This window comes from Heloderma suspectum, chromosome 6, assembly GCF_057233095.1.
Source record: "Heloderma suspectum isolate Gila_16-S chromosome 6, 16-S_ref, whole genome shotgun sequence".
Taxonomy (NCBI): domain Eukaryota; kingdom Metazoa; phylum Chordata; class Lepidosauria; order Squamata; family Helodermatidae; genus Heloderma; species Heloderma suspectum.
Window position 1 is genome coordinate 30,975,906 of NC_139463.1, and position 69,765 is coordinate 31,045,670.

Sequence of the window (69,765 nt, forward strand, 5' to 3'; positions counted from 1 at the left end):
TAATAGAAAACAGATTGTTTTAGCTATGGAAAAAGGAGGCCAGGAACTAGCACTAAGTTCTTCCCGTGTCGTTGCAATTCTATGGTGACCTCAGATTAATATCAGTATTAAGATGAGTGGCTGCCTGAATCACTTACAGAACAAATTCTCCGCTCATAAAAATATGGTGAAGATTTGCAGAAATTTGACATGGTCGTTTTCATTTTTGCTGGCACAGAATCTCGAGCTAAATATCTCTTGTCCTGGAGAAGTTAAGCTTTTGACAAATCTGGAGATGACAAATCTCAGAATTCAAAGGATGATGGCCTATGTTTCTTGGATGGTGAATTATTTTAAAATTAATGTATTTACCCAATATTCACATTTTATTTATAACATTTTTATCCCATCTTTCCTCTGAGAAAGTCAGTGTAGCATACATGGCCTCCCCCTTCCCCTCTGGCCTTTATTGTCCCTGAAAAACAACAATCCTGTGATGTAGGTTAGGCTGAGGGATTGTGATTAACTCAAGGTCACTCCATACATTTTGTGGCTGAGGAGAGATTCGAATCCAGATCTCCCTGGCCAAAGTCCGGTGCTTTAATCCAGGCTTCCCCAACCTGATGCCCTCCAGGTGTGTTGGACTGCAAATCCTATCACTCCCATCCAGTATGGCCAAATCGACAAAACTGTGTTTACGACTTGTTTTCCAAATGCTGGGTGCGTCATCTGAAGAGAGATTCTGATTGCGTTTTGAGGATGTCACCTCAAATTTGTTTGTTTATTTATTGCATTTATATCTTGCCTTCCCTCCAGGAGTTCAAGGCAGCTTTCATGGTTCTGTTTCTCTCCCCATACCCCCACCCCTCTGCCTTTTTCCTCACAACCTGTGAGGTAGGCTAAAGGATGGTGACCGGCCCACGGTCACCAAATGAGATGTTTGGTTGAGTGGGGGGTTGAACTCAAGTGTCTTTGGTCCAACACTCTAAGCCATCCATCTCCAATTTGGTGCTCTTCAGGTTGTGGGACTACAACTCCATGGCTGGCTGGGGGATGCTGGGAATTGTAGTCCAACGCATCTGGGGAGCAGGTTGGGGAAGACTGCTGCAAGCCCAAGGGTGGGGAATCTGTATCCCCCAGAAGCTGTTGGACTCCAACTCCTATCTGCCCCAGCCAGCATGGTCAATGGTCGGGGTAATGGGAGTTGTAGTCCAACATCTGGAGGGCCACAGATTCCCCAGTCCTGCTTTAATGACTCTGCCACACTGGCTTCCTGTGTAGGGTGGCTAGCGGTGCAAAAGAGGCTGGCACTCCTACACCTTTCATTACTTGTGGCTGTGAGAGATTTGACCCTCTTGTCTGCACTACTACTAAAGGTGCAGGAGCCCCTAACCTCTTTTGCATCAGGCTGTGTATCAGCCTTATGGAATACAACCCCCATCACATAGAACATGCCAGCTGGGTATGATGGGAACTGTAGTCAGCAAGATCTGGGGGCCCAAGCCTGGGTCTACTCCAGCTTCCTGCAACCTGGTGTTCCCCAGCCAGCCTGGTTATGTGAGCTGGGAGTTGTAGTACAACACATCTGGAGGGCATTAAGTTGGAGGTTGGGCTACCTGTGTGTGCGTGTGGGCGCGCATATTTGTGGATTGAGGAGTTGTACTCCAACTCCCATCAGCCCGACAAAATGGCCAGTAATGATGGGAGTTGTAGTCCAACATCCTCTGAAGGTTCCCAAGCCATGCCATATGTTCTACGTGGACTGTTAGGGACAGCTGGGGCTTGTGCTAACTTCGAGACAGGGCTTCAGACGTTCAGGTGGGGACACGGAAGAGGCGAAGGGGGGGACCCGCACGCGCACGCGCACGCGTGTGTGGGGGGGAGAAGAATCCCCCCACAAAACGTTGGTAGCGTCCACAGCGGCCCTCTCGCGCCCTCTGTCGGCGCCAGCGCGGGACTTGCAGGGCCAGGTGGGAGGGGCGGGGCGGGGCGGGGCGGGGCGGGGCCGTGCAAAGGCTGGCGTTCCCTGGCAGCGCAGGTTGATGGCGTCACGGGAGCGCCTACCCGGAAGTCGGCGGCAGCAGCAGCAGCAGCAGCAGCTGCAGGAGGCGCAGGCGGCGGCGGTGAGTCCACGAGGCTGAGGCGGGGAGCGGCTCTCCCTTCTAGGCCGGCCTCGCTTCTTCTTCTCCCCCCCCCCCCCGGTCAAGCGATATCTTCTGCTCCGGGCAAAGGCCCACTCCTTTCCCCCAGTTATAGGACCCTCTTAATTTTATCTTCCTCTCTCCCTCCTGTCAGCCAGGCCTGCTCTTCACTTTCTTTGGGGGCTTTATTTTCTTGAATGCCCCCCCAACTAACAAAACACTTCGTCTTCTCTTTCGCTTCCTGCCCTTTTAGGGGTGGCCCCGCTTTTCTTCAGGAGCCCCCTATTATGGCGTATCCGAGTTACTTTATGCAGTGATGTGTATCTTCCTGTCTCTCCCCTCCCCACCCCTTTCCAGCAGTCGCTGTCTTCTCCTACTCCTGCAAGGGCATAGCCAGACAAGTAATACAGTTGAAGGTGGCAGGGGAGAAGGAGTAAAACAAAAGATATTAAAATGACGGGTTTTTAAATAGCCAGCAATCAACACTTTAAAAAATACTGGGAGGATAAAAAGCCCTCTGAAGATAGCAAAGAAGGTGCCAAGTCAGCCCTTCGCCTGGCATGATAAGCTTGTGAGGTAGGCTAGGTGGGGGAGGAGGAGGAGGTGGAGGTGTGAGAGGGAGTGTGTGTGACTGGCCCACAGTTATCTGGTAAGCTTGGCCATTTCAGGCCTCATCCAACACCCTTATTCCCTAAACCACACTGACTCTTTTGTGCATCTGACCTAAATGAGTTTTATTATGTATACCCAAGAGAGCAACCAGATCCATTTCCTGAAAAGGGATGTGAGAGAGGATGTTTACACACTGTCTTTTCATGTTATAGCAAATGCTGCAGTCATAGAAGAAATACTTCCTTTTTCCCAACTCTTACACCTCGGTTTTCTGCATGTTTTCTTGGAAGTACTCCAGGGAGTTGTGGGGCTTATACTCAAGTAGGCATAAGCCCTGTACACAATTTTTAAAGGTCTAAGCTTAGCCACCCCAGCTCCTTACTTCATGACAATCTCACGTGACTTGCAGTTATTTTTCTCCTGCTGAAGTTGGAGATGTGGGCAATTGTGGGCTGTGATGCAGGGCGAGGGGGTGGGGAGAAGGAGTGTTATTGGGATATGATGCACTGGACTCAAGTAACTGCTTCCCTTAGGAACTATTTCCCTTTGCTTGTGGATTTGTTGCTATGTGGACATGCTCTGACTCACAGACATACTTCCCTCTGGGTAAGATGGCCTTCCTGGGGCCACCAAGAAACACTATCCTGAAGCTTCAGCAGGTTGGGTTGAAACCCCATAGCATCACAACACATTCCTCTAAGCTTCTCCCTCCTCAGATTACACATTGTTTTCTGTCCGATGCACTTCTCAGTCAAAACCTTCCCTCATTTTTTGAATTGTCATCTCTTAGTTGAGTAACATTCACACAAACACCAAACCCCTGGTTGTGTTCCACAGTTTCTTCAAATGTATATGCACCACAGTAACTTCATAGCAACATCTCAGAGTTCACGGTGCTGGTTCCTGGACACTTACTTTGCAGCATTTTGAAGCTAGAGTTCTTCTTTGCTCAGCACAGATACATCCTAGGAAGCAGTCAAGTAACTCCTAGTCTGGTCTTCCTCCATGAACAATCAGTACAGTTACATACTCTTTAAAAAGTCCTATACTCCTGCTTTCTCCCCATCTTAATTTCTCTCTCAATGAGAACAAGAATTAAGGGTGCAATCCTATGCATGTTTAGACAAAAAAGTCCTATGACTCCCAGCATGCCCCAGTCAGCATGGCTGGCTGGGGCATGGTTGAAGTTGTAGGACCTTTTTCTGTCTAAACATGCATAGGATTGCACGCTAAAGTGCTTTAATGAATAACATTTATTGCATTAGACCTTAGACCATAGCAGCACAAAACCTAGTAACAAAAATTACATATACATACATACAAATGCAATAATCACCGGTTAAAATTAGTCACTAAAATTGTTAAGGTTCAAACGTATCTTAAAATAGCAAGCAGCTTCATATGTTTGTATGAGCACAACGCTATCTCCTGCTGCAGAAGCAGGCAGAAGTTAGGGTGTAGTGCACAGATAGACAACTGGCCAATCATCTGGTGAAACAATCATCTTGTATATTTGCCTCCTCTCAAACTCACACACTTTCCCCACACCCAGAGAAAAACACACACTCACTACCTCCACTCTCCAACCTTCCCCCTGCCCCAATCTTGATATGTGGGGATAGGAATGTTTAAACCTCCCCTTTCCACATGCCAAGGTTGCTCTCAAAGGGGTTGTGCCGGTGACAAAGGCTCCTTGCTGGGGTGGAGAAGGACTCTCCCCGTATGCCTTGCTCCCCTCGTACAATTGCACACTCCCCAGCCTGCCAAACAGTGTTTTGGTAGGCTGGGAGGAGTGTGATCTATATAGAAGGAGGGGACAACCTGGGCACCTGCAGGGGCCACGTGGAAGACCTGTGAAGGCCATATACAGCCCACAGGCTGCCCAGATTTGCTTTAAGGGATTTGCTAAAGTGACCATGAGCTCTCTGGCAGATTGGGCTTCCTTCCCTAAAAATGATGTGGTTTGGCTGATTCACTTGAATCGTCTGGAGCTGCTTCTGTGCAGGTATTTTATCTACTGTGGTTTCTTGCAGCACACTAGCTTTTGGAACAGAGACTGTTCTTTTCCCAAGCTAAGGCCATCAGATTTTGGGCACCCTTATTAAGCAAGGGAAATGTGGGCACAACTCACTGGGGCTGTTCACACAACACGCTGACCCACACTCAGTGGCTGAGTGTGGGTTGTTCTAAACTGTGGGTTGTTTGTTGCACTGTGGTGTTGTCTGAATGCAGCACATTTTCCTCAGGGTGGGTTATTGTGTTGTCTGAACGTAGCCAGGGTGGCTTGTTAACCACCCTGAACAATCCAGCAACAAACCATAGGTTCTCAAGGTGGCTTGTTCGAGAAAATAAACCACACTTCATGATTAACAAGCCACCCTGGCTGTTTTCAGAAGCATGATAACCCACGGTTCAACGGACAACAAGAGGTTCAAAACAACCCACGCTCGGCCACTGAGTGCTGGTTAGCGTGTTGTGTGGACAGCGTCAGTATGAAGTTCTGTTGAATATGTATCATAGTTGGAAGTGATCTTAGAGGTCATCTAGTCCAACACCTTCCTCAATGCAAGATGCAACTACAGCATCCCTTACAGATGGCTGTTTATCCTGGGCTTCAATAACTTCAACAAAGGAGAGCTTGCCCCCTCCTAAGGCTGTCTATTCCACTCCTGAAAAGGCTTCACTGTTAGGAAGTTTTGCCTAATGTTTAGCCAAATTCTGCTTCATTGTGCAAAGATGTGGTGCTTTTGCACAGTTCCTGCCCATGCTAGGGCCTACACAGAAAAAAGCTAGCTGGGGCATGCTGGGAGTTGTAGGCTTTTTTTTTTTCTGGGTAAACATGCATAGGATTGTGCTTTTAATGGTGGATTATGCCCTATGTTAATTACTGTGTGTGTGTTTGTGTGGGTGGGTGGCGGGGTGGGAAAGTGTATCATTCGGATTTTCTCCTTTGGGCACAACATAGCCAAGATGGCAAGAAATGGTCCGGAAGCTTTTGCCGTTCACCTCTCTTGATCATTCTCATTTCTTGCTGCCTGTGAATGTTGTAGCTTTATAGTATGTGGGAAGCTCTGATGGGAATGCTTGAAAAATTTCAAAGGATGATAGACTTTGCTTTCAAGCCCCTTCCCAATAATCTGATCTCGACAGAATTAGCAAAGTGTACAAATTTGCACATGTCGGTCTACTTCGCATAATCAATTCTGCTTTTACTAGCCATTGCGGGGGAGGGCAAAGGGTTGTTCTCTAAAGCACCCTTCCCCAGCTTGGTTCTCTCTGAGTGTGTTGGTCTACAATTCAGACCATATTGGCCATGCTCGTGGGGATCGAAGGAACTGTAGTCCAACACATCTGGGAGGATGCACCAGGATGGGGAAGGCTGCTCTAACCTTACCCCATGATCATTAGAAGTCCTGTTCATCCACTTTCTAGTTTTTGAGATCTCATCAGGTGCTCCACACACATTGTAAACCTTATTTCTGCAACCCTGAGAACTAGAAGCATGCCTTAAAAAGTAAAAAAATAAAATAAAAAATTAAGGTTGAGATTCTCAGGATATTGAATTTGAAATGGGGGATTATAACCTATTAGGAAAATCAGATAAGACATTCATGGAAAATAGAGCGATGAACACCTATTAGCTGTGGCAGTGAAATGGAACCTCATTGTTCCAAGGCGATAGAGTTCTTGAGCACAAAGTGCTGGGGGCAAACAGGATTTAATGCTGTATTTGTGAGCTTCCAGAGGGCATCTGGCTGACTGGAGGAAAAAGTGCTGAGCAAGGTGGACCTCTGTCTGATCCAGCAAGGAAATTCTTAGTAACTAATCTAACTCTCTACCCTGAGGCAGAACATCCTGTCCTCAAAACTACAGAATAATGGGGCTGGTGTCACACAGAACTCCAAAGTACTCCAGGACTAATTGTTCTCTTATCTCTGTGTTGTTGCTTTTCCCCTTTCTCCCTCTTTCCTAGGTTACACTCTCAGGGATGACTCAGCTGGGTGCCATAGCAGCTCTAGCTGCCAGCCTGGTGGCAGCTGCTCTTTTTTCTGCAATACACAAGATTGAAGAAGGGCACATTGGTGTCTATTACAGGTATGTGCTCAGAGGGAGCTGTGCTTTGTGTATGAGTGTGGCTCGGTTCTGACAATCCCCCACATTGTGGTCCTAGGATCCAGGAACGAACAACATACGTGTGTGTATTTGTGCTTGTGCTTGCATGCATATATGTGGCCCCTGAGCCAGCCCCACATGTGGCCCTTGGGCCCAAAAGGTTGTGCACTGCTGATTTAGATCTTTGTAGCGCAAACTAGCACCTTAAATTGCACTTGAAAGTCAACAGGATCTTGTAGAGACACTAGAGTGGCAATGTGATATGCTTATGTCAACCTTCCCGTCCCCCGCCCCCCCCCCCGCAAAAAAAAATCAGGAGGTGAACTGTAAGTAGTTGGAGCTTCTAAATACTTGCCAAGGGCAACCCCACAGAGGATGCATTATGATAGTCCAGCCTTCAAGTTATGGAGGCATGAACAATGGTGGTTATGTCTGGAATCTTATTGAGATCCTCTGGAGCTATCTCTCCAGAGATGTAACACATGTAGTTATGTGTTGTGATGGAAGATAACCGCTAAGGAGATGGCATTTTTGGTAGTGGCTTACAGAACAACTTCCCTAGAGAAGTTTGCCTGGTCCTATCCTTGGTGACTTTTTGGTATCAGGTGAAGATCTTATTTTTCAGCCAGGCCTTTTAAACAACATGCACGGTTTGTGCCTTTCAGTTTTAAAGTCTGTGTTTTAACTTTGGAGTTGCTGTGAGTTTTGTTTCTTTACTGTACTCATGTTTCTTTTGATTGTACAATTTTATGTTTTATTTTGTATTTCAATAGTTCGTATAATTTTTCATTATAAGCCTCCCAGAGAACTTTATAGGGTGACATCCAAATGTAAATAATTTTCCAACTACCAGTCCAAAAGTATTGCTTGAGCCCTGCATTGTGTTGGAGGCTTTAGATCAGGGTGAGATGCATATCTCCAGATGTTGGACTACAACTCCCATCATTGGCCATGCTGGGGCTGATGAGAGTTGGCATCCATCAACATCTGGTGACCACAGGTTTCCTGGCCTTGCTTTTAGATGATGATGGTGAGGAGAACCATCCTATGATACTGGCCTGCAGGTAATCTGGAAATGGTAGATGGCCATTTCTTCTGGACAAAGAATTGCAGCACTGTCTAAATGTATACCTTCCTCTCTTTTTTTTCTCTCCATACAGGGGAGGGGCACTACTGACATCCACCAGTGGGCCTGGCTTCCACCTCATGCTCCCCTTTATAACTTCTTATAAATCAGTGCAGGTACTCCTTATTTTTATGACTTTCTTACAGGAGCGTAGCACACAGAGTTCTTACTAGTTGTGCCTCGGGATGGCAGAGAATTCCGCCACGGATCTCGGTGAGGCCGAATGCCAGTGCATTCGGCCCCCCGAACTCCGTGGCGGAACAGCCTGCCACCCCCCCGCGGATCTCCCCCGGGATGAGACTTACCTGGGGCGGATCTTCCGGGCAGCATCGGCAGCGGCTGGTCTTCTGACCAGCTGCCGCCACCGCCATTTGTAGTCTTGTAAAAAAAACAACGACGTGATAGGCTACGTAAAGATTTACGTAGCCTATCATGGCTGGGTTTAAAAAAACAAAAAACAAAAACGACGTGATAGGTTACGTAAAGATTTACATAGCCTATCATGGCTGGGTTTAAAACAAACAAACAGCGTACGCAAATGGCGGCGGCTATGGCCGCCGCCATTTGCGTTCCTTATTTTTGGCCATCTTAGTCTACGTAAATATTTATGTAGACCATGACGGCGAAAATAAAGGGGAACGCAAATAGCGTAGCGGGCGCTATTTGCGTCCCTTTTTGATTCACTGTTTTAGACTACATGAATATTTACGTAGGCTAAAACGGTGAATCAAAAAGGGACGCAAATAGCGCCCGCTACGCTATTTGCGTTCCCCTTTATTTTCGCTGTCATAGTCTACGTAAATATTTACATAGATTCAGATGGCGAAAAATAAGGAATGCAAATGGCGGTGGCCGTAGCCGCCGCCATTTGCGTATGCGGTTCCCCCCCCCCCCCGAGCCCTCTGCAGCCTGAAATCCGGCTGCGGACAGCTCTGGGCTGGGCTGGGCGTGGCCGGCTGCTCCGCGGAGCTGCCGCGGAGCACAGCCGGCCATCGAGGATTCTGGGGGGGAGGAACAGATCGCATCCCCCCCTGTCGATTCCGGGGGGGGGGACGGAACGCCTCCCCCCCCACCATCAACATAATCCGCAAAAGGTAAGTCACTTTCGTACATCCCTAGTTGTGCCCAAGCAGTCCAGGGTGATGCATTAAATAGTCTCTTCTGCTATCCGCAAGTTCAAATTCTGAGTCTAGAAAATGTTCAGTTCTGATTTCAAATGGTTATGAGTCTGCATGTATACATGGTTCAATATTGCAGGCATCTGCATTATGTATTCTATATTTTAATGCGTGGTGTGAGTGATTGTTACCAAACCTGAGATAGGGACCAAGGAAAATCAGTTAGGTAGTCTCTCCTACATTTTAGTCTGGGATGATTTATACCTTACTGCTGCCAAATGGAAGATGCTCTAAATTGCATCGTGTGGTGGTTGTTAATTATGTGGCGTGTTTGTGGGCAATGAGCTCACTGAGTGTGTCGGTTGCTTTTCTCCACACCATTACAAGCCCGAGGAGGCTTGATCTACCTGAGGAGGTGCTTCACACAAATAGCTTGCCGCATAATAACAGCTGCACTGAACAATGCAGAGTGGCCTTCACGTGGTGGCCATCCTCTGGAAAAAAAGGCTATTAAAACGTGCAGTATTGTTTTTGATTTTCTTTGTAACCATGAGGACTAGGAATTTTTTCCTTTGAGGGGAAAAAAAGTAAACAGAATGCAAGGTTTTTGGGATTCTGCAGCACTGGCCAGATTTTGCATTTGCGTTACACTCTGCAATGCTCTTGCAACTGTGGATTTTTCTACTCTGTCAATATGGTACAGAGCACTAGCCAGACACAACAATGCAGAGAATGTATATTGCTTTGCAAGTTTTCAAGGTGGCTAAAGTTCACATGGACAAAACAGGATTGTCTCATTAGGTGGCTGGGCACAGATTAGATTCATGGTTCAGGAAAGATGAAGCATTCCTTTGAGCATTGGGACAGACCCATTCAGTATCCAAGTTTTATGTTGCCTTTCTGTTCCTGTTTACCTTATATTTCAGTGAGGTATTGTGGAAAATGTTGCAGCTAACAGTTTTAAAAGCTAAATTAAAATACCTTCTGCATCCCAGCTCAGCTGTGCTGATGTGTGGGGTGAAGGGAAAGGGATGTTGCTAAGGTTGCCCTAAGTTCCATCATCCCCTGGTGGTATGTGTGTATATATTTGTAAGACCTCTGAGCCTCTCTTCCAACTCATGTAAGTGTTCATGATGTACAAAACTGTGCAGCATTGTCTTGTAACAAGTGTTGTCTTGACAAACATCTTGGTGACGTGGTGCATGCACAACCCTAGCAATACCTTCCTTTCATGTAGTTCGCCGGAGCTGCATCGAAGTGCAGAAGGGCTTGAGTTTTGATTTGAAAGCCTTTTCAGTAACCTTCCCTACCAGTGCTCATAATGTATGAAAACATGGTGGTCTGCAAATAAGGCAAAAGAATAACAGCCCACAATATAATCATGTTTAGGGGTCACTTTATAGTGTGAAGCAGTCAGTGGCCTGGTTCAAATTCTGGCTGTTACGACCATGTCCCAGGATTGCAGAGTTCCCCTTCCCTCTTCCTTTCGCACACTCTGATTCCCTCTCTTGCTTCCTGGTCCACAATAACCATTGTCAGCTGTGAGATCGAAAGCCATGGTTGCCACTAGCCATAGTCTGTCTGCAAACCAGAATTGGAAACCTCAGGCTTGGTTTCTGGTGGTGGTCTGGATGCAAATGACGGTTTGCAGTAGCCATTACTTGTCCAATTCAAATGTAGCATTTATTGCAAACTCAGAAGTGAGGGAAGGGATCAGAGAAGGGAGGCGGGAGGATGTGAGCCTGCGGTGTGGCCGTGATGACTGGCTGGGGGATGCTGGGAGTTGTAGTCAACACCTCTTGAGGGTACCCCATTGGGGAAGGCTGCATTAGTGTCACCACCAGCATGCTCAGATTCGTTTCATTCTGGTTCACTGTTAAAGTTTCGCAGTTGTGCATGGAGGCAGGAGGGGCCGTGGCTCAGTGGTAGAGCACATGCTTTGTATGCAGAAGGTCCGAAGTTCAATCCCTGGCATTTCCAGGAAGGGTTAGAAAGGTTCCTGCCTGAAATCCTGGAGAGGTGCTGTGAGTCGGTGTCGACAGTACTGGGCTAGATGGACCAGTGGTCTCACTCATTATAAGCAGCTTCCTGTGTATCTTTATTGCATCTCACAGTGTGGTCCCCAGAACGCAGCAGCCTTTTTTTTCCGCCCTAAATTTGTCTGACACCCCACACTCTTTCCTTTTTCTTATCTGAATGGGACTCAAACCTGTTTTCAAAACCACAGCTTTCAACTTCTTTCATAAGATGGCTAAGAGCTTATCTCCTGGGTTACAATCCAGTAAGCGCACGGAACCAGTTTGGCTTGCTTTTCTGTTGAGCAATGTTTAGACAGAAAGGTATTGGGGTAGATCTCCAGCTCTGATAAGTGCTGAAAAGAAGGCCTGGGAATCGATAGAACCAGATCCAGTTGGATTATGGCCATTCCCTGGGTTGTAGCAAAGAGACTGATGGGGGAGGAGCTGGGTTTTTGACATTACACACTGCAGAAATGCAGTTTATTGTTGCAGGAGCTGAATTTGTTTGCTTTCTCTTTTCTAGACAACATTACAAACAGACGAAGTAAAAAACGTTCCATGTGGCACAAGGTGAGCTGTGGCCCTAGCATTGAAAGGGCCACCGTTTTGCTCTTATCATTCCCACAGATTGAAGGGGGCTCTGTGTGTGTGTGAGAGAGAGTGAGAGAGAGATTGAGATTGAGATTGGACATTTCCTGATCTCTGTGCGGTACTACTTCATCACGGAGATGCTGCACAAACAAATTAGGATACTGCTGATGTTTCCACAGGACATGAGAGTGAAAAGCAGCCCCACTGATACAGTAAACAGAAGCATCGGGGGGGTGGGGGTGGAATAAAATAGTCATGTTATTATAGTCTTGTTTGTATATGCACGCCTCTCTACACAGTGGGGGAGTCAGAGCAGGAACCAAGTTCAAAACTGCATATTTGAAGCTGATCTAAACTATGCACTTAGAATCAACAAGCTGAAACCAACAGTCCAAGCCTCCATCCCAAGGCAGGTTATCCTGCATTCAGAATTCAGTTTTCTCTACTGAGAAGTCAAATTCTGTGGTTTGAATGAACAAAGCAAAGTAACGAACGCACATCCACTTGCTTATATTCTACTTGCCTTAGATATAGGGCAGAGAAAACTCTGCAGGGCACTTACGGAAATTCTGCTCAGCCCCTTTCTGCCCCCATATTTTTAGCCTTCTCTTTGCCTCTGTAAAGACTAGGAAAGTAGGTGATTTTCTTAAATAGAGGCTAAGGTTTTTGGAGTGATGAATCCTGCCACAGACAGCAAATTCTGCTCATTTGCATTGCAATCTGTAAGGCATGGAATATATGGAGTTGCCTATGCCCAAAACATCTCTAAGATTGCATGTCCAAAGAATTTCATAAAATCCTCCAAGAAAAGAGATTGCCTAACCTCTCCAGACAACTTGAGTCCAGTTGATAGGACCTGACGGCTTCAAACTTTCCTCGCTAATTCGTGCAACGCAGCACAACAGACTGGCTTTATTCCTTTGGAAGGGAAGGCCTGATTGCCTTCTACTTAGAAGAAGCTGTGGAGTGTCTCATACCTGCCACTAGATGGCTTTCTCTTTTACTTATCCATCCACCCTGAAGCTTTCCCTTGCAATCATTTGTGGATGAATGTTTCTTGGACTATGGCCTGGAGTAATCTGGGTAGCCAGCCAAAGAGGCAATTTATTGGTGAAAACAAATGTTTCTAAAACTGTTTCTCAGAATCTTTGTTAATCTTTCAATTTGAATACTTGACTAATGTCCCAAACAAATATTTTGGCTATGAGTTTATCCTAGATCGATACAACACAACATACTTTCTCTATTGTCATAGACTGTAGGAAGGATTGGAAGTGGCCTACAGCTCAGGCAAATGATTAAAAGCTCTATTTGCACTTGGTTCTCAATGCAACGCTCCCCAAAGATATCAAACTCCCCTAGCAAGTTGTGTCATTGCAGAACAAATCTGGCAAAACGGTACTTGTGAAATTCGCAAGGCAAGATTCCTTGTTCTCAGAACAACCAGGCCATGAATCCTGATGTGTGAGGAACTGGAAACCTCCTGTTTTTAAAGGGTTCTGATCACCAGTGTCTTATGAAAATTCTGCACATGTTTTAAAAAAAGTTTTTGTTTCCCAAAAACAAATTTGCACATTTATGTTTTATTATTCAACTACTTATACTCTCTTTCCATCTGAAAGTCACCCAAGGTGACTAACGGTTCACATTAAAACAACAGTGAACCTTAAAGCACAACTCAAAAAATGAAGAAAGAAGAAATGAATAATAATCCAAAAGGATCCAACAGAATACAAAAAGCATCAAACAGACTCTACTCCCAGATTGCTCTGCGTAAGAGAACATGAGGTGGTCTTCCCCAACCTGGGGCCCTCCAGGTGTTCTGGACTTCAACTCCCATCAGCCCTAGCTAGCAGGGCTAATGATCAAGGATGCTGGGAGGACTGGGCTGGGGATGAGCCCTGTGGGATTTGACTGTTGGTCCAACTGGTCCAGCATCCTGCTTCCTACAGTGGCAAACCAGATACCTTTGGGAAGCCCACAAGCAGTGCATGTAAGGCAATAGTCTCCTCCCATTGCTGCTTCTCAACAGCTGCTATTTAGAAGTCAACTGCCTCTGAACCTAGAGGTTCCATATAGCCATCATGACTAGTAACCATGTCTTTCCTGTAACCATGTCTTTGCTGCAGAGTGGATTGTGAGCAAAGTGGAGGCATGCAGGCTTCCTTTGGGAGGGCTTTTCACAGATGTGGTGCTGTGACTGAAAAGGCCTATGTGCCCATCACTCTGGTGCAGACGGACCAGAACTGGTCCCATAAAAGAGAGGAGCCATGTCTTTCTTCGGGTCCCCCATCAGTTGTATTTTGATGATGAACCCAGTTCCCAACCTAGCGAGGTGTCTTGTCAAATGCTCACCCCTCTTTACTCTTTCCTTTCCACAGTGGGGGAGTGATGATCTATTTTGACCGAATTGAGGTCGTGAATTTCCTAATCCAAAGTGCCGGTGAGTTGCCTTTGCTAACCTGTACTTCTCCTTCTGGGTCGAGGCATGGAGGAATGCGCAAGAGTAATGGGGTCTGTCTTTACTGCAGAGAATACCTACATCAGTTGCAGTAGAAGCATAGCAAAGCATAGTGTATTGGGGGCAGGATACTGATAAAGTGCAGTATCCTTGGACGTTCTGTAGCAAGAAAGTGGAGTTAGATTGGCTCTGGAGTCATATCCCATTGCCTGCCCTGAAAGGCCTGCAGTTTTCTACCCCCAATCAGTGGCCCCATCACAGATACTAGGGTGCTACCTCCTGGTTCCACAGTCTGCCACATTTGCAAGTGTGAGGACTGAGCCTCCTAACACCACCTTCTCTTTTGCTCGTTAGTCTATGATATAGTGAAGAACTACACTGCAGACTACGACAAGGCCCTCATCTTCAATAAGATCCACCACGAGCTCAACCAGTTCTGCAGTGTCCACACGCTCCAGGAAGTCTATATTGAATTGTTTGGTGAGTGCCTTGAATACCTGCATCTACCATAACACACATGCTGTGCGTGAACTAGAGGAGGCTGGCACCACTTAGCTACTGTGCTTGGAAGGGTCCATGGGGCCCATGACTTGGCTAAAATTGGGGAGAGTCCAGGGGTTGGGCTTGTGGGTTTCATTAAGTGCCCCCTACTGCTTTCCCCATAATGCAAGCACAGATACATTGTGCATGTGTATACCATTACATTCATAACAGTACCGTCTGCTTTTCTAACTGGTTAGTGGAGCAATATGGCTACCTTTTCCACCACATGAAGACATTCATTCTCTCTCTCACTTTCTCACACACACACACAGTTTTAAAAATCTCCATGTTTAAGAACTTTAAAAATAGTTTAGTTGATGGCTAATCTTTTATCTTGTCTTCTGTTGCTGGGCTTGGAAAGAGCAAGTGTGTCAGCTTTCCCCACCCAGGTGCCCTCCAGGTGTATTGCAACTCCCATAACTCTCAGCCAGGCATCCTTACATCACATCTGGAGGTGCTTGGTTGGGGAAGGCTGAAGCATGTGGTGTAATGCAGAAGTCTTCAACTTCTTTGAACCTAGGGCTTGTCCCTAACACTGCAATATAGTATCCACTTCTATTTATCATTACTGTTAAGCGCTAGACCAATCAGATGCAAAGGACAACAGGGTTCCTGTACCTTAGTAGTTTCACAAAAGAAGGGATATTGGCAGGGGCAGCTGATTAGCCAGGGGTGAGAATTCAGACCTGCTGAGTTTTCCCTCTTCACAACTACTTAACAGTAGTTGTAACACAGGAACATGGTGAACTCCTTATTCCTAATGGATGCTGCTGGTGCATTTGCCTGTAATTGTTTCCTCTGATTAGCAGCAGCTCTCCATGGTCTCAGTTAGAGAGAGATCTTGCCCATCCCCTGTCACTTGATCCCTTTTAAACTGGAGATGGCAGGGATTGAACCTGGGACCTTCTGCATGCAAACCAGATGCCCTGTTCCTGAGTTATAGTTCCTCTCCCCCCCCCCCCCCGGCCAGACCTCTTATCTTCTTTTGCATTTGGTTAGCCTTTCCCTTTGTCTCTTTCTACCTTACATAACTGTTCTACCTTACAGTACTTTCTACCTTATAAAACTGTGGGTCCCATTCAGTGGGGTGATGGCACATCTCCTGTCCCCAGTCTTCTGGGATGTATATGTCTGTGAAAAGCCCCTCCACTTTAGAACCATAGGATACCCCATCCAACATGACTAACCCACTCAGTGCTAGGCTCTCGTAACTTCTGGTTGAATACCTTTACCAGATCAGATTGATGAAAACCTGAAACTAGCTCTCCAGCAAGATCTGACATCCATGGCACCAGGACTCATCATACAGGTAACCAAGAACATGGGGAAAATGTGTCTAGAATGAGGCTCTGGTCCAAAACTGAACAGAGGTTTGGAAAGATGCAGGCTAGGCTTAATACTGCCCCCCTTGCTCACAGACATTTTAATGTATTTACTATTATTACATTTCTATCCCACCACTTTTCTTGCAAGGAACCCAAGGAGGCTCACATGGTCGTCCTCCTCCCCATTTTGTCCTCCTAACAACCCGGTGAGGTAGTTTAGACTGAGAATCAGTGACTGGCTCAGAGCTTTATGGCCAAGTGGGGACTAGAACCTGGCTCTCACAAGTCCCAGTCCAACACTCTAACCACTACACTGTCCCACACTGGCTCTCGTGCTTGGCTAGATAGTTGTTTGGGTTGTTTGTTGTAAACTCTGGATTCTGATCTCCCCCGCCCCAGTACATAGCTAAGTGAAGAAGGGTGGATGGTATATGGTTTGAGCCTCTTGCATTTGCACATTCTTTCATCCTCCTCCCCACTTCCACAAGCTTAGGAAGTCTGAATGTATTACAAGGAATTTGGTGCCCTGAAGTGCACATCTAAATAGAGGGGCTATCTCAGTTATGTTGAGCCTCTTCTCCCAACTGATGTCTAGGCTCTTCTCTGCTGCTTTAGACTAGGTCAACCTCTTCGGTTGCCTACAGCACAGTGGGGATAGTTGACTTCCTCCCATTGTGGAATGTATTGTGTCTTGGATACTGCAGTGCGGGGATGCTTTTGTGTACTTGGCACTAGCTCAACCCTCAGATATAAGTATTATGTGACACTGTCTGTGTTGATAGTATTTAAGTATGTACTGCCCAGTAGACACCTTCCCCCATCATCCTCACTTTCTGTTTGTCCAGGCAGTCCGAGTCACAAAGCCAAATATCCCAGAAGCAATTCGGAGAAATTATGAACTCATGTAAGTACTAGGAATTTTCTCCTTTGCTTCCAGTATGGTGGTGTGTCTGTGCATCTCTCTCTCTTTCTCTTGGAATCAGAGTTGGAAGGAATCGCAAATAATCTAGTTTAACCCTTGCCAATGCAGGAAATTGCTGCTATAATATCCTCATAGAACCACAGAATGCTTTCGTACATGTGCAAGGAATACATTTGGGAATTCTTGTCCTTGGATCATGGCTTCTAGGTCTATTTCTCAATCTGTGTGCAAAGCTGGGTTCAAACTTAATTATGCAAGGTATGTAGGTTATTTACATAAGTGCTGCTGTCTCAGTAGTGGGGAGAGACCTTACTTTTGAGGTAGGGCACATGCTTTGCCTGCAGAAAGTCCCAAGTTCAATTCCCAGCACCTCCAGTAAAGAGATAGCAGGGCTGGGAAAAAAGGTCTCTGCCTGAGACCTTGGTAAGCAGCTGCCATTTAGTATTGGGCTGGATGGACCATTCACTCATTCATTCACTTATTACATTTCTGTACTGCCCAACAACCAAAGTTCTCTGGGCGGTTCACAGTGTGACCAAGGGTTTGACTTGGTGTAAGGCAGGTTCTTATTGCATCTGCATAATTACTGAGTAAAGCAAGTAAGGGTGCAATCCTATCCACGTTTAGACAAAAAAAAGGGCCCACAACTCCCAGCCAGCCATGCTGGCTGGGGCACGCTGAGAGTTGGAGGCCTTTTTTCTGTCAAAACATGCATAGGATTGCCCCTGAAGTGGGGCAGGGGAGACACCATCGAAGTTAACAAAATGATGCACGGTGTGGAAAAAGTGAATGGAGATACATTTTTCCCACCTCATAAAACTAGAACTAGAATCCAGTGAAGCTGGGAGGTTCAGGGCAGAAAGTTTTTCACATATTACATCATTAACCCATGGAAATTGCTGCCTCCAGATGTGGTTGTGGCCCCCAGCTTAAGAGGATGAGACAAATTTATAAGGAATGAAACTGTAAGTGGCTACATGCTACCTTCAGGATCAGAGGCAGCATGCCTCTGAATACACATTGTTGGGGAACAACATCAGGAGAGGACTATTGCCTTATCAGCTTCGCTTGTGAGCATCCTAAGAGGCATCTTGTTGGCAACTGTGGCGAACAGGGTGCTGGGTTGGGTAGGCATTTGGTCTGATCCAGCAGTGCTCTTACATTAACTGAGTTCATTTGCTCTGAGTATGACAGCCCTTGTGGACAGATGTGTCTCTCTTAGCCAAGATAGTTCAGTATTGTATGCCCATTGGTTGAGTATCCTTAAGCTACCAGTTACTGGGAATGACCTCCGTGAAACAAAGCACGTTGTTTGTGTTTTTCTGAAAACTTGGAGCTGACCACGGCCTGAGATTGGATATCGGCCACATGTACTACTTTTTTCTGACCGAGTAAGACTGTATTTACGACCTTGGGCATACCTTGCTGGACATATTTGACATTCTGCTGCTCAGTGTTTCACCAGAACTAGCCCAGGTAACCTTAAAGGGTTCCTAGCTATTCTCAGCATAGTGTAGCAGAGCGTTGTAGCCTTGCTGTGTCAGAGTGACTGACAAACTGTTAAAGAACCTTCTGAGGTAAGAGGTGGGTTGCTGAAAGCAGAGCTCTAAAGCAGGGTTGCAGAACCTTGGCCCTCTAGAAGTTTGTTTGTTTGTTTGTTTATAATATGTATATATCACTCCACACCAAAATATTTCAGAGCTTTGAACAGCAAGGATTAAAGAATAAAACACGATGTTAAAACAGTTTTTAAAAAATTAAAAAGACAAGTTCTAATTAGACCGAATTTAATAAACCGCAGCTGGTCACTCAAGGAAGGCCTCTCGAAATAACAGTGTCTTCAAGAGGCGCTGGAAGGAACACAACATTGGTGCCTGCCTCACCTCCAAAGGCAGGGAGTTCCACAGGAAGGGGGCCACCACACTAAAGGCTCTTTTCCTGGTGGACTCAACCGGGCCATGGGACTGCGTAGAACCACCAGGAACATGAGCTCTGTGACCAGGCAGGTTGGTAAGGAAGGAGGCATTCTCTCAGGTATCCTGGTCTCAAGTTGTTTAGGCCTTCGTATACTAGTACTAATACCTTAAACCTGGCCCAGTAGCAAATAGGCAGCCAGTGCAGTTCCCTCCACAAAGGAGTTTCATGCTGAAAAGTTGCGTGTTGTTGGACTGCAGGTGCCTGCTCTAAACCATCTATAGCAGGGGTGGGCAACTTGTAACCCTCTGGATCCTTTGGCCTATAACTCTCATTACCCCTAGGCAGCATAGTCAGTGGTGAGGGATAATGGGGGTTGTAGGTCAAAACATCTGGAGGACCACAAGTTGCCCACCCCTGACCTACAGTATCCTGCCCACTGGAACAATTTTTATCTCGGAAACTTGAATTCTGTGTCAGTGCTTTACCTACCTGCCTATTTCGGTCCCTTTAGGGAGAGCGAGAAAACGAAGCTGTTGATCGCAGCTCAGAAGCAGAAGGTGGTGGAGAAGGAGGCTGAGACAGAGCGCAAGAAGGCTCTCATTGGTCTGTGTACAGTTCTTGCTCCCATATTTTAAAGCTAACAGTTGTGTGAGAGAGGTTGTATAGGTTATAGAAAGCGATGCCATCCCTTGCCCAGGGAGATTACAGTTTCAGAGGCCACCTGAGAGAAGATATCCATGGTTGACAAGTAGGTAGTGGAGGAAGAGGCAGTGAAAAAGACTTCAGTTAAGAAAAGTGCACTGCTCATAATTTGAAGTGGGGCGGGGGGAAGACACAAGAGGATTCTAGATTGCAGCCCCCTTCCTAAGCCTGCACAGCACAAACTCAACACATCAGGGCGGAGTGTTTGGATTGATATGATCACACTGTTTGAGATAATTAGAGTTAAGTGACAGATGGTGACTTGCCATAGGTTAGTCTTCACTGAAGAGCAGTAGCCATGATCAGGAAGAATGCATATATAATAACTTAAAATATGAACTTGCCTTTGTAAAAAGAGGTAATTTTCCAAAGAGATGCTAGGGATGTATGAGAAATTTGTTTCATTTTATTTTTGATCAGAATTTACCGAGTTCATACTTTCGGGAACTGAATGGTCCAAGTCCGTCATTTCCAAGCTTGTGATGTAAAAAAAAAAGCATTAAAAAATGTGCACATTTGAAAAAAGCATAAAAAAATGTGTGTTTGAAAAATGCACACAAACGCACTTCAGTCAATGGGAGAGAAATGTGCACATTTCAAAAATGTGCACCATTGATATGTACATTTGGGAAATACACACTAAAATACACACAAATTTTCATGGGAAAAGGAAACAACAAAGCACACAATCTGATGTGGAATTTGGAGGATCTCCATGAACTCGAGGTTTTGGTGTTCTGCACATCCCTAGTTGTAACCTAGTTGCTTCTTCAGGAATGCCAGACAGGATGAGTAAATGTTTCCAAGCACTTCTGTGGGGCAAAGCTTGTATGTGCAGAGGGTGAATGAGTTTGCTAGGTGTGTTGCTGCTCCAGGAGATTTTCGATACATTAACCATCAAAGCTGGCTCCTGTCATCATTGGATTGGGTTATTGTATTTCCCCAATGCAGAGGCAGAGAAAATTGCCCAGGTGGCTGAGATAACGTACGGGCAGAAGGTGATGGAAAAAGAAACTGAGAAGAGAATCTCTGAGATTGAAGGTAACAACCTGTCTAAGGCCTTTCTTGTTTATCTAAGGAGTTCAAAGGACAAGTCATTCTGGGACTAAGAGTGCACCTGGGGAGGCTTTCCTTTTCCCCGGATGAATAAACTGAGAACCAGGAAAGAGCAGTTGTCCAGTTTTCATCTGCACACATCACACCTAATACAAAGCAGGCAAACGCAAGAAATGGGTGGAAGATATCAGCTTGTATCTTTAATGATTCCTGTAGTCTCTGTGGCTGAGAAATGTCTTTGGAGCAGCAGCATCTTGGGAATTGGTTCTCTCTGCCCATGTTCCCTGCTCTGTTGCCTCGGGCTCCCCTTCCTGCTGTACTACTTGCCTGCTGCTCTCAGTGTTTTTCTTCCATGGAGTTGTGTTGTTTCTGCAGCCAGAATTTTGTAAGCCTGAAGAAATATGCTAAGCGTTTTGGTTCCCTTGGGCAGAGTTTTGTGCCTGTGTATGTTTTCACTTCGCTGCAACATTAGCTCTGCACCCCATGGTTCAAAGTACCCGCTGTTCAGGCCATCCCTGGATAACTGCATATAGAACTGATGCTTGGTGGCAGAGCACATGCTTTGCATGCAAGAGGCCTTGTGTTTAGTCCCTGCAGTGGTAGGGCTGGGCCATAGGAAGCTGCCTCATGCCAAGTTAAACCATTGTTATAACTAGCTTGTCTACACCAGAGGTGGGCAAATTCCAGGAGCTGGGGAGCAGGGGCAGCGTTGCACCCCTGCCATGGTGCGAGAGAAAAACGCCACGGCAGGGGGCCACAAAAGGGCAGGGCAGACCGCATGTAGCCCCTGTGTTTCCCACCCCTGGTCTACACTGACCGGCAGCGGCTCTCCAGACTTTCAGACATTTCAGCCTGGAAGTGCCAGGGATTGAACCTGGGGCCTTTATCATGCAAAGCATATGCTCTGCCACTGAGCTACAGCTCCATAACCATAGAGCTGCTCCCAGTCAAGTATTCTGTAAACGTGTGAAGTTGACTGGGTGGCAGGGGGGAGGTCCCCTTTCCTCTTTGTCATTCCTATTGTCGGGCAACTTCCTGGATCCGGGAAAGGCCCTGTCAGGCTGCCTCCTAGCAGCCTGCCCCTCGATCCAGTTACATTCATTAAAGGCCCTGTCAAGCTCTGCAGCATCTTGCTGAGGAGCCAATTAGTGGTTTACAGATCAGCAGTCCCTCATTAGGCAATCCCCAGCAGAGCTCTGGTAGTTTTCTTTCTCATCGAGGCCCGTTGCCAAGTGGCAGGCCCTCAACACAGCCCCTTAGGAGTCGGGAGGCCCAGCCGTACCCTAGGCAAGAGAATTCTTGGCTTTGTCCCAAGCGGTTCCAGCTGCTCCCATAAGCCGATTGCTACATGCTCTTTGAATCTTGTGCACGCTCAGCTGTTGGGGTTGGTCACAGCTGCCCTCCTGGTATGCGAGCAGAAATGACCGGCTAATGGATGGATGTGTTTTGAGACAACATGACCACAGACTCCGCAGGAAAGGGGGCAGGTCCCCCCCGCCCCCAATGGAATTCTATAACAGTTGCTTTATAAACTGGGCTTTCTACACTTGGAGTTCTCAACAACAACAAAGTTTTGCAGCTTCATTGAACAGCTGAGCTTGTTTAAAATATTTCAGTGGATGGATTGGTAGAACTGGAGGCTTCATGGCCCCTTTTTGCACGAGCTAACGTAAAAAAGAAAGAAGGAAAGAAGTGGACAAAACAGAAAAGATACAAAACATGTAAGAACTCGTAGTACAGCCTTCCCCAACTTGCAGCCCTCCAGATGTTTTGGACTACAACTCTGACCATTATCCCCAGCCAGCATACGGGAGTTGCAGTCCTACAAGTTTGGAGGGCATTGGGATGACAAATGTTGTCGTGGTACATTACAAAATATAAGAAATTTGGAAAAGTAATAGTATAGGGGTACAATCCTATGCATGTTTAGATGGAGAAAAGTCCTACAATTCCCAGCATTCCCCAGCCAGCCAGCTGTACTTATTTGAAATATTTCTAGTCCACCTTTCAGGGCAGAAGCCCTCCAAAGGTGGCTTATAACGTTAAAATTTGTATCAGAAAAACAAACCAATGCAGTAACAAAGCAGCAGATATTCATAGAACACCGGCATTAAAACATTGCTAAAAACCTGTGGCATAATTGCAGCTATAGAGCAGAACAGTCCAGTAAAACATAATCGGGGAAGGGCAGAGTAAACAAGTAGGTCCTCAGGGCCTTCCTACAAGCCTGCAGTAATGGGGCCTGACCGACCCCCTTTGGCAACCCTTCCAGAGGTGTGGGGCCACTGTGGAAAAGCCCTCCCTTGTGTATTTGCCCACCTCACTGCCCTCAAAGGTGAGCAAGTGAGAAGAGCCTTTGTTGGTGATCTTAGTGAAGGCAGGCTGATATGGGTGAAGGCGGTCCTTCAAGTAATTTTGTCCCAAACAGTTTAAAGCTTTAAAAATCAGAACCAAGCCCTTTAAATTGGGCTTGGAAACACACTGGTAACCAGTGCTGCTGGCACAGTATAGGCATTGCATGAGTTGACGGCTCACCTCCACCAGTGCTCAGGCGGCCACATTCTGCACCAGCTGAAGGTTCCAGACTGCAGCATTTTGTAATGGGGGCTCTAGAATTTTATGCGACAGACTATGCTTTTGGGGAACAAAACGCTTCAAAGGGGCAAGGGGAGGGATATTGGGGATATCATAGGTTTAGAGGGATTGGAGTTTGTATGATGGCACTCAGAATGGTAGTTGCTACTTGTAACATCTAACAAGTAGGAGTCACGTGCTTTTTTCAGTCCAAACCCCAATTTGCGGGGATTTGAATATGAGTTTCCCCAGGCTGGATCCAACAATCCACATCCCACTGACTATTTTGGCGGGGTGGAGGGGACCTGGCCCTTTTGTTCTAGAACTAGCATATCGCTCAGTCTAAAGTATCTAAGTTGTCTCTTTAAAAAGAAAGAACATACTTCTGGCTGTGCTGGCTCAGGATGATGGGAGTTGTAGTCTTGCACATCTGGAGGATGCCAGGTTGGGACTGGATGTTCTTAAACGGTCAGGCTTGGTTTTCCTTACTAATGCTAAATTGAATGGAGATGATGGAGATTCTGGTGGTACCAGGATTACTCTCAGCTCTGCTTCCTTCATGTTCTCCTCTAACTATTGCCCATCAATGTGCCACAGTTCCAATCTCTCCCTTTTCTGCTCTGGTCAATCAAAAATGTGAGTGAGAGGGTGGAGAACCCAACTGGAGGTTGTCAAAACATTGCTCGCAATCATAAAAATGTATGCTAATTTTGGAAGACACACACACACACACACAAGGGTTTTCCAGAGACTCTTGTGGCTTTTCCAGGGACTTTTGTGGCTTTTCTGTGCTTGGAAGTCTCATTTTCCCTCCTCTTTCTGCAGATGCTGCATTCCTTGCCAGAGAGAAAGCAAAAGCAGATGCTGAATGTTACACTGCCCTGAAGATGGCAGAAGCCAACAAAGTAAGAAGTGATCCAGCTGTCCTACAGCACTCCTTGTTTTGGAGCTGCAGGTTGCCTGTGGCATGTAACCTGCATATGCAAAGGCAAAAACCATTACTGTTTGACAAGGGTTCCTGTCTCATGTTTTGGCATCGTGGGCCTAATTCTCACTGAGGCAGTGAGAATTAAACCCAAGATAGCAAAATCTGCAATGGGAACCCTTGTAAAACAGTTAACTGGGGTGGTGAACTTGTCAGGGCTGTACCACTTCATACCGCAGGTGGGTTTCACATGATTTAAAAGTCTTTTTGATCATTTTAAAAGCTGCCCTTGATTGGGCAGCAGTGGAGTTCTTTTTAAATGGCTAATTATTCGTTCATTATGTACAGAACTGTGGCCAGCAGAGCGCCTAAAGAGGCATTCCTCTTTCTCTTACACACAGAAGGGCATGCTTCTTCCAAGATACTGCCTCCTATGACACAAGTGTCATTTAAAAATGGATAGAGGGACTTTTTTAACCTTCGAAGTTATCTTATTCCTATGCAGATTTAATTAAGACTCATACAATTGATCAGCTTTTTAAAATTAAGTAACACCTATAATTTTAACCAAGCTTGATTCCTTTGGATGGGGTAGGGAAACAAATTACCCTTTTAACCCCACTATTCTAGAAAAGTGGTGTCGATTGCTGCCCCTTGCTGTACTGCCAATAAATGAGCCAGGAGGAGACTTATTTTATCTTGCCTGGTCAAGAAACCCTGCCCTGCAGGGATGGCTCCCCCGGAACTACTGCAGGGATGGGGAACCTCAGTCCTGTGGGCCAGATCCAGCCCTCCGAGGTTCCCTAGATGGTCACAGCCCATTTCCCCTGATCACTGATCATTTGGTGGCTTTCCAGCGTTTGCATGTAAATTCCCCCCATTCTAAAAGGTTGAGATGCTTCTCCTAATGCTTAGTTCCTAGCAGTAAGAGCTTTAGGCTAAAATATGCTGGGCTTTTTGTTATTTTGGACCACTGTTTTTGCCCCACCCACCACTGGAATATGGCCCCTGAGAGGTTCTCCAAAAGTAAATTTGCCCCTTGTGTTGAAAGAGCTATTTCTCCACCCCACCCTCACCCCAAAGTACTGCAGCTGATGCTGCTCGGCAGCACATTTCTGGAAGGGTGGGGGCCGCCTCCCCTGAGCTAGCTGTGCCTTTAAGGACAACAGCTGTAACAGCTAGTGAGAAGCTTTATGGTGCCCTGCTAGTGTCTTGCTTAGCAGCCCTCCACCAGTGAAACACAAGCAACTTGCTTCTTACATTTTTGGTAGCGTTTTCAATCTGTTGGGAGCCATCTTGGAGCAGGATATTGACCTTCACCTATCTCCCTAGTACCGGACTCCTTACCTGCTTTCTCTTCCTGCAGCTAAAACTGACTCCAGAATACTTGCAGCTGATGAAGTACAGGGCAATTGCCTCCAACAGCAAGATCTATTTTGGCAAAGATATCCCCAACATGTTTATGGATCATGCTGGGAATCCCACTAAGCCTTCAGAAGGACCAGCTGAGGAGCTAAGAGATGAAAACTGGCTTGGAGCAGGGGAGGATTTGTGAATTGGACGCAGGCCAAAGGGGCAGCACAATCTTGGTTCGCACGAATGGAACAAATGCCTAGCCCTACTCTCCTCAGCGCGATTTCTCTCTCTGCTTGGATGCTGGAGAAGAGCCCAGGCCCTTTGTGCTGAAAAGACAGGCTTGGAAGCACGTAACAGTTCGGCTTACCGAGTTCTTATTTCTCAGCCGTCAGATTCACTGTCATATTTGCCCTCGTGCAGATGGAGAAAGCAACAATGAATCATGCTGGAGAGGCTGCAGCGTTCCCAACAACTGGCTCTGCAGCCACTTCACTCAAACAAGCATGTTCAGTTTCATTGGATGTTTTGTAGCAACTGGAGCAAGGGAAGCCTTCTCTTGCTAGAAACCACATTGTCCTGTGGTGGTTGTACATATGCTACAGGTGCAGTCCAACAGGTGGGCAATAAGCACATTATCCAGCAAATGTAGGAGTCAGAAGTGTGGTTTTTTTTTCCTCTCTCCCCTTCTAAAAAATTGGTCTTGATTTAGCCCATCTTGGATAATATGCACATCAACCAGATAGCCTCCACATGCTGTTCCAAATTATTGGATTAGTGTACATGCTATCCAGTAGGTGGATTTCACCTGTAGCATATGTGTGGACCCCATCCCACCCCCCAAATAAAGGTGCTATGTTTTGAATTTAAACAACAAAACAAAACCCATCCACACTACAAATTCTAGACTTGGCATGGCGACTTGGAACATTAAATATCAACACACTAAAGGTGCGTCCAAATGGTACTTATTTCAGGATGCATCGGCAGAGCACTTCCTAACCCCAGTGTCCCCCTTCCTCCCCGGCAGTGTTGATAGGGACAATAACAACCAGTTTCAGATGGAGTACAAATCCCCCCCCCACCATAATGACATCTCCAAATGCAGCTGTCCTGGGAAAGAGGTGGTTATCTTTTACAGAGATTTCTCCTGCACTAGACCACTATTAAGCATCTGGGTGACCACCTTGCATTGCACTTGATTGGAAACAGGAGAGCAAAAGTTGATTCTGGATTTTGCAGGCCGCTTTCTAGATTGGGGCTGGACAACCAGTGATCCACTAAGCTGAATGCAGCCCACCAACCATGTAATGGTGGTCTGTCAGGGATTTTTCCAACCCCCTTGTGTTCGCAGTCCCAAAAAAGATTTACCAAGACTCTAGTGGTTTACCATATGCTGCTGAATTTTGGCTTGGCAAATCATAAGTTGTGCCAGTGTGCTCAGTGTTCTGTAAACCAGCAGCCAGATTCTCCACTGATCAGCCTCTGCTTCATGGGTGAAAATGCACCAGTCCAGTGTTGCAGTGCATTCCTAGAAGAAGGCATTGAGTGCATTTCAGGGTCTTTGATCTCACCATTCCTGCTTACTTCAAAGGCTTCCAATGGCGGGTAGTGTTACTTGGAGCTGATTCTGAGGTCATGTTTCGCCCCTTTGAGGTAGCTTTTTGAAGTGATCCATGGGTGATGTGCCTGAGAAATGTAGTTTGGAATTGGTTATCAACAGTTTTTCTGGGGACAGCCCTGCAAACAGGATCAGGAAATTGCGTCAAATGGTGCATCATCATTGCACCATTTCTCCAATGATGTCTTTGGTTACCTCATAAATGTCAAACAACTAATCCTGGAACCCTTCCATTATGAGGACAGCCTTAGCCAACCAGGGCCCTCCAAATGGGTTGGACTACAATTCCCATCATTCCCAGTCAGTATCATGTGCAGGCTGGGGTTGATGGGATCTGTGGTCAAATCCATCTGGAGGGTGCCCAGTCATAGAAGGCTGGATTGGGGGTTGGAAGGGATGTGTTGTTCTAGAAATGGGTTGCTCCAAAGTAGAGGCAGACTAGTAGATTTAGATATTTTTTTGTTTTCCTGGTAAGCGTTCCATCTTACAGAAGTCTGTGCTATTAATACGTTCTGTATAGGCCAGTAGGATTACCTGTTGAGGTCCATCTTCCAAAGGCCACATTCAGTGCATGTATTTTTTAGACATTATATTCAGTCCTTGAGACACATGTACAGGCATATTCAGGGTAAGAACCCTTGTAGACCTGAAATCCTATTACGTATCCTTGATTATCCACACAGAAGGGTTACCAAACTGCCTTTATAGCAAAGACCTTCATCATCACAGTATGTGAACATTTCCTTTAAGTGGCTGATAAATGGGTATTGGAATTGTTGGTTCAAAATCAAATCTGTTCGGTGGCACCAGTGTGACACTCACTAGCAGACACAATCATTGCGTCTTGCAGCTTGTAGCAGTATAGGTTAAACATGCCATGACTTCCCAATATGCAAACAGAGCTGAGATGTGAAGGAGGCTTTAAGCTATGATCTTCAAAGTACCTATTACTCCTACTTTTGGCATTTCAAACTATGCTTACCTCCACCACCAGGCCGCCATAGCACAACAGCAAAACTAGGAAGGCATCATCTTGCTAGACTGTCTGCTCTGTCTGTTCCGTAGTTAGGTAGAGATTCAGGATTATGTGGCTCATACTTTATCCTAGCTTTGTCCATGCAGAACAAAAGCCAAGTACAAAGGCTTTCTCTCTCGACTTCTAATTTTGCAAAAACCCTGGAATAATTTTTAACTGAGGGGGGTGTCCCACAGGTTTTGGAGACCAAGGGCTGATGTGATTGTTTTTTAAAAAACACGTTGCTACAATTCCTGAGTAAGGGAAGCTCATTGCAGGTGGCCGCGCTTTAGTCTGGCTAAAACAGTGGTTTGGGCCGTGGTTACAGTACTGTGCACTCAGTATGACTTTTTGGAAGTGAGCAGTTTCTTTCATTAGCATTCACCTTTTTCAATATGCAAGCAGGGCGCTGCCCAGAACGTGTCCACAGGCATGCATCTTTGTAAAATGTGAACAACCAGTTGTGAGTCTGCAGCCCACAAATGGACTAAGAGTCCCAGATGCTTTGCCAGATGTGCCTTGGATTTGTTTCCAATGGTTGCCACATTACAAACATGCATCTCCTTAGCCTTTTTCTTTTTCTGGTTGCTTTCTTGCATGTGTCTTCAAAGTACAAGCAGGGCTAATGTAACACCCAAATTTGTTTCAGAGTGAGAAGAGACTGGCATTGCTGATGCCCCCATGGTGTGTGTGGCCCCCTAATTATGAATATATTCCTTGGAAACCTTTAAAAGTAACATGAACAAATCTATGTGAATGTGATATATAAGGAACCCTTAGTTTTGAAAGTAGGGAAAGTGTTCTCTGTCCTGTAGTAACCTTCAGTATTGGGACTAGTTTTCACTGAGGTAATAAAACCTATACTGCTTCAGACTGTAGGGGCCGTGCGTGGGCGGGGCATGGGGTGCGAACATATGATTGCTCGCTCAATATGAAAAAAAATCCCTGCACACATAAGCTTAGCATGTCAAGGAAACGGTTAGGTTGTTAGCCCTCTCCCTGACATGCTAGTCTTCTATATGCAGATGTTTTATTTTTTAAATAGGAGGAGCATTCAGTCATGTGGGAGCCAACACTATGCAGTCTGAAATGGTATGACTGAGACATAGGTTGAACCACCTCTCTGGGAACTTGGCCATTTTACCCAACGCTTTTTGAACTTTTTGGGTTCCCAACCCAACATAGCTGGTGCTAAGGGAAAAGCTAGCAGAGGATGGCTGCTAAACAAATTCTTTCATGAGGGTGTGATGTTGGGATTTTTTATGCAGTGTAAACATGCTCAGGAATTACAGTGCTGTATATGTCACTTACCCACAGGTCCCTTGAGTATCGCATATTTTAAGATGTGCTGTTGGCTGTTCCTCGCTGCACTATCATGAGTTCATGCTCCTTGGTCCAGAGTTCTGTTGAACTCAGTTGAAATTACAGAAGAGGAAATGGCTTGAGGACTGCCATCTCTGGTTATTCCATTCCCTTTGACATTTAATGCCTCCTTAATGGGATTTAAGAGCCACCTCGCACCTTATAAAACAACTTTGTGTATTTGTGTGTGTCCATGTTGCTCTCTGTAACGTGAGAGATACATACCATGAGGCACTGGGTCCCGTTGCTGCATGTACTCGTGATGTCCACATGCATCAGTCTTTTGTTTTGTTTTCCAAAGAGCATGTTTCTCGTGTTTACAGGGCATTAAGGAGTGCCAACTAATTTCTTAATCTGTGAAGCAACCTTAAGGACGTGGGTGTGAGTTTGAGGATATATCTGTGATCAATGGTGGGTAGTTATTTTTGTTTTAAAAAATGGACATGAATGGGCACAAGTCAAACTCTTATACTTAAATATATCGAATGTACTGGAGGGAGTAAAGGGGAATTATTGATATTCAGAAAATCCACTTCTGTCTGAAGATCTGCTTTACTTTCTTTCTCTCCCCCCCCCCCGCCCCCCAAAGCATCCTTCACTAGTCAGGCAAAACACATTATCTGGTCTCCAAGCAGAAGCTGCAGGGGGGCGGGGGTGGAAATGGTGTGGCTGCAAAGATGATTACCTAGGACCAAGTTGATACTGTCAAACCTGTCCCATTTTTCCTTTACATCAGAGTGCTAAGTAAGAGCAGAGCTTGCAATTCTGCCTCTCAATTTGAGTGGCCATTTATCTACTTGAACATATCAGAAGCTACCTGATGACATGTCGGCTCATGGTGTGGAAAATTGCTAAGGTGGACTAGATTAGGCACTAAAATGGGTGTCATCCTTTCTTTCTGAACGTTATCTACAGTTGGATTCCAATCTCTTACATTATATCCAATACTTCAATAGAAGAAAGCTACCTTTTTCTGGCTTTCATGCTATTACAGTTTGCAGATAGGATTGTGCATGTACAAGAAACTTTTATATGAGACTTATGGGAGCGATTTCATTTGATTTTTTTGTGGGGGGGGATGTCCTGATAAAAGGTTGGGGGTATCTTTTATTTCTTTACTTGAGAATTTTTTACTAGCAAAAACTAAATTCCAGAAAAGCCAAAGTATATTATATGACTTTTATATGACTCTGATGTGTAAAAAAATATATATTAGAATAAGCCTTTGCATTCTTTTTATATAGACTTTCACAAGACATAACTTCAAACCACTATGCCATAAAGAGCAGCAAATATTAATGTGAATAATTAAGATGTTGTAGATTTTTCCTGATAATTAAATTCTTTCCAGCCTGTTCGGCACTAGAAAATGTAGTTTAGCAAGGAGAATTATTTTCTTTTATATATTTTTTAGTACTTTGTTAAAATGAGCCTTTCTCAAATGCCCGCTGTTGGGGTTCTGAGCAATTAACTTTTTCTGTTTCCTTTTTGTAATTCCATTGAACAAAGTAACACTTTTCCCTCTGTGCAAGTTTTGAAAAGAGGATGCGAGTGCTTCAAGCCAATGTTGTTAATGAGGGGGGAATTGGTGAATGTCGCTGTCTTCTTGGGCATCAACCGTTCAACTATGCTGCTGTGTTTCTGATCCCTTGGATTGTTTTTTAATTAGAAATCCTGTATCAATTAAACCAGCCCTGTTTGTTTTGATATTTATTGTAATTACTGAATAAAATGTTTTCTCTGCTTTTAGGATAAGTACTAACATTAATTATTGGGTCAGCCCCATTGTGTCTATGTGGGGCTACTTTGCAGTTACAGTAGGGCCAGTGTGCATAATCATAGAATCATAGAATAGTAGGGTTGGAAGGGGCCTATAATACCATTGAGTCCAATCCCTGGCTCAATGCAGGAATCCAACTCAGAGCATCCCTGACAGATGGCTGTCCAGCTTCATCTTGAATGCCTCCAGTGTGGGAGAGCCCACCACCTCCCTAGGTAATCGGTTCCATTGTTGCATTGCTCTAACAGTCAGGACGTTTTGCCTGATGTTCAGCCAGAATCTGGCTTCCTATAACTTGAGCCCGTTGTTCCATTCCTTGCACTCTGGGATGATCGAGAAGAGATCCTGGCCTTTCTCTCCTATGCACACATGCTGAGATTTGAATTTAGACTGGGGTGCAGAAATATTTGCAAACTTTAGGAGCCGGACAGTTTTTCTACAACTTGGGAGGGCTGACCTCACAAACACAAGAAGCTGCCTTAGTTCAATTATTGGTCTGTCGAGTCCTGTGCCGCCTCTTCCAGCTGGTGGTAGTTCTCGAAAGATTTCACCAGGCGTGACTGCCACTCCATTATCAGAGATCTTTTACTTTTTAAGTGGAGATGGGTGGAATGTCAACCTTTTGCAGCCAAACCATGTGTCCCACAACTACTCCTCGCATTCTGAGTGTGCCAGAGTGGAGAGAATTGTGTTCTCATGGGCATGTTGTGAGCTCTTGCTTGGAACTTTTAGACAAGGCCTGGGGAATGATGGGAGCTGTAGCCCTACAACTGGAAGGCCATGGGTTACCTGCCCCTGGCCAAAGGGATAGGCGGATCAAAAGCAGGAGAAAAATGCAACCCTATGCAGGGCTCATGCATATGGGATGGGTAAAGGCTGGGGTGCGTGGGGATAGCTTAGGGTGTGTGCGGAGGAATGGGACCTGGTGGCTTCAGCATAGAGGCAGTGGCCTGCCACAGAGGTATAGGCCTTGGCAGGAGTGCAGCAAGGCTGTCCCTAACCCTTATAGGTCTCCTAAGAAGGTTCTGTCTGGGTGAGCTTTCCAAATTAGGATAGGTTGCCTGCTTCACTCCTTCCCAGCACTCATTAGGAGGAAGTGGTATCAATGGGATTCCTCTTCTTCCAGGACCTGTTTGTGTGTCCCATGGGCAGTATGTAGGGGTTAATTTTGAAGTTCATGACGGTCTCCAAAACTCCCACCCCACCCTCAAAAGGAGAGACCAAAAACACAGGCAGCTGTGTTGCCCCATGTCAGCAAAGCACTTCTAGCAGGAGCGGGTCTTTTATAACGCTCTTGGGTCTTTTATTGCACATTCAAGAGCAAGCTACCCTAAAATACTTTGCATATATGTTGTTGCTGGGGAAATTCATTTCCCCCCAGCCCCTCTAAGGATTGCAGCTAACCTCCAAGGGAACAGGGAAGTCTGAGGGGGGTGGCAGATGATGTCAGCATTCCTGCTAATCAAAACGTGGCTCCGTTACGCTGCTGCCCACCTGCCAAACATTTCGGCCCTTTGGACCTGATGACCCCCGAGGCTCCTCCTGCCTCTTGCATTCCAGTAAGTGGTTCAGTGGCGGGCGCAGAGAGCTCAGGAGAGCGTAGCGTACACGCCACACCGGTCCCGCCTCCTGCGCCATCACCACCGCTCCCTCTAATAGCGAACTCTGGCGGCAAGTGCCGATCAGAAACGGGGCCAAAGTGAAAGAGGTCGGGAGGGGGTGTGGGGGTAAGCAAGGTGTACAGAATGAGCAAAGAACTTAAAAAACAAACCAACACACAACTATGCGGGAGTAACTTCCTCCCTACTTGAACAGAGCCCCCAGCGAGGGCAGAACACGTGCAGTACGTAGCCCAGGAAGGTTGAGCGTCAGCCGGAAAAGAGAAAGGCGACCTGGGCAGAGGGGCTGCCGCGGAGTATCCCGGAGGAAGGCTTGGTGCGGTCGTTGCGCGGGCGCGGCCCTGCGAGAAGGCGCGTTTTAACCTCACAACAACCCTGCGAGGTAGGCAGCGCCAGCACGGCGATGAGGCGCGGTGCTTCTCGTAGCGGCGACCGGCAAAGACGCCTCCCTTTGGGGCCGACTCACCCTGCCACTGGCGTCCCCGCCGGTGGGGAAGGGGCGCGCGGACTGGGACACGTTGGGGGGTCGCGGGACGCAACCCCGGCGCGGGAGGCGCGGCTCCCGGCTGGCCCCGCCCGCCGCGCATGCGCCGCGAGCCTGCCCGTCTCCCGGCGGCTTTTCCTCGGCCCCCTCGCGCTCCCCGACCTCTCCCAAATGGCCGAGCAGCGGGCCCGGCCCGCAGCCGCAATCCCGCCTCCGCCCGGGCTCTGTCTCCTCGCCTCATTGGCGAGCCGGGCCGACCTCCAGCGCCGATTGGCTGCCTGCGTGTGTGGCGGAAGCCGGCGGGAGGGAAGGAGGGGCCGCGAGAGGAGGAGGGGAGTGTGGGCGAGGGGCGTAGGGAGCGGCCTGGTCGCGGGAATGTGGAGAGCCGGCATGGCTGCTGGGGAGGACCTGGGGCTGGCGCTCAGGGCGGTCGAGGAGCAGGTGCAGCAGGCGGCGGCCAGGAGGCCCCAGGTGCGCGTGGGGCGCGGCCGGCCCCGGGGGGCGCGCGAGGCGGGGGGCGGCTCGGGCAAGCGGTCTGGAGCCCCCCCTGAGGGGGATTCATGGCTATGTTTTGGGAGAGGAAGGGGAGGCCTGGCCTGGCTTGGGCTGGCCTGTCCATGTATTTCTATTTTATTTCCATTTATTCTATTCTATTCTATTTATTTCACGTACATTTATTTTGTTCTGTGCTATTCATTCCGTGTTATTTCGCATTTGTTTATTTGCATTCGTCTGCCGTGTGCTTTTACGGCTGCGGTCCTTTTGCAATCCTCTCTGCGCGCTTACCTGTAAGTAAATCCCCACTGAACAAATGGGGGGCTTACCTCTGAGGAGGCACGGGACGTGCAGTCCTTCACATCAGCTTTTTCCCTAAGCTGGGGCCCTTCAGCTGTTTTGGATTTCAACTCCCATCAGCCCCAGACCGCAGGGCCAAAGGTCAGGCATGCTGGGAGTTGTTGTCTGAAACATCCGGAGGGCACCAGCTTGGGGGAAAGCTGATGTGTAGGATTGCGCTGTTAGGGTTGTAGCCCGTGTTAGCCCTACTTTGAGTAGACCCATTGAAATGAATGGGACTGAAGTTAGACTAGCATGACCCTTAGTTTGCAAAGCAAGAGTGTAATAACCTCAGGAGCATCTGTTTTAACACTTAAGGCATCACTGAAGCATCCTAATTTCAATGCATTCCTAAGTATGTTTGCTGAGAAATCCCTTTGGGTCTTACTCTGGTGAAAGTAGGAATAGGATTACAGCCAAAGCTGCTGTGATGTTATTGTATTTATTATGAGTAAAAAAGTATATACTACATTTTTAAAATGTAAAATTGTTGTCTGGTTTTGACGTCCAATTTAGGGCTGATTCATGTGTGGATGTGTTATTGCCAATTCTGCTGTAGATGGTAATTTTGCTTGTCTTAAACTGTGCAGGGAATTGTCATAGGCTGTTTATTTTGCATTTCATGGTCATTTAACCCATTTTTTAATCCATTTCTATACATGTTTGTGTATGTATATAATATATATCTGCTGCTAACTGATGATAACATGTCAGGTATCTGAGGAAGTGGACTTTTTAATTCAGGGGTAGGTAACCTGCTGCCCTCCAGATGGTCTGGACTATAACTCCCATTAGTTCCAGCTGGGAAGGCTACGGGAGCTGTAGTCCAGAACATCCGGAAGGCACCAGGTTGCTTACCCTGCCACACTAATTCATGAATGCTTACACTACAATAAATCTGTTAGTCTTTTACCCACAGTAGCTTTTGGCTGTTCTTACATGCGGGTGTACATCACGTGATGTCTCATCACTAAGCAACACAAAGGGGAACATATAAACTCACCTTCATCAAAAAGAATTTAGTTTCAAAAGGAAGCGAGGTATTTCATATCTCCTCACTTTCATCTGTGGTGGCAGTTGATCCGTGATCGTTGTTTTCCATGTGCCTGTTAATTGAGCCATGGGCATGCATATGTGTGAATTCATCCACTTGCCTGCTGACCACTTATTTCTTTGTAAATACAGGGCTTGCCTGCTATACAGCCTCGCCTCGTAGCTGTCAGTAAAACGAAACCTGCAGAAATGGTGATTGAGGCCTACAACCACGGGCAGCGCAGTTTTGGAGAAAACTACGTGAGTGTCCTGCCTTTCCCTGTTCATTCAGACTTCAGGGCCAGAAGGAAGCCTTCCCAGATTCTGCTGGTAGCATCCAGAGAACTGGATGTAATGTGTCAATTAATGTTAAACAGGGATGTGCTTCCTAGAAGCGAATCAAAACACACTCACAAACTAGGTTCACAAAGGAACTGACAAACACCTTGGGCCCTTGTCACCTTGGAGAATTGTGGCATGGGTGGTGATTGAAAGTGGCTTCAGTTGTTGAGATAGAGGTTTGCTAGACTAACATATCAAAAAGAGAGGGATGCTTTTTTTTTCTACAAAAGGTGAGAGAAGTAATTTCTGCTGAGAAGTAGAAGATTCAAGATAAAAAGGGTTCCCGCTCACTTTGTCCCTCCTTGGGCTCACTCCCTTCCTATGAGTCACATACTTGCAGAACATAAGAAGAGCACTGCTGGATCACACTACCGGTCTATGTAGTCCAGCATCTGGTTTCCCAAAGTAGCCAACCAGATGCCTCTAAGAAGCTCACAAGCAGGACATGAGGGCAATTTCCCATTCCATTGTTCTTTCCTAGCATGTGAAAGTAGCACATGGCCGTCATGACTTGTAGCCATTGATAGCTTTCTACATGAATTTGTCTAATCCCCTTTTAACACCAGCTAAATTGGTGGCCATCATTACATCTTGTGGCAATAAAATACACATGTCAGCTGTGTGGGAGAAAATACTTATTCTTGGCTGTCCTGAATCTCCCACCAGTCAACCTCATTGGATGACCCTGGGCTCTAGTATTATGAGAGAGGGAGAAAATGTTTTTATCTACTTTCTCTGTACCGTGTATAGTTTTATAAATCTTGATCATCCCCTCCTCACCCTTAGTTGCCTTTTTTTTCTGAACTAAAAATCCCCTAATGTAACTTTTCCTCATGGGGCAGTTGCTCCCACCCCTTGATAATTTTGGTTGCCCCTTTCTGCACGTATTCCAGCTTTTCAATATCTGTCTTGAGAGACGACAACCAGAACTATATAAAATATGCACACTGTGCTTGCACTGTAGATTTGTGTAAATCAGTAATAGGCTACATGATGCCTGTGGGCACCAGTGCATCCTTGGATACCTTTCTTGGCACCTGCCAAGGTGCCCTACCTTCTCACCATTGTTGTTTTTTTTTTTTTAATTGATACATCTTATTATTGGAAGCTGAGATTGATGTCAAATAGGTTTCTGTAGGTGCAGAAAACGGTGAGTGTAAAGGAATTGTGCAGTGTGTTGGGGCTTGGATCCCACCTCTGCTTTGTTACACAGATTTTGGGGCAGTTTACTTGTCCTTTAATGGAAGCAGTGACAGATTTTACTTTCTTGGGCTCCAAGATCACCGCAGACGGTGACTGTAGCCATGAAATTAAAAGACGCTTTCTCCTTGGGAGGAAAGCTATGGCCAACCTAGACAGCATAGTAAGAGCAGAGACATCACCTTGCCGACAAAGGTCCGTCTAATCAAAGCTATGGTTTTCCCAGTAGTAATGTATGGCTGTGAGAGCTGGACTATAAGGAAGGCTGAGCGCCGAAGAATTGATGCTTTCGAACTGTGGTGCTGGAGAAGACTCGTACGAGTCCCCTGGACTGCAAGGAGGTCAAATCAGTCCATCCTAAAGGAAATCAACCCTGAGTGCTCATTGGAAGGACAGATAATGAAGCTGAAGCTCCAATATTTTGGCCACCTAATGCGAAGAGAAAACTCCCTGGAAAAGACCTTGATGCTGGGAAAGACTGAAGGCAAAAGGAGAAGGGGACGGCAGAGGATGAGATGGCTAGATAGCATCACGGATGCAATGAATATGAACTTGAGCACGCTCCGGGAGAGAGCGCAGGACAGGAAGGCCTGGCGTGCTATGGTCCATGGGGTCACGAAGAGTCGGACACGACTGAACGACTGAACAACAACAACAACTTGTCCTTTGCCATGCTTCCCATGGCAACCATTTTGTGGTGGTGCCCAGGACAGTCACAAATTGCCAAATGTCCCCATGGCCCAAAAAGGTTGCCCACCCCCTAGTGTAAAAGCATTACGATATTGTCAATTTTAGTATTGCTTTCTTACCCAACTATTGAACTGTCCCTAGCTTGGAATTTGTCTCTATCATAACTGCCGCACACTATCTTGAAGTTTACATTCAGCTATTCCCCACATCCCCAATATCTCCTTCCATGTCAATCACTGCCAGGTCAGACCCAATCAGTGTATATGTGAAATTAGGAATTTATGCTCCAGCGTGCATTTTTTTACCCTAACCTCATTGACATGCATTTACCATTTTGTTGCCCATTCTCCAGTTTGGAGAGATCCTTCTTGAGCTCTTTGCACTCGGTTTTGGTTGTTACCGCCCTAACAGTACAATCCTATACATATCTACACAGATGTAAATCCCATGGAGTTCAGTGGGGCTTGCTCCCCGGTAAGTGGGTGTAGGATGGCAGCCTAAATGATTTGGTACTGTCTGCAAGCTTGGCCACCTTGCTGCTTACTTCTAAATCCAGATCATTTATGAACAAGTTAAAACAGTGATCTCTTGAGATGTGACCAGAACTGAACACAATGTTGTACACAGTTTTTCAAGCTTTGCTTTCCCTCTTCCCCTTCCTCCTGTAGTTGGCTTCCAAACCCTGTACGTTGTTGTTCTTGTTCAGTCGTTCAGTCGTGTCCGACTCTTCGTGACCCCATGGACCATAGCACGCCAGGCCTTCCTGTCCTGCGCTCCCGGAGTGTGCTCAAGTCCATATTCATTGCATCGGTGATGCTATCTAGCCATCTCATCCTCTGCCATCCCCTTCTCCTTTTGCCTTCCATCTTTCCCAGCATCAGGGTCTTTTCCAGGGAGTTTTCTCTTCATATTAGGTGGCCAAAATATTTGAGCTTCAGCTTCAGTATCTGTCCTTCCAGTGAGCAGTCAGGGTTGATTTCCTTTAGGATGGACTGATTTGACCTCCTTGCAGTCCAGGGGACTCGTAAGAGTCTTCTCCAGCACCACAGTTCAAAACCCTGTATATTAAACACTGTATATTAGGCCCTAAATGCCGCTGAGCATCTCTGTATGTGATCACTTCTTTTGTGATTTCAGGGTTTCCTCTCAGCCCGGATGTCCCCTTCTGGTACTGTTCATAGTTGTTGATGCAGCCCAGAATGGCCTGCTGTCTGCAATATAGTCTGAGACACTGCCTTACTATGTTTGGCATTCATGCTTGGCACATTCCACAGTTAAGATTTGTGATGTCTAAAACAGAGGACATTAATCGTTGCCCATAGGATTGCGATGCTCGATAGTATATGGTGGTACTCTAAATAAAGATCTGCCAGTTGCTCTGAGATTGTTGTCTGCCCCTTATTTTTCAGTCTCGTGGACTGAACATGTGTATACCCCATCCATCATGCATAGCAGCAATGTGCAATCTGATTTCAAGAAGGCCGGAAAGGCTGTGATGGCAGTAGAGATGGGTCTGGATCCAGCCTCATTCCCATGCATGTGAGAATTCTTATGTTACAGGTGGATTGGAGGTCCTTAAAATGTGGACTGGAGATCCAGCTCTGAGCTTTGGTTTATCATTTGCCCATTGCTGCAAAGCATTAATGCTAGATGGTGGCTGGTTAATTTGACTTGTCTAGTCCTAATAAGTGAGCAGGGGTGAATAGCGGAGAGTGCCAGACTTCTGTGGGATACATAGGGACAACGGTGGTGGTAAGCAATTTTTTGGATAATAACTATGGGAGTAGTTGGCAACTCAGTGCATGACTTTGTGCTTAAGAGTAGTGTCTGTTAGCACTTGGACAAGAAGACATTGCTTCTCCTGTACCATGCACCTCATACATCTGTTTTGCTTTATGTTGACTGGCATAATTGGAACTCATTGTCTTATATTCAGTCCATAAGTCATGATGGTACTCAGATAGGAGACAAAAGAGACGTGAGCAAATCTTAATGTTTTAATTTCTTGTAGGTCCAGGAATTACTAGAAAAGGCATCAGAGTCCAGGGTAAGTATATTGCATGTGTGTGTTTAAAATAAAACCCCCAGTTTATCCAGATGGTCATTCAGTACAAGCTTGTTGCAGAAAGTTGGCTAGTAATTTCCTATGCAGAGTAGGATCTTGCTGGCCACATTTTAACAACCATGTAACTCTTTTTGTATAAATGGGAGGTAATCTTGAACAAGATGGCCCTTGAAGAGCCCCAGCAATTTGAAATATTTTTCCAGTCCTGTCTTGGGCTTAGTTGTGATATCTATTCCAGCAGAGGAGAGGGGCCATTGCTCAGTGGTAGAGCACATGCTTTGCATGCAGAAGGTCCCAGATTTAATCCCTGGCTTCATCTGGTAGGACTAGGGAAGAATCCTGCCTGAAACCCTGGAGAGCAGCTGCCAGTCAGTGTTGACAATACTGGGCTCAATGATTTGACTCAGTATAATGTTCCTAGGTTCCTAATACTGGCAGCCATCAGAATTAATTGTATATACATACACATAGAATCATAGGGTTAGAAGGGGCCTACAAGACCATTGAGTCCATGAGGAGCCTTGGATGAGTTTTGTATCTTTGTTCTTGGATGAGAATAATCTGTGTTTCTTTTCAACCCAGTGGGTTGGATCCAGACTTAGTCATACTTAGAGTAGACCAATCAAAATCGAGAAGATGTTAAGTTTGTCATGATCAACTTCAGTCTCATTGATTTCAATGGGTCTACTCTAAGTATGATTAAGGGTGCAATCCTGTGCATGTTTAGACAGGAAAAAGTTCTATGACTTCCAGCATTTCCGAGCCAGCATGGCTAGCTATCAAATGCTAGGAGCTGTAGGATTTTTTTTCTTTCTAAACATGTGTAGGATTGTGCCATAGGCTTGGATCCAACTCAGTTTTTTGTATTGTAATCCACTTTGTGCAGACTTTTCACCTTGAAAATTGTGTTATATATAAGTAGCTGAATAAATGTAAAAAGCATCTTTCAGTTGCAAATGTATGGGTAGCATAAATGCATTTCAAAACTGGTTCATTCTTTGCCACCGTCCTCAGATTCTGTCGTCTTGTCCAGAGATTAAATGGCATTTCATTGGCCATTTGCAGAAAAACAACGTCAACAAACTGCTTGGTAATTATAACTTTTTTGGTGCTGATCGGTAGTGGGAGTGGGGGCATGATAAGCTCTTTATGGGAGGGAAGGGCTGTTGCAATACATTCATTTTAATTAATGCGCAACTGCTCTTGCTCTGACTCAGGCAGGTTCTATTTTTGGAATGCAGTTGAATTGCACAATGCAAAACACAGGAAAGCAATGTTTCCTTCAAAACTTGAAATTAGGGGTAGATGGATTGAATTTTCTCAGGGCTGAGGGCAACTTTGAAAATAAGACCACAGAAGTTACTAGTTCTCAATTTCACTAGCCTGTTAAGATTTTTTTACTTTTAATTCTAATGCCCTTCATCCTTGCATATTCTAGGGTAGTGTATACAGTAAAAACAATGCAGTACAATACATTGGCTTAAAGAGACTAGTAGCCTGCATTGACATGCTGGCTGCAGTACAAGGTAAGCCCCTTCTCTGCAGCAAGCACAGAAACAAAGTGAACTCCCTCCTCCCAGCATTGAATTTCATGTACTCGCCTACATGGAATTCCTTCTCGCCTGTGGCTACCAGGCAAGTTGTTAAATAAAAAGCTGGCTGAGGGTTGAGACCCTTTGCCCTTGGTGAATGTGGGCTTGGGCTGTATTGCACTGTAATAAAATAAATAAATAAAATTTATTTATTTATTTTACAAAATGTATACACCATTCTGTATCTAAAAAGATTCCCGAGTCTTGAAGTGTAAGGGAAAAAAACTAGCAAAATACAAAAGAATAAAAAATATTTAAAATCAAGTTATACCAATAAAAGCAGGAGAATTATGGCTGGTCATTCTGGAAAAGCTTGTTTAAATACAAATGTCTCTAGCTGAAAACACTGAAATCAAAGCAATGTTGGTGCCTGCCTGACATCAGCTATATGTCAATTACATCAAATTCTAAAAATGAAACTTATTTCACAACCACAGCCATTCCATTAGATTTAACCTAAGTTTTAATCAACAGTTAGCTATATTTGCATCCTGTTGGTTTGTAATTTCACACAACTCTTAATGAACTCGAAGGCAAATGTGTTCATTTTCTGTTGTTTCCTATGCGTCTGGTAATTTCTGTCCTTTGGCTCATATACTTACGAGTCAGTTTGCATGATCAGGCAAAAGACAACTTCATTCAGAATATAAAATTCTATTTAGTGCTGAGAAAGAACACAGACATATAGTTGTTGTGTTTGGAAGTGGCCAGAGATGAATTCCTGCATTCCAGGAAATATACCAAGATCAGGTCGAACCTGGCTGCACTACAGTCTCTCTGATTTGCATTCAAAAAAGATTTGCTCCTCATGGCGATCGCTGAGGTAGTGGGCATCCTTCGGTCCTTCCTGTGGCTAGGCCAGGTGTGCTAGTATTGTGTGGAACTGACGTTTGCTAAGATATGTCTATATATGTTTATTTATTCATTTAGGGGTACCTAACCTCTTTATGCTAGAAACAGTGGATTCCATAAAACTGGCAGACCGAGTGAATGCTTCTTGGCAGAAGAAAGGCTCTTTGGAGAAGCTAAAGATTATGGTGCAAGTGAATACAAGTGGCGAAGACAGTAAGTAGACTAGATTCAGCCTTATTTTAAAGCAAGTATGAGGGACTTATTTCAACCCGAGGGTCAAATTCCATTTCAAATAAGTTCTTGGGGGCTGCATTCCAGTCGTGGGCAGGGCCAAAATGCTAGCATATTTTAGCTTAGAGCTCTTCTTCCCGGTAACTAAGCCTTAGGAGAGGCATTCCAACCATTTAAAATGGGGGGAGAAAATCTGCACAAAAGCCGGGAAAACACCAATCAATCAGTGGTTGGGGGAAAGGAGTGGGGGCCAGGGAAAGTGGATGTGGCCTTCTGGGGAACCCCAGAGGACCAGATTGGGACCCCAGGCAGTGTCAGGAATGAGTCTGAGCGTGTGGAGAAATCTGGCAGCTCAGAGTTGGAATCAGAATGGGAACAGCAAGAACAGAGGGAGGCACCCTCCCTAGTGAACTCAGATACAGCAAGACTTTCTTCTCAAGACCTTGACACATAGATGGCCCAGCCTGAACGGCTCCCCCATTCCTCCACCATGAGAACCCAGGTTTCGGAAGAGGAGGGTGAGGGAGGTGACTTGAGGGATGCTAGGGTCCGTCGCAGAGCGCAGCGGGAAAAGTTAGGGGCAGGGTTCATTTGGCCCCTGGGCCTGAGGTTAGGCACCCTCATTTTAAAGAGCAGAGTCCTGTTTGCATGACTCCTATGCATTGTGCACCTTGCGACATCTGTACATTTGGCAGGATGTCTGTGAAAGGAAGCTTGTATGCGTGCATAGACTCTTAAAGTGAATGGGGTCCTCGATCACGTGGAGATCTTGCACACCTACAGCTGTAGCTGTTAGTACAAAAGAAATAGATATTCACTGAGGGCATGACCCCCTGCCACATTGGGTAATTTCAGAATTCTGGGGCTTAACTCATCAGGTGTTTTACTGGGGAAGGCCAAGTAGTCCAAATCTACTCCTCTGTGTTGCTTTGTTAGAACTTTTATTAGTTGAAGGCATGTTGGGGTAGGGCTGAATTTCGAGGCAGTTGGGATTCTTTCTGATAACGGTGCCTTGTCTATTGAGAGCCATTGCGATGAAGTGGCTAAATCAGCCCCTGGCAACCTGGAGCCCTGAAGATGTGTTGGTGACAGTTCCCATCATCCCCATCCATCTGGGAGGCTCTGCTTCAAATCCTCACTCCACCACAAAGCTTGTTAAGTGACCTTGGGACGATCATTCTCTTTCAGCCTAACCTACCATACAGGATTGTTATGAGGGGATTCACTATGCATTCCATTTGGAGCTCCTTGGAGGAAGGATAACAATGTAATAAATAAATACAATCTTTCCTTTTTTTAAGGTAAGCATGGGCTACCACCTGGAGAAACGGTGGCGACAGTGGCGCATCTCCTCCAGAAATGCCCCAGCCTGGAATTTGTGGGCTTGATGACAATTGGCAGCTTTGGGCATGACCTTAGCAAGGGGCCCAATCCTGACTTCCAGGTATGCCTGATCTTGGGGGTGGGGGGGATACTCATCAAGCAGGCATGGCTTTCAAGGGAAGAAGAGGGCAGAGTTCAGCTGCGTTCTCTCTTCCTTCCCCCTCCAGATGTTGCTGTCCTTGCGTCAGGAGCTGTGCGACAAGCTCAACATCCCCCTTGAGAAAGTGGAGCTGAGCATGGGCATGTCTACAGACTTCCAGCATGCAGTAAGTCTGGGATCTCTTTGGCCATTGCTTGCGGTGGAGCCTCTGCCTTTTCACTTCCTTTTGCCCTCCAGTCTCTAGCCCTGTGAGTGAGTGAGCAACCAAGCTCATGCTGGAATGTTTGGGTAAACCTTGGCTTTCCCTTTTTTACAACTCCCCTTCTCCTCATAGCCTCTCTCCTTTTCTTTGGTGTGCTATTTTGACTACATTTCTCCTTTGGTATGCTTCTTTCATTGGCTTCAGTTTTCTTATCAGATCCAGTTTCCACTGCTACCTTTTCTTTTAAATCTCTTTTCCCTTCTTTCTACTTTATCTACCTTTTCATCATCTCCGCTCTGTCTATACCTTCCTCCTGGCTAAGCCTTGAATTGCTTCCTCTGTTTCACACTTCCTGGCTCTTTCTGTCTCGCTGCACCGTCCTCTGGAACAGGGCCAGCATCAAGGGTAGGCATGTTTGGGCACCTGCCAAGGGCCCACACCCCAGCCAGGGCCCACTGACAACAGCCCCCTGGACTTGCTCCTCTTCTTCTTTATTGCAAGTTGCTTGTTCACCTGCCTTTTGCTCTGGCCCAGACAGTGGTGGTGGTGAGAAGGAGGAGCAGCAGATGCCACGGCCTACTTGCTTACTGGCTCTCTGCCTGTCAAGCTAGCAAATGGTAGAAACAGTGAGGAGTTTCTGGGGAGCAGGAGCAGCTGGTAACAAAGGCGGTGAGAAGGACGACTCACTTATTTTACTTGGGGCCCCACTGATGGTGTCTTGCCCAAGGGCCCTCCAAAATCCAGAGCCAGCATTGGCTTTGCCCTTCTGAAACTCGGCCACCAACAAAGAAAACCTGTTCTTTTAACACAAAGAGGCGCAATCCATGGAAGGCAAGAGTGGTTGTGTGTTTTGAAGCTCAAAAACATGGACCCAGCACTGCTTCCATCCTAGGTGGGACACAGAGAAGGGCCTCTCCACCTGATCTTAGGGAATGTGCAGGTTAGTAAGGGAGCAGGCAGTCTCTCAGGTATCCTGAACCCAAGCCATTTAGGGCTTCAAAGGTGATCCCCTATATTTTGAATTGTGCTGTAGCAGCAGGAAAGCTTTTAAGCTGCATCCCTCGTAAAACCTGGCAATGGTATGGGGTTTTCAAAACGTCACCAGGGTGGGGGCCCGCTGAAGGTGTCTTGCCCAAGGGCCCTCCAAAACCTGGAGCTAGCGCTGCTCTGGAACGTTTTGTACCCACGGTCTTTCTCCTGCTTTTTCTTCTGCACAGATTGAAGTTGGATCCACAAACATTCGAATTGGGAGCACGATCTTCGGAGAGCGTGATTACTCCAACAAGCCTTCGAGTGACAAAGCCCCAAGGGAGATCAAAGGCAAACTGGAGAACTTGGCATTGCAGGAGCACTAACTGAAAAAGCCCAAGGGCTTCCCTCATCTGGGGCGATCTATTCTGATAGACCTTACTATGCACCTGACTTTCCCTTTGTGCTGACAGCTCTGGGGGGGGCACTATCAGGTAATCAGAGGGCGTCGCAGGCACTTCGTCACCTGTAACTTTATTATTGTATGTCCATAGAGATTGACTTTCTTAAACCAGCAAATGAACACCTGTGCTCGACAAGTGACTTTTGGTACCTTAGCTACAATGACTTTAGATAGCTAAAGTGGATAACCAGCTGACTTCAGCCCTATTAGGTCTGGGGATGAAACATTTCCAGCAGTGATCATTGCACATTTCTAACCAGAGACATGTTTTCTTTTTAATTGTCGTATTTCCCACCCACTCCTCCTCCCAAGGTGGAAAACCCTTGGCCGTTCTTTGTTGTTCATCCCCCTTGAAATGCTTTATGGGTAAACTCCTGTGCCGAGTGTAGACAGAAGCATCCATGCAGAGATCTTAATGACACTAAAGAACACCCGCTCAGCGTTGAGTGGCTTGATGAGTGGTCACAGAGGAAAGATAGGTAAGGATCTCCTTGCAACAGTTGGCTAATGGCGATCTTTTGTACCACAGATTTGGAAGATTTTTTTAGGTTGAAGTCATCTTCTTAAAGACTGGTGTCACCAGTGCTGATCACCGGCCAGCTACATATCACTTTCTGTTTTGCTCTCTAAACGTCCCTTTCCCCCTGCCCTTGGGTAAATTGATGGTTGGAGTAGTTCTGCCACTGACTTGCTGCGTGATCTTGGCCGAGTCACTTAACCATACTGTGCCTGCGCCCCCTATTTTGAGATACGGGGCTGACCTACCTCACGTGGCAAACGGAGAGGCTGCCATGCATGGAAAATTTCCTTGGGACACCTCCACCCCACCCCCAGCAGAAAGGCACTGCGGAGTAAAGCAGTCTTAGACAGAAAGTCAAGCGAAATCTAGCAGCCGACAAGGGTTTGCACATTTGTCTGCGTGTGAGCGTGCGTGTGCGCGCGCGCAAGAGAGAGAGATGGGGCAGGCAGCCAGAGTGGTGAGTCTTCAAGTAGCACGTATGCAAAAGAATTGTTACCCCAGGCAACTAGTGAACCCCCAAGTTTTCATGCAAAGCATAGTCATCCCAGATGTTGGGTCCGAAGCGGTAGAATGTAACAATGTGTTGTATCCCCACTGTACATACTTCTCCAGCTTCTTTAAAGAAAGAAAACCTCGTTAAAACAGCCATGACTCTGGCTTCATGAAAATCTCATCCAAATATTCATCCTTCCTCAGCAGCACTCCCAATCAGTGAAAATGTTTACAGTGGAATCTGTTTTGTAACTCACATGTTGACAATCTACTTCAAGGCCCAGCCTGCTGCTATAAATGACTTTAGTCCGTGGTAGAAATACCCTTCATTTGTGGGGGGGCCCATCATTTTCCCCCATAGCTTCCTGCGTGGTTTGTCTTTAGGTTAATCCAGTAGTGTGTCTTTCGGTTAATCATTGGAGAAGGAGCATAGGTCAGTGGTGCAGAACACATACTTGGCCCACGGAAGGTCCCAAGTTCAATCCCTGGCATCTCAAAGGATTGGGTTGATGGTTATGAGAACGACCTCTTGTTAAGTCCCTGGAGAGCCACTGCTGGTCATAGATGGATAAATAGCCCGATGTGGTATAAGGCAACTTCCTGTGTTCCTAGCTTTGGGAGTCACCTGGTTTTTTGTACCCTGGACACAACTCTAGATGTAATTGCACAGAACAGAACATCCACTATGCTAGTGTCCCGCTACATAGGTGCAATGCTAAATGCAGTCTAGCCTTACTGACCCTTCCCTGAGCTCCACAGTGCAGTGTTCTCATTGTGTATTAAGAGTAAAACCAGTTGTGGATCAAAATGCTGTACCATCTGTGCCATTTACTAAGCTATTAAAGATGTTATTTTTTTCCCCCTGATCCTGGTGTTGTAGATGGAAAGTAAAGAACAGAAGCTGTGGGTCTGTGCTCAGCTGCTTGCTATTTTATTACTGTATCCAGGCGCACCAGAAGCTCTTGTTCTGGAGGGCTTGCGGGTGTCCAGCGCAAAACGTGGAGCCATACTAAAGCGGTCATGTTGGACCACCCTATTTGATCTCAAGGCTGCTTTTGCACTCGGAAGATCCAAGAGCAAGCCCCGTGGCGGGACGTAGCAGGCTTGACACCAGGAATGTGGGTGGGCAAGCGGGTGGCAATGGTGAGGGGGCCCAGGTGGCCAGCAGCAGGCCAAGCTGATTGGCTTGCGTGCAATGAAAATCTTTGGAAGGGTACTATGATGTCAGTAGTCGGGAGTGTGTTACGTGGTGGATGCATCTTGGAGAAAGCAATTGAGTTGAGTGGATGCGTTGGGTCGATGTCGAATAGCTTCCCTGTCTTCTGTGCAGCTGGAAGGGAAAGCTGTGTGTATGAAGCTAAAGGCGTCTATAAAGTTTCAGGAACTGGAGCAGAGCCATATGTACAGTGGCCACAAGGTGGCAGAATTTCCTAACTTCCTGAAGGACAAGGTGGTCTGGGTTTTATGTTTGCAAGAGAGATGGGCTTGGATGTAACTTTGTGGGTTACCTGCATAAAAGAGTAGCTCAGTGGTAGAGCAGCTGCTTTGCATGCAGGCGGTCCTAGGTTCAATCCCGGGCATCTCCAGGTAAGGCTAGGAAGGAATCCTGCCTATACAGCAGCTTCCTATGTTCCTACACAGGAACACAACAGAAAGTAACATGTCATGTTTGACCAGAACACCGGTGAAGATGGCTTTTGCTTCTTAGGACAACCTTATGCAAATTTAGATAGAAAAAAATCCTACAACTCCCAGCATGTCCCAGTATCCTGGAAGTTGCAGGACTTTTTTCTGTCTAAACCTGGATAGGATTGCGACCTTAGTCTCACTCTATTTTTCTTAGCATTTATTGTGAGCTGGACATAAATCTTTCAATAAGATTTTTTCATTAATGGCTGATAAACAATTGCCCCCCTCTGCAGTAACCTTCGGTTCCAGCGCTCGCTCGCTCTCTCTCTCTCTCTCTCTCTCTCTGTCCCTGCCTACCCCCTGCAATCCAGGACTTCAGAGCAGTATCCTTGTTACTAGCATGGAATGGCGTATTCAACGTGTTAGTATCAACAGGGCAAACAGGAAAGGCAAAGTCCTAGCAACTCGGCTAGCGCCATAGAAATAATAGGTCTGTAGTGGACCCAGGTGCTTGTCAAGCAACAGCTTTCAAAGGCAGACTTGCCCACAAGCCTTCTACAGGCCAACCACATCCAAGACGGACCATAGGATGCAAACAAGGGGGTGTCATAGCCAGGTTCCCATGGAGTGACTATCCCTAGATGATCTGAGCAAATGAGGAGAGGTGTTGTCAAAGTTTGCTGGCCTTTGGCCTGGTAACAAGCTTTGGGGGCTTGATAAATGCTCACATCAAAGGAGAGTTGAGCATTTGTAGTCCCACAGTTCTTTGGCTTGGATTAAAATCCAGGCTGGAGAAGATTTCCCAGTTTAGCCCTGCTCTCAAGGGCTGCAGCCAGGGAAAACTTCCCAGAGGAGACCCTCTTGCTCCCAAGCATCCTCTGGGTGTGTGGGTGGGGGAGAGCTAGGCTTTTGCCCCCACAGCACTAGAGGGGCTTGGGGGGTGCGCAGCCTTTAAAAGCAGCCACTATTCAAACATATGGAGGTGATCAGTTTGGAAACTAACCAACCAACTTCCCAATTTGGGGTGGGGGTAGCTTGGCTCATTTCTGAACCAATCTGACCTGAGCTGGGAGCAGCCTGCCCATCCTCACAAATGAACTAGATTCTATGCTAAGACAAAAACCTGCAGCTCATTAGCCAATGTATAGAAAATTCTTGTTTATATAAAATAAAAGCAAATACTCTCTAGTTAAGGATGCAAGTTTACTTCCCCTGCTATTTTCTGAGCTAGGGAAGGTGGGGAGAGAGGAAGAGAGCCTTTTTGGTTCCAGCTGTCATAAATAAGGCCTCCAGACCGTGTGTGTGTGTGTGTGTGTGTGTGCGCGCGCGGGGCATTAAAATAGCCATTGCAATATATATTAAGACACTTTTATCTTGCCTTTCTCCCACAAATAGCCCCCTCAAGCAGCTTCCAAATAAGAATAAAATAGGCCATTAAGGACACGCTAAAATAACAACAGAAATAGAGACAACAGCGGTGAAAGCAAAAATAGATAGGTTTTGGCAGTTCAGCATCAATTGTTGGTTTAAGCAGGGGCGAATGGGATAGACTTCGTCTGGCATCTTAAAAAAAAAAAAAGTACAAATGGTCCCAGGAGAATTTGCCCAGGGAGGAAAATCCACAAGTAGGGTGCCACCCCAGAAAAGGCCTTCCCTCAGACAGCCACCCACCTAACTTCCAAAGGTGGGTGGAAGAGCTTGGTGTAGGACATTAGATGTAGATTTAAATTTATAGACAGGTTTTGTATGGGAGCAGGCGATCCCTTTTAATCCCCTGGTTCCAGACTGTTTAGGGCAGGGATGGGGAATGGTATAGCCCTCCCGTGAGATGTTGTTGGACTACAACTCCCATCCTCCCTCATCTGGATAGTCACATGTTCCCCACCCCTGGTTTAGAGCAACCTTATTCCAAGCTGGGCTACAGTGTTTTGGACTGAACCTCCTTATCAGCCACAGTCAGCGAGGCCAACGTTTGCGGATGATGGTGGGAGTGTGGGCCAAAACATCTGGTAGACACACAGGTTGGGAAGAAGGTTGTTTTAGGGCTTTGTAGGTCAAAACAAAAATTGACCCTCCTGGAAACAAACAGAAGCCAACAGTTATTTTCCAGGACAGGTGTGAGTCTCAGTAGGTCATTGCTACCATGTAAATATCAGCTGTTAAAAGGAGACACTGGTGGGAGCAAACACCGCTTGCTTGTCTAGTGACTGCTTTCTCTTGTTCTCCTCATCTCCTCCTTGGGTATGCTTCATTTCTTACTGGTCTGGAGATGCTTCTGTGCCACTTTTACTAGCAGTCCCAGTCAAAGTTACCTTTGGCTCAGTTACTGCAGCTGCCTTTTGGAAAGGAAGAGTCGACCAGGATTACTAATCAGCTTTCTTATGGACAAGCAGGACCTGTAACAAAATGTTGCAGCATGTAGTGACTCTGTTCAATGTTCCAGTCAGTCAGCCATACCGTCCTCCAGGTTATACTTCATTTCATCCTCCCTCCCATCTGGTTTTTCATCCCCCCAACAGTCAGTCAGAATCTGGTGGCCATTTTGCTCAGTCCTCTTTGGGAAGGATGGCGCTATACAAGGGTACAAAACCTCAAGTCTGGGTCCCATCCTGGCTGTCCAAGGTTCCCCAGACAGCCTCGCCCCGTTCCCGCCAAACACCAATTGTTTGTCAGTTTCCTGGCTTTTGCACAGCTTTTTCCCTCCTTCCAAAAGATTGAAAGGTCTCTAGTTCTCTCATCAGTCTCTTCGTCCCTGCGACACACCCACACACACAGCTAGTGGCTGGTGTCTTTAGGGCTGCAATCCTTTGCTCATTTACCTAAGAGTAATCCTCGTTGAACACTACGTGTCTTAACAACTGCGTAAGCGTGCATAGGATTGTGCTGCCAATATTTGGATCCAAAGTTAACGTCTCCGCCAATCTGCAAAAAAAATAAAAAAATCTGGGTGTGTTCAACAGAGGTGCATAAGCCCAACCATTGCTTTCCTCGAGGCTACGTAGGGGATGGCTTGGTGATGCATTAAATTGATTTCCTATGTCATTAGGCACAATTGGATGCAATGGATTGTGGCAACAATGCAGTTCCCGCAAGCAAGACAAGGTCACTGAAAAGGATGTGGCAGAGCAAGTAGGCGTGAAGCAGACTCTGTGTGGATGTAATTCAGCCTTCCCCCAATCTGGAGCCCTCCAGATGTTTTGGACTACAACTCCCAGCATTCCTGGCCATTGTCCATGTTAGCTAGGGCTGATGGAAGTCAGGAACATAGGAAGCTGCCTTATACTGAGTCAGAACCTTGGTCCATCTAGCCCAGTATTGTCAACACTGATTGGCAGCGGCTCTCCAGAGTTTCAGGCAGGATTCTTTCTTAACCCTACCTGGAGATGCCGGGGATTGACCCTGGGACCTTCTGCATGCAAAGAAGACGCTCTACTACTGAGCTATGGCCCCTTCCAAGTTGAAGTCCAAAACATCTGGAGGGCACCAGGTTGGGGAAGGCTACTTTAGTTGGATGGTGATGATAAATACTTAAAACTGAACAGTGCTTTGAAGTATCCAAAGTGCTTCAACAGGCATGATCTAGGTAGAACCCTTACAACAACCCTGTAAGGTGAGTCAATATTATTCCCGCTCTCCAATCTGTATTACGGGGAGCTGAGGCTGAAAGAAACCGAGACTTGCCTGAGTTCATGGCAGGGGCGACATTCAAACTGGAGACTTCTTCATCCCTGTTATCCCGTTTCTTGGCCATGATGCTACACCAGCTCCTAAAGCAGTGGAGCATAACCTCTTTCAGCCAGAGGGCCAAGTTGTATTTCAGAGAAGCTCTTGGGGTCTGCATTCCAGTGGTGGATGGGGCCAAATGTACAAAAATACCCGCATATTTTAGCTTAAAGCTCTCACTGCCATTAACAAAGTCTTAGGAAAGGCATTTCAACCTTTCAGAATGGGGGGAAAAAACCTGCACTAAAGCCAGGCAACCACCAAACAGTTGGAAATTGGGAGAAGGGGTGGGGCCAGGGTCAGAAGAAAGGGGGTGGGGTCATCTGAGAACCCTAGGAGGGCTGGATTTGGTCCCCGGGCCTGAGGTTCCACCCCCGAGCCCTAAATCTTCAGCATGGCTATCTGGTATAATCCTAGGCAGGTCTCACAACAGGACATGGCAAAGGCCAGTGTGTGCCTTGATTTATCTTAAGGACCGAAACAGATGTGATATAGGAGGTCAGTGATGGAACCTCCCTTTTTTTCTTCTCCTCCTCCTCACCTTAAAAACAGCCGTGTGTGGGATGTACCATTTTGTTCAGCACCATCAGCCCTGTGCTTACACCTCTCCTCTTTGGGGCACTGTTGCTGCCTTTGCCAAAAATAAAGAATCCAAAATCAAAATGGCCTCCTCCTCCCCATTCCTGCCCTACGCTGCATTCAGAAACAGGTGAGTATTCCCAGTTGCTGGCTTAGACAAGGGAAAAGTCCTTTAGAATTGTACTTGGGAGTTTAGTTTCTTCAGCTTTCAAGAGAGCCCTGTCTGCCTAGAGGGTGGGGGAAGAGATTGTTTAGTCAGTGGCTATTGGGTTTCCTCTAGGAAAGCTATGCTTAAGCTGTTTTTATTGGCCACCGATAAGAGGAATTTGGGCTTTAATTCTCACTTGTGCCTCGGCTGTACCACTTCAGATTGTCACTGGGTGGGGGCAAGGGCTCACATAATGGCATATTCCCCCTAAAACAGATTCCTATACATAAAAATACAGCATGTTGGAGGGCATGCGCTGGTCCCAGTGGAGGCTGGTGGCCCCAATGTCAGTGGGGTGGTGAATCTGCTCCAGGTTTCAGTAAGAACCAGTCAGAACCCTAAATGGCTATCCAAGGTGTACAAGCACCTTGGATAGCTCCTTTAGAGTTCTGCCTGAAACCCGGAGTGGATTCACCACCCCACTGACATCGGAGCCATCACCCTCCACTCACTGGTTCCCTGGCAGATGCCAAAGGCCACTGGGAAACTGCCTCCGAGGAAGAACATTGTTGCAAAGGGATGAACCAGCCTAACTCCATCCATGGGCTATCCTGCTCCGATGCTGGCTTTCCTCCTCCTTTTTATCTTTTGTGTCATGTCTGTCAGATTACCTTTCATCTGTACAGCGTTTAGAAAAAAAAGGTAGGTGCTTGATAAATGTTAAATAAAAAAAGACCTTTCTCCCTAACATCTGGATTTCAACATGCGGGGCACTTTTTTGTATGATGGAGTTTTCCATCAAATGACACACACACACACCCATGCAGTCTTAAAGTGGTATAATCCATAGAATAGGCCTTTTTCAAAAGAGAGAGAGAACCTCTGGCTTGGTGTTTAAAATGAATGCAGAGCGTTTTTCCAAGTTGCGCTGCTTTGAGAAACTTAAAGCCCTTTTGATAATTGGGAGTCCGGTGTTATTGCAGCAGCTCACAAGTCACCTTTCTGTTTGCCTTTGCTGGAGAACGGTTCCAATGGATTGGAGTCAGTGTTTATCTGGGAAAGGCTTGAGAGGGGTTGGAAAGAGTTGAAAGGAAACCCGGGCTGCGTGGTTCTCAACCCCTTTGGGAAAGCAGTGTTTGAAACTGGAATCCTCCCTAGCTTGGCTGGGCTTGAGGTTTCACGTTTCTGTTTGGAGCTGTGGAGCGGAGTTGTTTGGAAAGGTGATTGGACAGGAAACCGTGGAGGCGCAGCTGAGATGAGCTTGGATTGGGATGGCACAAGCACTCTGGAGACACAGCCCTCCTCAACATATCCTCTTGGATGTGAAACCGGCAAAGGCCATCCTGTTTAGCTCGCAGAGGCTATGGCAACTGTTTTTTCCCCTGGACATCTCTTGAAGACAAAAAGACAGGGATGTGTTGAGGTGATGGCTCAGATTATGTTTAGAATGGCTGGAAGGAAGGGGATTGCGGTAGCTCAGTGGTCCCCCTTCTTTTTAACTTTAAGAAATTGTGCCATTGTAACAGCCATGATCCACTTGAATAGGACCCATCCCTTGCTTCAGTGGCTTGGCCTGCTCAAACTGGGGCGTTAGAATCTAGCGGAGAAATTAATATCCTGAGATTTTCAGCTATTGTTTTGGGAAAAAAACAACAACCACAAGTTGCTAGCCCTAAGGCTGCAAAGATAAGTTTGGCAACAAACATAGGGAGGGTGTCTGGTGAAACCTCAATAGCCAGAGGGAAGAGGAGTATCACTTACAGTGGTTGGAGAGAAGAGCTTTAATGCTCTGCGGAGCTGCCCACCCCCAAAGAAGCAGAATGCATTGCAGTATAGTATAGTCACAGAGTCCCAGTGGACTTCGAATGCATATTATGTGGACAAGCCAGGAGAAGGCAGAGAATTCCAGGACTGACACATGAGGGTGGGGTAGGAAAGAATCATACATGCAAGAAATGCTAATTTAGAGTGGTTCAGGAAATACTTTGTGAAAGATGCAGGTCTCAAAGAGGAAAGTTGGAGGAGGAGAGATGAGTGGCTTGACAAAGCTGTTGGGGATTCTCTGGCTCTGGATTTCCTGCATCAATCAAGGCAGGGGAGGGCAACTTCTGGCCCACAGGCCTAATTTGGCTCAGTCTGGGGCTTAATCTCCACCAGAGGGTGAGCAAAACCTCCATCAGTAGTGCAAAGGGGAATCCCTTACACTGCCTCCTCCCCATGCAGAGCGGCATGAGAATTTCAAGCGGGCAGGGCAGATGATATCATGGGAGAGGTGGGGCTTCAGGGTGCCCCTACTGGTGATGTCATCTGGCCCACCAGCTTTGTCAAAGGGGATAATCCGGGCCCTGGACCAAAAGTAGTTGCCGTTCCCTGAAGTAGGGGGTGGGACTAAATGGCCTACAAGGCCCCCTCCAATGCTATCATTTTATGAATCTGGAAGGGTGGCTGTTCTGTAGCGGGCAACACAGCCAAAGGAATAGCAATCAGTGAGGGAAGGCGAGGGGGCTGGCTAGCAGGCAGTAAAGAGCTTGTGCAGAATGGCAGGCGCAGATGTCATTTTCAAAGTTTAGAATCATTGTATTTTAGAGTTGGAAGGGTCGTTGGAGGTCATCTAGTCCAACCCTCTGTTCAGTGCAGAATCTATGATGCATGATACAGCCACAGCATCCCTGACAGACAGCTGTCTGTTGTTGTTGTTCAGTCGTTCAGTCGTGTCCGACTCTTCGTGACCCCATGGACCATAGCATGCCAGGCCTTCCTGTCCTGTGCTCTCTCCTGGAGTGTGCTCAAGTTCATATTCATTGCATCCGTGATGCTATCTAGCCATCTCATCCTCTGCCGTCCCCTTCTCCTTTTGCCTTCAGTCTTTCCCAGCATCAGGGTCTTTTCCAGAGAGTTTTCTCTTCGCATTAGGTGGCCAAAATATTGGAGCTTCAGCTTCAGTAACTGTCCTTCCAATGAGCACTCAGGGTTGATTTCCTTTAGGATGGACTGATTTGACCTCCTTGCAGTCCAGGGGACTCGTAAGAGTCTTCTCCAGCACCACAGTTCGAAAGCATCAATTCTTCGGCGCTCAGCCTTCCTTATAGTCCAGCTCTCACAGCCATACATTACTACTGGGAAAACCATAGCTTTGATTAGATGGACCTTTGTTGGCAAGGTGATGTCTCTGCTTCTTACTATGCTGTCTAGGTTGGCCATAGCTTTCCTCCCAAGGAGCAAGCGTCTTTTAATTTCATGGCTACGGTCACCGTCTGCGGTGATCTTGGAGCCCAAGAAAGTAAAATCTGTCACTGCTTCCATTTCTTCCCCTTCTATATGCCAGGAAGTGATGGGGCCAGATGCCATGATCTTAGTTTTTTTAATGTTGAGTTTCAAACCAGCTTTTGCACTCTCCTCTTTCACCCTCAACAAGAGGCTCTTTAGATCCTCTTCACATTCTGCCATTAGGGTGGTATCGTCTGCATATCGGAGGTTGTTGATAATTCTCCCAGCAATCTTAATTCCGACCTCTGATTCATCCAACCCGGTGTTTCTCATGATGTACTCTGCATATAAGTTAAATAAGCAGGGTGACAATATGCAGCCTTGTCGTACTCCTTTCCCAATTTTGAACCACTCGGTTGTTCCATGTCCGGTTCTTACTGTTGCTTCTTGACCCTCGTACAGGTTTCTCAGGAGACAGGTAAGGTGGTCTGGTACTCCCGTCACTTTAAGAATTTGCCACAGTTTGTTGTGATCCACACAATCAAAGGCTTTAGCATAGTCAATGAAGCAGACATAGATGTTTTTCTGGAATTCTCTTGCTTTCTCCATGATGCAGCGAATGTTGGCGATTTGATCTCTCGTTCCTCTGCCTCTTCGAAACCCAGTTTGTACTTCCGGTAGTTCTCGGTTCGCATACTGCTGAAGCCTAGCTTATAGGATTTTGAGCATCACCTTGCTGGCATGTGAAATGAGCACAATTGTGCGGTAGTTTGAACACTCTTTGGCATTGCCCTTCTTTGGAATTGGAATGTAAACTGACCTTTTCCAGTCTTGCGGCCATTGTTGAGTGTTCCAAATGTGTTGGCATATTGAATGCAGCACTTTAACAGCATCATCTTTTAGGATTTTAAATAGCTCAGCTGGAATACTGTCATCTCCGCTAGCTTTGTTGTTAGTAATGCTTCCTAAGGCCCACTTGACTTCACTCTCTAGGATATCCAGCTCAAGTTCAGTGACCGCACTATCATGGCTATCAGGGACATTCAGATCTTTCCTGTATAGTTTCGTACTGAGATCATTCTATCGTTTCTAAGATTGTACCCCAGTACTGCTTTTCCCACCCTTTTGTTGACTATGAGTGCTACTCCATTTCTTCTAAGGGATTCTTGCCCACAATAGTAGATACGATGGTCACCTGAATTAAATTCACCCATGCCTGACCATTTTAGTTCGCTGATTCCCAAGATGTCGATGTTCAATCTTGCCATCTCATGTTTGACCACCTCCAACTTACCTTGTTTCATTGATCTTACATTCCAGGTTCCTAAACAATATTGTTCTTTACAGCATCGGATTTTCTTTTCACCACCAGACACATCCACAGCTGAGTGTCCTTTCGGCTTTGGCCCAGCCGCTTCACTCTTTCTGGCGCTACTTGGAAATACCCTCTGCTCTTCCCCAGTAGTATATTGGACACCTTCCGACCTGAGAGGCTTATCTTCCGGTGTCATATCTTTTAGCCTTGTGATATGTTCCATGGGGTTTTCTTGGCAAGAATACTGGAGTGGGTTGCCATTTCCTTCTCCAGTGGACCACATTTTGTCAGAACTCTCTGCCATGACCTGTCCGTCTTGGGTAGCCCTGCACGGCATAGCTTATGGCTTCACTGAGTTACGCAAGCCCCTTCGCCACAACAAGGCAGTGATCCATGCAGGGGACAGCTGTCTGGGCTCTGCTTAAATACCTCCAGCAAAGGTATTTAAAACATATATACCCCTGTCTTTCCACCGCCACATCTTGAAGGTGTCTTACAATACCGGAATAAAACAAATGTCAAATTAAATCCACATAAATAGATCACACACACACCAAGATCAGAACTACCACCAGCAGCAAAACAGGCAACAAAAGTATGCAATAAGATCATGTTAATACCTACCCCAAACTCCAGTGAATAACCATGCTTTCAATATGGCGCCTAAAAAGTGGAAGCTAGGATTAATAGGGAGCAAATATTTGTTCAATATTCCACATTTAGTTTCAGAAGGACAAGGGAATCTGTAGCCCTCCAGATGTTTCACTGTAACTCCCATGAGCCTTAGCCAGCATGGCTAATGGTTAGGGACAATGAAAGTTGTAGTCCAACCATACCTGGAGGGCCAGAGGTTCTCCACCCTTGCAGTACGAGATGAGAACTAAGCATTTCTGCATTACAAACAGTCTGAGCGTTTTCAGAGCAACACGAGTGCCTCTGAGCATGGCCAGAGCACACTCTGGTTGTGCTAAAGCAGGAGCGGGGAATATGTAGCCTTCCAGATGTCATTGGGCTGCAACTCCCATCAGCCCTACCCAGCATTGGAATGGGGAGGATCATGGGAGTTGCAGTCCAACATCCACGGCCACCAGTTCCCAATCCCTGTGCTAAAGGCCACATGAATCATAGAATCATAGAATAGTAAGGTTGGAAGGGGCCTACAAGGCCATCAAGTCCAACCCCCTGCTCAATGCAGGAATCCACGTCAGAGCATCCCTGACAGATGGCTGTCCAGACTCGTCTTGAATGCCTCCAGTGTGGGAGGTGGTTTTCAACCATGAAAAATGGTTGGTTTTTTGAAGGAGGAGTTTGAAGAAGAAGAAGAAGAAGAAAGACTAATTTAATACGGGGGGGATAACCCTTCGTCTCGGTCGAGCCCTAAAGGGATAGAAAGAAACTTGCCGATCAATCCCAAGTTCAGCCACGGCAGCGAGAGAGAAGTGAGAAGCGGGAGGCGCTAGGGCCCGGCAGTTGCGGTGGAGCCAGGATGGCCATGCCAGCGATCGAGGGGAGGGACCCGAATCACAGCAGCCTGCCCAAGCCGCTAGATCCAACCCTTCGCGAGCAGCGCCGCCGCCGGACATCCCCTGCTGGCGGCACCGCCGAGCCCTGCGCTCCCGCCCGGCCATGCAGCGCGCAGCCCCGGCCCAGGGGCAGGCGCCGCAGGCAGCCGAGCCCCGGACAGGCTGCGCGTCTCGGCCGCCGCTCCCTGCGGGAGAGGCGTGACGGCCGGGAAGAGCCCCCCGGCCCGGACCCGGGGCTCGGCGGACGCTCCCCCGGCTCATGCCAGCGCCCGCCCGACGCTTCTGACGCTGCGCCCCGCGCCCCTCCGCGCCCCGGCCAAGCTCCGGCTCCGAGCCGGCTGGAGTCCTTCGATCTCCCGCGGCGCTCCGGCTCCCGAAGGCGGCGGCGGCGGCGGCGGCGAGGCTGGGGACGGGACGCAGCCCCGCCGCCGGGATGGGCTGATGGGCTGCGGACGCCGCCGCCGCTGCTGGGAGCCGCCGCCGTCGAGGATGCGCTGCGCGGCCGCCCTGCTCCTGCTGGCGGCGCTGTGGTGCCCCGGGGGAGCGCGCAGTTGCCCCGTGCAGCTGCGCGGCTGCCAGTGCGTGGGCGAGAGGCCGAAGGGGCTGGCCCCGGCCCGGAAGAGGGTCAGCTGCAGCGGCGAAGAGCTCGTGGAGCCGCCGGCGCCTCGTTTCGTGCCCAACGGCACCGTCACCCTGTGAGTAGCCCCGGCAGCGAGCATGGCGCGGGGCGGCGGGAGGGGAATCGGGCGCCTTCGGGCCCCACAGGACCCCCGGCGTGGTGCTTGAGGAGGAGGGGCGGCGTGGCGGGCCGGGCCGGGCATGCCCAGAGGCGCTCGTGCTGCTCCGGACATGCTCAGAGGCTGTGTGCAGAAATGCGCAGAGATGCTTGAGCGGGAAGCTCCGCCCCGCCCTCCCGATTCCGTGACGGGCGTCTCCTTGCGGCGATTTCTGGCCAAGGTGGAGAGCGCTCTGCGTGTTCTCAGAGGCACGCCGTACCCTCCCATATATATGCATATACATAGCAGAGGTGCCCGAGCCAAAGTGCCTGGCGTTTCTCCTGCCCACTCCAGGATTCCACTTATGGGGGTGGTCTGGTATGAGGGGTGTGTGTGAATGAAATCCACAAGCCCCACCCACTGGGTTGTATCCACTGTTAGTGTGACTTCCATTCATTTCAATGGGTGTCCTCTAAGTAGGACTAACTTTGGATGCGACCCTCCGACCCCCACCAAATTTCTTCAAATCATAGCTCCTCTGTATAGCTTTCTTAAAAACAGTAGCTGGTGTGCGTGTGTGCGTGATGACCCCGCCTTCCCCCATCTCAGGAGCTTTGGGGACCGATTGTGGTTTCTCAGTATATTGGGAATACGTTTTGCCCATGTCGAAGGCACACTTACCAGGTAGCCTTGTTGTGCAGAACAGTATGATCCCAGGTGCTATCCTTGCCCACAGACGGAAACCCATTCTGCACCTACAAACGACCAAGTGTCTTCTGGTACCGTAAAGATGATCAAACGCATTATGGCAAAGGCTTTCATGGATTAGAGTCTCCTTCAGCAGATGCATGAAGCATTATCCCAAGCACATAGGGTTGCGTAGTGTGTGGTGGTGGTGGTAGAAATGTAATTCATGAGGTAGGGGGGAATTGGAAATGCAAAAGGTACAGACACTGGCAATTACACTAGGGCTTTAATTGATGTAAAACCACGGTTAGGTTTTCACATGAATTTATGGCTTCGCTTAAGGCAGGGGTAGGAAATGTGGTGTCCCCAGGCACCAGTGTGCCCCTGGATAACTTTCTTGGCACCTGCCAGGGTGCCCTTCCTCTTAAAAAGAAAAAAAAAATAACACATTTTCTTACTGGCAGCTAGGATTGCAGTGAAATAGGTTTCTGTTGGTACTGAAAACAGTGGGTTTAAAGGATTTTTTTTGTTTAGTGTGTTGGGGCTCAGACCCCACCTCTGCCCCATATTCAGTCTTTGGGGCAGATTACTTATCCTTTGCCACACCTCCCATGGCAGCCATTTTGTGGTGGTGCCCAGGACAGTTGCTCAAATTGCCAAATGTACCCGCCCCAGAATGGGTGCCCGCCCCAGAAAGGTCGCCCACCCTGATTTAAGGATTAGTCTGTACTTTCTGCACTTTCATTGCTTTCTGACCTCACTGCTTAGAATTCTGCCCCTCACAACCATTTGTATATATACCTGCCAATATAGGATATCATTTCATCCATCTAATGAAGTGGACAGTCCACAAAAGTGAATGTTGGCGATAAATGTGTTAGTCTTTAAATGCAATTAAGGTATCTTCCTTCCCATCCCCCTGTCCCGCAACAAATTAACTTGCCAGCCTTCCTCAGCCTTTTGCTCCCCCAGATGTTTTGGACTTCAGCTCCCATCAGCCCCAGCCAGCATGATCAAGAATTCTGGGAGTTGTAGTCCAAAACATCTGGAGGGCACCAGATTGGAGAGGGCTACTCCACGAAGGCACTGCCTTTGCAGATCTGAAGGCTGACTGCTTGCCTTAAAAGCTGAACATTTGCAGAGAGAGTAGTGAGAAAGTGCTGCTTGATTTATAAAATGCAATGTGTTGTTGGTTTGACTTGGCTTGCTCCCATTAATGCAATGGATTGGTAGAACTGGAGGCTTTATAGCCCCATTTTGCATGAGCTAACTTAAGAAAGAAAGAAAGAAAGAAAGAAAGAAGTGGACAAGATAGAAAAGATAAAAAGTATAAGTTCTTCCCCATCTTGAGGCCCTCCAGATGTTTTGGACTACAACTCCAACCATTATCCTCAGCCAGCATATGGGAGTTGCAGTCCTACAAGTTTGAAGGGCATTGGATTAGCAAATGTTGTTGTAACGCATTACAGAATATAAGAAGTTTGGAACAGTAGTAGTATGAGGGCGTAATCCTATGCACGTTTAAGCAGAGAAAAGTCCTACAATTCTCAGCATTCCCCAGCCAGCCAGCATTATTAGAAGAGTTAGGGACATCGGTGGTGCTCCGCTGTTTATGCTTGTTCAGAAAAGTCCCACTGAGTCCAAGGCATTTACCTCCAAGTGAGTACTTACAGGATTGCTGCCTAAAGATTTAAGTAAGAGAAATTAGAAGAGCCTTCCCCAACCTGGTGCCCTCCAGATGTTTTGGGCTTCAACTCCCATCAGCAACCAGACACTGCGGCCAGTGGTCAGGAATGCTGGGGGTTGGAGCCTTCCCCAACCTGGTGCCCTCCAGATGTTTTGGACTTCAACTCCCATCAGCAACCAGACACCATGGCCAGTGGTCAGGAATGCTGGGGGTTGGAGCCTTCCCCAACCTGGTGCCCTCCAGATGTTTTGGACTTCAACTTCCATCAGCCCCAGACACCACGGCCAGTGCCAGGAATGCTGGGAGTTGTAGTCCAAAACATCTGGAGATCGCCAAGTTGGGGACGGCTGGCTTAGTTTCTGAAGTAAGAGGCTCTTGGGTTCAGTCTGTCCCCTAGGTGGATGTCTGAGTTTCCTGGAAGCCTTTTCCTTTTCCTTTCCCATCCTAATTCTGGCAGCTTGTGGTTACTCAGGGAAAAGGCACTCTGCAGGTGCTCAGAGGCCTTCTGATATTGCTCGACATGTCTGGACTGTGGGCTTGCATTACATCGGCAGATAAGTTTGCGTTAAGCCCCAGCAGGTCTGTGGCAGGACTGGAAAAGCCTCTGTACTGTATACTGAAGATGCTGTGTTCAATGGAGCTGTCATATGGGGCCTGCTGCGCTGCCGTCAGTTGAGGCCACATCTCTTGCTGCATGTGTGTGTACGTACATGACGTGCCAGTGTGCTTGATCTCATCCAGGGGTGTCAAACCTCTTTCAGCCCAAGGGCCAAATTCAATTTTTGGAGAAGGTCTCCAGTGGTTGGAGTGGCCAAAAAAAGCTAAGGGGTGGGATCAAAATACCAGCATATTCTAGCCCTTGCTGCCAGCAACAAAGCCTTAGGAGATGCATTTCAACCTTTTAGAATGGGGGCAGCGGGGGGGAATGATGCAAAACCACCAAACAGTTGGCAGTTGGGCGAAAGGAAGTAGGGCATGCAGGAAAGGGGCGTGGCCATCTGGCGAAGCCTTTGGCCCGTAGGCCTGGGGTTCAACACCCCTGTCCTGGTTGATCCTTTTGTGTGTGTAAACATGAAGTAACAAGGGGGATGTGCAACAAAATGTTGTAGCATAGAGAGTTCCTGTTCAGGCTTCCAACCAGCTGTGCTCTCTTCAGGGTCCTCCATCCATTTCCCCCTCCCCTTGCTTTTCTGTGTGTGTCTCTCCCCCACCCCCAATCATTAGTCAGCCAATATTTTGTAGCCATTGAACATGCTCAGTCCTCATTGGACTATTTTTGGTTTGCCCCCTTCCTTTAGGAGTTCCCCATCCCCTACATTTCTTCTGCTCTTTTGCCAGCATTGGGGGTTCCCCCAAACCTGTTGATAGCTCATGTGGATGTGGGATGCCCTATTGCCTACATGGGGGCAGGTTCTTGGAGAATGAGTTTGCTATCAGTATAGAAGTGTTGTCCTTGTGGATAGGGGGACGTTTTTCTTCCTCTCTCAAAATACTAGAACCTGAGGTCATCCTATGAAGCTGACTGGTGGGAAATTCAGGACAGATCAAAGGAAGGACTTCTTCACACAGCACATTGTTAAACTATAGAATTCACTACCGCAGGATGTAGTGATGGCCACCAATTTGGATGGCTTTGAAAGGGGGTAGACAAATTCCTGGAGGAGAAGGCTATCAATGGCTACTAGTCCTGATGGCTATGTGCTACCTCTAGTACCAGAGGCAGTGAGCCTATGTACACCATCTGCTGGGGAACATGGGTGGGAGGCTGCTGTTGCCCTCATGTCCTGCTTGTTGGTTTTCCGTGGGCAGCTGGTTGGCCACTGTGTGAACAGAATGCTGGACTAGCTCGACCCTTGGTCTGATCCAGCAGGGCTCTTCTTATGTTCTTATGTTCTTTAAAAAAAATGCTGTCTTTTTTCTCCTTACGTTTATTTAAATATAATTTATTGCCAGTTCTAATAATAGTAAAATCAGTTTGCATAGTCATCGCATCCAAAGGCGGGATATATATGTTTGCATAAATAGTGAATGGTTACATTAATGGGGTCATAAGACTGCAAGTGCCAGGGGTGCTCATACATCTGGGCTGTGGTTAGGAGTCACCCTTTTTATGGCTGAGAATATTTTTCTGCCCCTCTTTGAAATATGATGACCGCCTATAATGAAAGTGAGAGGCAATATCCAAAGAAAGCAGTTATTACTTCTCGTTTCCTCTTGCAAAAAATTGAGAAGGTGGTGGGGCAGTCTTCTTTCATTAAAAAAAAAAAATCTAACCTTTGTGCCCATTTTCCTTTAATGGAGGAAGAAAAGTGAATGCCAGAGGGTTTTCCTTATGTGCCTATTTTCAGTGCGTATTCAAGGAAATATCAGAGCTGGATTTTGGCACACAGGCGGGTGAACTCGGCTTGATATACAGAAAGTTAATAATCTTGCACTCAGGAGCAGGTCTCGTAAAGGTGGTGGAGGGGGCGGGGGACACATTCCAGGCTTTCAACTCTACTAATGAGGCTTTGGCATTTAAACACACTTACAGACCTGTGAGGATATGACGGATGGATACTATGGTTATATTTCTTGTTGTCTTTTAACATTTTGATAGTTCATACAGTTTTAATACTATTGATGATTTAATTATATTTTTTAACTTTTGTATACTTCTATTTATAGGTTTTAATTGTACAAGTTTTAATGTTGTAAAGCCGCCTTGAGTCCCAGTATTGGGGAAAAGGCGGGATATAAATATAATAATAATAATAGAGAGAGAGAGAGAGAGAGAGCACTAAACATTATAGCTGAATAGCAACATAGGAAGCTGCCCTATACCAAGTCAGACCCTTGGTTCATCTAGCCCAGTATTATTGACACTGATTGGCAGTGGCTCTCCAGAGTTTCAGGCAGGAGTTTTTCCAGCCCTGTGTGGAGACACCAGGGATTGAACCTGGGACCTTTTGCATGGAAAGAAGATACTCTACCACTGAGCCATGGCCCCTTTTCCTGGGCCAGTGCACTTTCTGCAAAGTTGGGTTCTCATCTCATCAGCAGGAAGACTTCTGAAGTCTCATTCTCTGCCTTTACAATTGATATGAAATGCTGCCCAGGGCCAGATCAGATGTAAAACATAGTTAATAACAGGCCATATCTTGACCCCCTGCATAGTTTCTGAGCTGGATGACTTTGACTGAAGAGCAGCTATTTAAAAGCAAAGACATCTCCCTCCAACATATGTTTATTCTGGTATTCAAGTTCATTTCCAGTTGCTATGTCCGATTGCTGCTATACTTCTCCATTTGGCTTGGCTTTCCAATAGAGGATGCTTTATTCCGCTTTTTTCTTTTAAAACATCCTGGCTTGTTCTGAGTAGTGCATGGAAGTTTTGTTCGTCAAGGAGCGATTTGTAGGCAGAATAAGATAGCACATGGCTCTGTACTATACACGTCTACTCAGGAATAAGCTTCGTTGAATTCCAGGTGCATTAGAACATGAATGAAAAGAATTTTGAGCAAGGAATATAATAATCATTTATTTGTATCCTGCTTTTTCCTCCAAAAGGAAGCCCAAATAGGCTTACAAACATCACCCTATAGCATACAATAGTACCAAATAAAATATTGAAAGGCAACGTTATTAAAAATGTATCTACCAATAAAAAGCTACAGTAAACCTATAAACAAACTTTCAGTTCAGAACTTAAATGTCACACCAGGTAATAACTACAAAATTCATAAATATATTGAACTAACAAGGGGATTATAAAATACAACCCATATTTTAACCCAAAACAGACACACATACTCTTCTCTAGCAGCCATTTTAATAAATTGTTTGGATGTACCATTCAAAGACGCAAATCCCTCCTGAATATCCATAGTGCATGATGAAAAATGGGAGCCTAGTTGAAATTGGGAACAGACAAATCCGTCCGTTCCCGTGGCCTGTACCACTTTCACATATGTTCACGCATAAGTCTGTTCCTCCCATTTCTGCATTCACCTGTGAATTTTTTAAAAAATCTGCATGAAAATCTGCATTCAAATACATATTCAAATATGCATTTCTAAACTTACTTTTCTCTCTAAATACGAATTTTTAAACATTTTTTTAACCAAGAAATGGGTCAGAACATTCAGAAATTCTAAAATCTGATGGATAACCAAGTTTTGATCTGCATGATAGTTCAGGACGTGCACATCTGGTTGCTTTGTATCAGAATTTGTAAAGAATAAATTCCTCAAGCATTGCTAGTTGAAGTATCCCTTGAATGTTTGAAATCACTTTTGGGAGGCTGACAGTTCAGTGAGGCTTACTCCCAGGTAAGTGGATGTACTGGCCTTCCTCAACCTGGTGGCCTCCAGATGCGTCGAAAACATCTCCCATCATCCTCAGCCAGAATGGCTGGGTATGATGGGAATTGTTACCCAGCACATTTGAAAGGCACTAGCTTGGGGAAGGCTAGTATATAGGAGGCTGGCTGTCCACCCTGCAACACATCTTTAGTATGTTCTGATGGTCTGTTTAGGGTCCTTCATTATCCAATGGGGATTCTGTCCATGGGACACAAAGCAGTTCATCTCTTCTCTTGCTTTCAAGCTCTTCTAGAACGTTGCACATGTAGGATTTTTGCACAGAGTCCCTGCGATGTGCTGAACAAGTATCTAAAGGGCTGTAACACAGGGAAGAGGGCCGCAACCTGTTCTCTATGATGGAGGATGCAAAATAACGTGCTTAAGTTACCAGAAGGCAGATTTCCATTGAACATCAGGGAAAACTAATGGTCAGAACAGTCAGGCAATGGAACTGCCTAGGGAGGTGCTCCACTCTTTATTGCTGGAGGCATTCAAGCAGAGACTGGACAGCCAACCGGCACAGATGCTTTGAACTGGATTCCTGAACTGAGCAGGGGCTTGGAATCTATAGCCTAAATGGCCCCCTCAAATTCTATGAGTACAGCAGAGACTCAACTCCAAACAATGAGTTTCTCTGTGTTCTCCCTCCCCACAAAAAAAGGCCTCATCCCCACCCAGCAATTGGTATTGAGAGGTATACTGCCTCTGAACTTGGAGGTTTAATTTTCTTTCTTTTTTTTAATATTGTGATTATCTAGTTTTTAACTGTTTTCCTTGTAAGTGCCTTTGAAGGCCTATACATACAAATATAAAAGAATGGAAGTTCCATTTAGCTCTTATGAGTAACAAGTGGGACTGTCAACCCAGTGATGCAGTGCAGAGTGCTCCTGTCTAGGATTCCAGCTGGCCATGCCCTTTTCAAGGAGACTCCGTTCCATCCCATCCACCCCCCACCCTAGTTTTCCATTGACTCCTCCAACAATCAGTCAGAATTTCATGCTTCACTAAGCAAGCTCAGTCCACACTGACCTGTTTTTTTGAGGAGGGGAGGAGGGGCCTTAGGGTTTCTTTCCGCCTAAAGGGTGTTCTTCAAATCTTAGGAGTTCCCCCGAGCCATCCTGTGCGTGGATGGTGCCGTTTCGGCTACAAAAGGATCCGTGCTTGGAGAACGTGTTTGCTGTTAGTGTAGTATAGTGCTGCCAGTGGTCAGGAATGCTGGGGGTTGTAGTCCAAAACATCTGGAGATTGCCAGGTTGGGGACGGCTGGCTTAGTTTCTGAAGTAAGAGGCTCTTGGGTTCAGTCTGTCCCCTAGGTGGATGTCTGAGTTTCCTGGAAGCCTTTTCCTTTTCCTTTCCCATCCTAATTCTGGCAGCTTGTGGTTACTCAGGGAAAAGACACTCTGCAGGTGCTCAGAGGCCCTCTGATATTGCTTGACATGTCTGAGGACTGTGGGCTTGCATTACATCGGCAGATAAGTTTGCGTTAAGCCCCAGCAGGTCTGTGGCAGGACTGGAAAAGCCTCTGTACTGTATACTGAAGATGCTGTGTTCAATGGAGCTGTCATATGGGGTCTGCCACGCTGCCGTCAGTTGAGGCCACATCTCTTGCTGCATGTGTGTGTACGTACATGACGTGCCAGTGTGCTTGATCTCATCCAGATATTGACAGAGGCATTGCTAGGCTAAGCTATGAGGGAGAGCTATTGCCATTGTGTGAAACGGCATACTGGACTAGATGGGCCTTTAGCCCATTCCAGGAAGTCCCTTTTTTAGGATCGTCATATATAATCCAGGTTTTAAAATCTAGAGCCATCAGATTCAGGGCCCTGTGTTTCTATTGGCATCAACAGAAATGTTATTCCTAAACTTAATTGCTATGTGGAAGGGGAATTTTGAGGGGCCGCAGTGTACAGGGAAGGGAGGATTAACCCTTCCCTGACCAACTCTGATCCCCCTGAAAATCCCCCACAGACACTTTGCATGGCAGATAAGTGTAAGAAAATCCTCCCGTTCCTCCAATGGGAATGTTTTCTTCCTAAGATTAATTACCTTGTAAGGAGGAGGGTGGTGTGTGTGTGTGTGTGTGTATTGCAGCATGTGGGGAGGGGGAGTTAACCCTTCCCTCCCCAGCTGCAAATCCCCTTGAAAAATTTCCCCTGCATGGCAATTAATCTGAGAAAAAAGGTGGCACCAATGGACACTTAGGGTTCTGGGGAATAGGTCCAGAGCTGTGGGAAATATTTTTTATTATTTATTTATTTAAAACATTTGTATCCTGCCCTATATCATTAAGATCTCAGGGTGACATACTGAGAAAATCAATTTAAACAGTATAAAACAATAATTTAAACAGCTAAAAACATATTAAACCATTAAACAAGCTAATACCAATTAAAATCTAAAACAATAAAACAGTCAAAACGGTGTGCTGCTTTAGGGAATGCATTTAGCCCTCAAAAGCTTTAGTAAAAAGCCATGTTTTTATTTGGTGCAGAAATGAAACCAATGTATGCATCAATCGGGCCTCCAACAGGAGGGCATTCCACAACTGGGGTGTCACAGCAGAGAAGGCCCTGAAATAGATCTGGGGCCTAACAATACAATTAGACCTCCTCTGTGGATTTACCAAATCTCCTTCTCAAGCCCTCTAAGCCACTGATGGCTTCCTCTGTTCACCATCGAAATGTCGCTCTGGGGAAGGAGGGACTTTTGCTCTTTCTCCCAGCCGCTTCCCACGGTCTCAGTAATGCGCTCTGGCAGGAAGCTGCTGTCTGGGTGAGTCGGGCAGACGGCTTCAGGCGCGGCAGGAGGCAGAGGGCAATGTAGCTCGGGTGGCTCAATCCTGGCCAATCCTGCTGCCGCAGAGCTCCTTCCAAGAGCAGCCCCTCAGCATCTTTCAGGGTCAAACCTTTCCCTTTCCATAGCTGGTACAGGTACCCCGTCTTCTACAGCCCAGCATTCCCGCCAAAGAAGGAGGCAAAGCAGCTGTTGCGGATTTCTGAATCAGCCGCACATCTGCAGGTGCAAGATGTTGGCTCAGGCTAGATCTTTTGTGCCTTTTATTGTAAAGATGTGATTGATTTCCCTTTCCAAACACATGGGAATCTGCTGGCACTGTAAGGCCTTTAAAAACACACACACACCAATGACCAAAAAACGTGCACGTGAGACTTATAAAACTCCAAGTTAAACGCCCTGGGTTTCTTTTTGCAGGGTGGAGGGAGATGTCTTTAGATTAATGGAAGATGGGCATACCAAGGAGTAGTGACTAACGGGGCTTACATTCTTACTTTGCCCATGATCGGGGATGGCCCAAGACATTTTGCTGCCTGAGGTGAAGAACAAGGTGACACCCCTTCCCCATTCCTCATACAGAAGCAACCAGCAGTTGAATCTTACTTCAATATTGGTGACAGGATAGTGGCCGCTACCGTACCGTAAGCCAGCAGGCCAACTTAGGGGGTTCCGGGCAGGCTGCATGATACACTGCCTTCTCCTCCAACACCTTGTCACCGCCCCCAGAATCTGCTGTCTGAGGCAACTGCCACAGTCTGTTTAATGGTAGGGCTGGCCCTGCCCATGATGGCTCTAATTTTTAAAACCTGGATTATATTTTAAGATCCTAAGAAGGGGCTTCCTGGATCAGACTAAAGGCTTATCTAGTCCAGTATCCTGTTTCACACAATGGCATGGGGGCAATAGCTCTTCCTCGTTGGTTCCCCGCAAGGGAACTGCTCTTAAGGACCAAATAAAATGTTCTTGGCTTATTCACTTCAATGTAAGCATGTATAACCCTGATTTGGATCCGGACAGTGACATTCTGGGAGGAGAGATTTAAGCTTCCCCTCTGTTTTTGTCCCCCAATTACCCCCCCCCGCTTATTG

At 46.6% G+C, this 69,765-nt stretch overlaps 3 protein-coding genes across 7 annotated transcripts; 2 read left to right on the forward strand and 1 right to left on the reverse strand.

Moving 5' to 3' along the window:
• The first annotated feature begins 2,045 nt into the window (after positions 1-2,045).
• ERLIN2 (ER lipid raft associated 2) lies at positions 2,046-31,223 on the forward strand. Of its 3 annotated transcripts, XR_014783735.1 has the most exons (13): positions 2,046-2,102; positions 6,706-6,827; positions 8,006-8,087; positions 11,631-11,677; positions 14,080-14,141; positions 14,514-14,639; positions 15,938-16,011; positions 16,873-16,931; positions 19,378-19,469; positions 20,520-20,609; positions 24,024-24,103; positions 25,490-26,009; positions 26,291-26,426. XR_014783735.1 is itself a non-coding variant. In XM_084803897.1 (12 exons), the coding sequence occupies exons 2-12, from the start codon at positions 6,721-6,723 to the stop codon at positions 25,676-25,678; spliced, it is 1,008 nt and encodes a 335-aa protein (XP_084660023.1). In that variant the 5' UTR covers positions 2,046-2,102; positions 6,706-6,720; the 3' UTR covers positions 25,679-31,223. The 3 variants fall into 3 exon arrangements, 2 of the variants coding, with proteins under 2 accessions (XP_084660023.1, XP_084660024.1); XM_084803897.1 differs by having other exon boundaries at positions 25,490-31,223; XM_084803898.1 differs by lacking the exon at positions 2,046-2,102 and adding an exon at positions 4,672-4,737 and having other exon boundaries at positions 25,490-31,223.
• Positions 31,224-32,837: 1,614 nt separating this feature from the next.
• PLPBP (pyridoxal phosphate binding protein) lies at positions 32,838-47,241 on the forward strand. Of its 2 annotated transcripts, none has more exons than XM_084803901.1 (8): positions 32,838-33,255; positions 35,377-35,484; positions 39,467-39,502; positions 40,535-40,610; positions 42,043-42,177; positions 43,497-43,639; positions 43,746-43,844; positions 45,098-47,224. In XM_084803901.1, exons 2-8 carry the CDS (start codon positions 35,434-35,436, stop codon positions 45,233-45,235), a joined length of 678 nt encoding a protein of 225 aa, XP_084660027.1. In that variant the 5' UTR covers positions 32,838-33,255; positions 35,377-35,433; the 3' UTR covers positions 45,236-47,224. The 2 variants fall into 2 exon arrangements, with proteins under 2 accessions (XP_084660027.1, XP_084660025.1); XM_084803899.1 differs by lacking the exon at positions 32,838-33,255 and adding an exon at positions 33,661-33,828 and having other exon boundaries at positions 45,098-47,241.
• A 2,065-nt stretch (positions 47,242-49,306) lies between these two features.
• On the reverse strand, positions 49,307-60,271 carry LOC146340606 (uncharacterized). Of its 2 annotated transcripts, XR_014783734.1 has the most exons (5): positions 58,327-60,271; positions 57,546-57,588; positions 52,218-52,303; positions 50,773-50,875; positions 49,309-50,349 (listed from the first exon to the last, which is right to left on the reverse strand). XR_014783734.1 is itself a non-coding variant. In XM_084803894.1 (4 exons), exons 1-3 carry the CDS (start codon positions 59,619-59,621, stop codon positions 50,773-50,775), a joined length of 1,437 nt encoding a protein of 478 aa, XP_084660020.1. In that variant the 5' UTR covers positions 59,622-60,271; the 3' UTR covers positions 49,307-50,349. The 2 variants fall into 2 exon arrangements, 1 of the variants encoding a protein (XP_084660020.1); XM_084803894.1 differs by lacking the exon at positions 52,218-52,303 and having other exon boundaries at positions 49,307-50,349; positions 57,550-57,588.
• Between the last annotated feature and the right edge of the window lie 9,494 nt (positions 60,272-69,765).

Coding starts and splice junctions, on each gene's coding strand:
- ERLIN2 (XM_084803897.1), top strand. CDS start 6,721: ATGACTCAGCTGGGTGCCATAGCAGCTCTAGCTGCCAGCCTGGTGGCA. Junction 14,640..15,937: donor AGTCTATATTGAATTGTTTG/GTGAGTGCCTTG, acceptor TACCTTTACCAG/ATCAGATTGATGAAAACCTG. Junction 16,932..19,377: donor CGGAGAAATTATGAACTCAT/GTAAGTACTAGG, acceptor CGGTCCCTTTAG/GGAGAGCGAGAAAACGAAGC.
- PLPBP (XM_084803899.1), top strand. CDS start 33,733: ATGTGGAGAGCCGGCATGGCTGCTGGGGAGGACCTGGGGCTGGCGCTC. Junction 33,829..35,376: donor CGGCGGCCAGGAGGCCCCAG/GTGCGCGTGGGG, acceptor TTGTAAATACAG/GGCTTGCCTGCTATACAGCC. Junction 42,178..43,496: donor GAATACAAGTGGCGAAGACA/GTAAGTAGACTA, acceptor CCTTTTTTTAAG/GTAAGCATGGGCTACCACCT.
- LOC146340606 (XM_084803894.1), bottom strand. CDS start 59,621: ATGAATGGAAGTCACACTAACAGTGGATACAACCCAGTGGGTGGGGCT. Junction 57,589..58,326: donor GCTGAACTTGGGATTGATCG/GCAAGTTTCTTT, acceptor TCCACTTTTTAG/GCGCCATATTGAAAGCATGG. Junction 50,876..57,549: donor GTTATTCACTGGAGTTTGGG/GTAGGTATTAAC, acceptor TTTTTTTTGCAG/ATTGGCGGAGACGTTAACTT.